The sequence below is a fragment of the Rosa rugosa genome, chromosome 7 (assembly GCF_958449725.1).
Source record: "Rosa rugosa chromosome 7, drRosRugo1.1, whole genome shotgun sequence".
NCBI classification, from domain to species: Eukaryota; Viridiplantae; Streptophyta; class Magnoliopsida; order Rosales; family Rosaceae; genus Rosa; species Rosa rugosa.
In genome coordinates, this window is record NC_084826.1 from 5,272,113 (window position 1) to 5,343,172 (window position 71,060).

Consider the following 71,060-nt stretch of genomic DNA (forward strand, 5'->3'; position numbering starts at 1 on the left):
GCATATATAAACGTATGGGGTTTGTGATACATGTTGATGCATACACGCAAATGGTGCCGAGTACGATCGATTATGACGTACAAACTCGAGAACGCGTATGGTCGTGTGAGCATATGGTTTGCATATGATAAGTGTAAGTTGCATGAGCGGTACGAAGGTAAGCGTTTGTAATTCGTGAATGATGAATACGTGAACACTTGTATTTGTTTCGTTGTCGCTCGTATTAATGGAACGCGAAAAGAATTCGATTTGTCGCAATCGGTAAACGACAAATGGTAGAAAAATTCCATGTTCCATTAACGTGTGGTGTGTCGAGTAGACATGAGTGTGAAGCTTGGAATGCCGGGAAGGCGTGAGCGGAAAACTCGGGGTTGCCGGGAAGGCATGAGCGGGAAGCTCGAGAATTGCCGGGAAGGCATGAGCGGAAAGCTCATGAGCGGGAAGCTCGTGGGTTGCCGGGAAGGCATGAGCGGGAAGCTCAATGGTTGCTGGGAAGGCATGAGCGGAAGCTCCAGGGTTGCCGGGAAGGCATGAGAGGAAGCTCGTTGGTTGCCGGGAAGGCAAGAGCGGAAGCTCAAGGGTTGCCGGGAAGGCATGAGCGGGAAGCTCAATGGTTGTCGGGAAGGCATGAGCGGAAGCTCCAGGGTTGCCGGAAAGGCATGAGCGGAAGCTTGTGGGTTGCCGGGAAGGCAAGAGCGGAAGCTCCAGGGTTTCCGGGAAGGCAAGAGCGGAAGCTCGTGGGTTGCCGGGAAGGCAAGAGCGGAAGCTCAAGGGTTGCCAGGAAGGCATGAGCGGAAGCTCGTCGGTTGCCGGGAAGGCATGAGCGGAAGCTCGTGGGTTGCCGGGAAGGCATGAGCGGAAGCTCGTGGGTTGCCGAGAAGGCATGAGCGGAAGCTCGTGGGTTGCAGGGAAGGCATGAGCGGGAAGCTCAATGGTTGCCGGGAAGGCATGAGCAGAAGCTCCAGGGTTGCCGGGAAGGCATGAGCGAAAGCTCGTGGGTTACCGGGAAGGCATGAGCGAAAGCTCGTGGGTTGCCGGGAATGCAAGAGAGGAAGCTCAAGGGTTGTCGGGAAGGCATGAGCGGAAGCTCGTGGGTTGCCGGGAAGGCAAGAGCGGAAGCTCAAGGGTTGCCGGGAAGGCGTGAGCGGAAGCTCGTGGGTTACCGGGAAGGCGTGAGCGGAAGCTCGTGGGTTATCGGGAAGGCGTGAGCGGAAGCTCGTGGGTTACCGGGAAGGCGTGAGCGTAAGCTCGGGGGTGCCGCGAAGGCGTGAGCGGTAAGCTCGTGAGCGGGAGCTCGGGGGTGCCGCGAAGGCGTGAGCGGTAAGCTCGTGAGCGGGAGCTCGGGGGTGCTGCGAAGGCGTGAGGGGAAGCTCGGGGGTGCCGCGAAGGCGTGAGCAGTAAGCTCGTGAGCGGGAGCTCGGGGGTGCCGCGAAGGCGTGAGCGGAAGCTCGGGGGTGCCCCAAAGACGTGAGCGGTAAGCTCGTGAGCGGAAGCTCGGGGTGGCGGGAAGTCACGAGCGCGAAAGCCTGGCGGTGCCGCTAAGGCACGAGCGCAAAAGCTCAAGGGTTGCCGCTAAGGCACGAGCGCGAAAGCTCAAGGGTTGCCGCTGAGGCACAAGAGCGAAAGCCTGGCGGTGCCGTTGAGGCACGAGCGCGAAAGCCTGGTGGTGCCGCTGAGGCTGAGGCATTAACGGGTAGCTCGATGGTGATGCCTTGAGGCATGAGCGTGGCCGTTGCTAATTATGCTGGGCTGTATGTATAAGTCCCGAAGTCCCCAGTCAAGGAGGGTGTTCTTGCGGGTTGATACCAAAGCGTAGCTTTGTGCCGTATATCAAGCATAATTAGTGCGAGTGCGTCGTCCATCTAGAATTAGTCAGAGCGAACGCGTTTGCCCTTTCGGGTGGGCCCCTGCTAGTCCCTGCGAGGAGTCCCCCACTCCTGGCTATAGACCTCCGGATGGTCGGAAAATTGTTTGATGAGGGGAGCTGCGTTTAAGCAATGGGCGTTAGGTAGCGAACCTAATCTTAGATACCCAAGCGTCGGGGTTAATTGTCGGATCAATGGCTGTCGTGGGCTGTGTTAACTAGTCCCTTTACTTTTTCTCGAAGGAGAAAAGCTTGACTGCAATGCCGCGTAGCGGTCATTGTCATTATGAGGCGTTGCCTTACCGCTTGGCGGTTGGTCGTAGAACATAGACTCGTAAAGTTTGTATCTGTATAAAAAAATGATAAACACATAGAGCAAGTAATAATATTTTGTTTGAGTGTCCCATGTTTATTTAATTGGGTTGCAAAAATAGAAGCATGGCATATGTGTATAGCATGTACTTGTAATGTGGATGCTAATAACATTGTATTATTGTAAACTTGCTTAGAGATCATTTGAGATCGGTATACGAAGCATGGCATATCTAGCATGTGAGGTCTAGAAAGTATTGCCAAATCTACGAAATGTTGTTGGCATGCTCAAAAGTTTATGGAAGCATGTAAAAGCATATCAAGTGTGATATATTGTAGGCATGCTTAGAAGTAGTAAAAGCATGGCATCGGCATGGCACGTACTAGCTCAAATTGAAAGAGCGTAAAGGAAGATATAGTTACTTATCTTATGCCGATTTGGAGGCTAGCGGAGTTGGCCGAGCATGGCGGTCCATTGCTTATGGTGGATAAAGTATTCCGATAATGTACGTCAACTCATAGTTGTGGTTGAATGCTCAATAAAAATAGTTTTGAATTTCCTTGAAACAAAAATGGATGATTAGTATGCGGATTTGTAAAATCGACACTAATAATTTGCATGTGTGTTTTGCATATGTACTTTGATAAAATTTTGAGCGAAGTGTAGATGCAAAATTGTAGTTGGCAACAAATGGCATTTAATTATGTGCTCTAATATGCATTTCAATTTTGACCATGAAATTATGAATTGCAAAGTAACAATGGAAATAAGTTATCATGTGGAGTAGGCGCTGGAGCCTATACATGTATATCTAATGATTTTGCATAGATGAGCATGCTATATATGCATTGTAGTTCGCAATTTTGGACTGGCCAAATATGTGGGCATGTTCTGTTTAATCAAAGTGGATCACAACATATATATAACTATATAAATACATGGCCCATAATAGCACATGAGATAGCGGTGCCCATATTCTTGTAACTATAAATGAACAGTGCGCATTTGTGTAGGAGATAACTGACAGAGGTTTAAACATATAATTGTCCATAGGTGATGGCATAAGTGGCCCATGCATAAAGATATATATATATATATATATATATATATATATATATATATATATATATATATGTATGAAGTATATATGCAGGCAGCTGTCTCCTGGATTATGTAAAGAGCCGAAGCACGTGGTGCTTGCACAGTAAGGAGGAGACCATAAATGGAAGAGAAACTTAGCTCGTCAGTGTACAGAGCTAATTAATTGTTCGGTGGCTGGGTGCGATGAATATGAGTTTTTAGCGGAGTGGGTTTCATCAGCGGAGCTTTTGGCCGGCGGACGTGAAGCTCAGCGGTGAATAGTCCAGCGGAAGCTCGTCCAGCTGAGATATCTGGCGGAGAAGACTTGCCCAGCTGAGAAGTCTGGCAGAGAAAACTTGTCAGCGGAGGAAGAAGGCCGGCGGAACCCGGAGCTCAGCGGAGGTTTTGAGTTCGGCGGACCTTCGCAGCAGGCCTGGAGTTCGGCGGAGCCTCAGAGCGCAGCGGACCTGGAGCTCAGCGGTGCGTGGAGCTCAACGGAAGCTCGAATTTCGGCAGAGCTTCGGAGCTCGGCGGAGGCTCCGAGTTCGGCGGTGCCTGGGCTTGCTGCTGCTGAGCGCGGGGAGGGCTGCTGCCTGCCCAGAGCTGGCAGGTTGGTGGGTGGGCGCTGGCGGAGCTTAGCGGAGGTGGGAAAACCCAGCGGAGGTGCTGGCTGACACCGGAGGATTTGGTCAGCGGAAGTGCTCCGCTGAGTGTTGACTGGCGGAGGTGGAGCTGCAGGTTCGGCTCGGCGGAGCGGAGGGTCCGAGCCTGCGGAGCGGAGGCGCTGCTGGATGCAGAAGGGCAATGTTGCGGCCACCACGACCGGAGTCTCCGAGGAGCGTCGCCGGGCTAGAGGTGATGCCAGCGGAGGTTTGCAGCAGCAGAGTGCAGTCCCCGACCTGACGTGCAGCAGAGTGCCGCGAAGAAGAAGAGGAAACTGGGTGTCCTTAGTAGAACTCTGTGTGTCCAGAGAAATTAGACTCTATTATTATTATTATTATTTTTTGAATAGTGCAGCGTTGACCACAGTTGCTGGGCGTTGACCACCTTGATCGGCGTTGACTTGGCAAATGGCACAAGTTGCCGTTAAGAATTATTTTGAGCCCAAAGAAAAATAATGATTTAAGATGACTTAACTCAATGGTAAGTGACGAAGCCTTTGTGTTGGCTTCCCACAGACGGCGTCAATGTTAACGTTAGAGTCCGCAGGGGTCTCTAGTTAGCTTTAGAGAGAGAGAGAGAGAGAGAGAGTGACACGAGATGTATAGTGGTTCGTCTCCCGCCTTAGCGGGAAACTACGTCCACTTGAATGTTACACTAGTGTGTTGAGCCTTGCAGCCCAAGGGGATTGCAAAAGATGTAATGGAGTGTTGGGTATGGAATGTCTTTCTAAGTGGGAGGAGAGTTCCTTTTATAGGTGAAGGAAGCCATCTCCTTTACATTTTCTTAGATGTGGGATGACTAAAATCACTATTCTAGTCTAGAAAGCATGTTTGTGAAGACAACTTGGCAAGGCCGGAAAGATGGCTTCCCGGCGACGGATTTGCGACTTCCGGATACCGTAGCATAGCTTGAACATAGGGCTACAAGATACAAGTAGCGGTTGGGCCTCACCATGGCTTGTGGGTGTCCCAAAGAGGGTGTTACTTATGCTTGGTGAGATAGCAAACTAGTCTTGCTAGTACAGGTATCTACATAGAGCGATAATCTCTGCGTGATTTGAGGAAGTAGCAACAAGGGTCTGTTTTGTAGACCTCCAAGATATCGCAGTGCTTCTCATCGTAAAGACATAACCCGTTTGGGAGCGACCTTTGTGAGGGTCAGAGAGGTACCCTACATCAGCAAAACTCATCAAAACATCACCATCATTTTGATGTAAGAGAGGTGGGTGAGGCCGGCCACCCTTGGTGGCGGTGGTGGCGTTGGCGGCAATATGGCCAACCATGGTTTTATGGTGGACGGCGGTGCCATACCTAATGGGGTCTGATCCCGTTCTTCCGTCATTCATCTTCTCTCTGTATAAATAAAATAGGCCCATATCAATCGTACCTCTTAGGTATCAAAAAATTGTCTTTACACCAATCCAATGGCGGCGTGTTGGCGCAGAGCTATGTTGAGCTAACAAGTTCACTGCGAATAAGATGTCCGGTCTTGTGCATTGAGCTAAGTACAATAATGCGCCTATTGCACTTAAATAGGGTACTTCGGCCTCTAATAATTCTTCGTCCACTTGGACGAAACGAATCTTTTCCGGGCTCAAGACTACGACCAATCATGGGAGTACTCACAGGCTTTGCTTTATCTTCATTAAAGCGCCTTAGAATTTTCTGAGTATATGCAGACTGATGGATCAAAATTCCATCACTACGGTGCTCGAGTTCTAAACCGAGACAAAACCGTGTTTTCCCAATATCTTTCATCTCAAATTTGGATTTCAAATGTTTAGCAGTTTCCTTTAACTCATCTAGAGTTCCAATTAGGTTCATGTCATCGACATAAACTGCTACAATTGCAAATCCGGAACTTGTTCTTTTAATGAACACGCATGGACATATTTCATTGTTAATATATCCCTTCCCAATCAAGTAATCACTTAGACGGTTATACCACATCCGTCTGGATTGTTTTAATCCATATAGTGAGCATTTTAATCTTATTGAAAACACGCTCTGTGGTTTAGAGCCACTTGATTTGGGTAATTGAAGTCCATCTGGAACCTTCATATATATCTCTGAATCTAGATCCCCATAGAGATATGCTGTAACCCCATCCATAAGCTGCATGTCAAGTTTTTCGGAAACTACCAAACTGACAAGGTAGCGGAACGTTATAACGTCCATTATGGGAGAGTACGTCTCCTCGTAGTCGATTCCAGGACGTTGTGAGAATCCTTGAGCCACGAGGTGGGCTTGATATCTAACCATCTCATTTTTCTCATTACACTTTCTAACAAAGACCCATTTATGGCCAACAGGTTTTACATCTGGGGGTGTCTGCGTTATAGGTCCAAATACTTGTCTCTTTGCTAGCGAATCTAATTCAGCCTGGATCGCATCTTTCCATTTAGGCCAATCCGCTCTTTGTTGACATTCTTCGACAGAGCGAGGTTCGATATCATCATATTCTATAATTCCTTTTGCAACATGATATCCAAATGCATCATCAATAGCAATAGAATTTCTATTCATCATCTCATGTACACTAGTGTAATTTATGGAGATCTCTCTATTCTCTGGAATTGGTTCTGACATTGGAGCGTCCCCCAATGATGTCTCTTGGACATAACCATAATCCAGAATATCCTCATGAGATTGATTATTCACATCGATGATTAATAGATTATTTTATGCCAAACTCGCTTTCTTTCTTGCGCGAGAATCCATCGAACCTATGGGCCTGCCGCGCTTCCTGGCAGGAGCCGTGGGCCTAGCCACAACGTCACCATCACTATGAGAGGGGACGTTGGCACCATGCTCAGTTTCCCTTGAGATGGCGTCATGTCCTCTAATTTTAGGGACATCAATCCTTGCAGGCACGTTTGCAGCAGGTATGTGTGATCTCGTCACTTTAGCGATATTAGAAAACGCATCAGGCATCGATTCTGTTACGTTCTGAAGATCGAGAATTCTCCGCACTTCAATTTCGGACTGTGCGGTTCGGGGATCAAGATGAGACAAAGTGAGGATAGACCACGACAATTCATGTCGTTCCTGTTGAACAATTATGTTCTTATCTCCCCCTAACGACGGGAAGACTGTCTCATCAAATTGACAATCCGCAAATCTAGCGGTAAAGAGATCGCCTGTCAAGGGTTCTAAGTAGCGGACAATAGTTAGAGAGTCATATCCAACATAAATTGGCACATAAACTGCACACCCAAATATGCGTAAGTGTGAGACATCAGGCTCATACCCAGTCACCATCTGGGACGCAGAAAAGGGTTGAGTAGCAGTCGGCCTCAGACGAATAAGCCTAGCTGCATGCAATGTTGCATAGCCCCAAGCAGAGATAGGGAGATTGGTGCGCATTACCAATGCCCTAGCAACCATTTGTAGTCGTTTAATGGCGGCTTCTGCAAGACCATTTTAGGTGTGAACATGAGGAACAAGATGTTCAACTTCAATCCCAATGGACATGCAATATTCATCAAAAGTTTTTGATGTAAATTCCCCAACATTATTCAGTCTTATAGACTTAATAGGATGATCAGGGTGGTGATCCCTTAACTTAATAATTTGCGCTAGGAGTTAAGCAAACGCAGTGTTCCTGGTAGACAAAAGCATGACATGTGACCAGCGTGTCGATGCATCAACCAACACCATAAAATATCTAAATGATCCGCAAGGTGGTTGAATAGGTCCATAAATATCACCTTAGATTCTTTGTAAGAATGATATATTTTCTTTAGTGTCCTTTGCATAGGATGGTCTCGATCCTAATTTTGCTAAAGAGCAGGCTTTGCAGAACGAATGATGGGCTTTAGAAACAACCAATGAGGATTTTGGTTGAGCCATGAAGTCACAATGGACTTTAGAAGTAGAAATTGGAGTCAAAGGAGCATAGGTGGCGTCAAAGCCACCCTTGGGCCGCAGGGGGATGGCGGCGCCGGCCTGTGAAGGCCGGTTTTGGGGGGAATGGCACCATGAAGCGCAGAGGCTCCTTGTTGGTCCAAAACCCGATTTTTACTTCTTTTCGTTCTGAAGAATGGATGTCCGTGTGAAGTCTTTAATATATGGATCATCAGATCACGACCTGGATGTCCCAAATGGTCATGCCAAAGCCTATATGTGTCGGAACCCCATAAATCATATCTCATAACATGATTGGATTCAATTATTCGAATAGTGGTTGCATACAACCCACTAAAGCGACACATAAGTTTATCTAAGACTCTTTTATGTCTGTAGTCATTAAAAGTGATGCAAAGGAACTCTTGTCCATTCTCACAATGTGTTTCCGCATGAAAACCATTGGCTCTTATATCTTTGAAACTCAATAGGGTTCTTCCTGCCCTAGGAGCATAAAGAGCTTCGGTGACATTTAAATTTGTGCCATTTGGCAACATAAATTGGGCTGGTCCTCTACCATGAATCATTTGAGATGATCCAGCCATCGTAGTCACTGAAGATCGAGTAGGCGTCATCCATAGGAATAATTTCCTGTTTCAAAGAATAGTATGTGTAGTTGCACTATCCACGAGGCATTCTAGCTCTCCGGGAAACATACTGAAAAATAATAAAGTTCGAAATTAAAATATGTCCAAGACATTGAATAAAATAAATCGAGACTTTATTAATAATAGCCAATGATTACATCAAAGTTTCGTGACCATAATCTAATCCAAAATAAAAATCAAACTTTAGACAAATTGTAGTCACTCAATCCGTTGGGTAACTCCAATTAAATATGACCAGAAAAGTAGGAAGAGATGTCGGTGGAGCGAAGCTCACTTAAATACCACTAATGTCAAACTAGTTTCCTAGACTTCATACTCAATTAGGTGAACCTAGTGAGAAAGAGTTAATCCAATAAGTCATTTTATTGATTAAGGCATAATTGCCATTACATAATTCTTGGAAATACAAAAGACTATACTAATAAAATCTGCGGCATGTTGTCTATCGCCAGATTTAAAGTCTTCCATAGCTCGATATCTTGATCACCATTGATCAGGTATTCCTTAAAATACCATGAAGTGGATGCTCTCTTGATTGAGATGTATTGACGCAATACATATGGTCCCTAGGACCAATGGCGTTGGAATAGTGCTACCATGGCCAAAAGTGGCGCCATGGTGTCCAATCTTATACCCTCAACGTCATGACTCCTATGGTCACGTTAGGGTTTTCTCAATCAACTTGTTCTTTTGTGATTTTCCACAATCATGCATCAATGATCTGATGCGGAGAGCTTCCGAACAATATTTCATAACTCTTTCAAAGTTTAGAGAAGTGGATATTATTCCATCGTGCTTCTAAGTTCGGAAAATCGTGACCGTTTTAGTAACGTTCACGAGGCGCAACCCAAAGGTTCTTAGCGGTATCCTCATTCATGTACTCAAACTGGAGGGCCATGTCCATGTGGCGCTTCATCAGGGTAAATGCCCTGGAATTATCTATCTCAGTTTGAGAGCCTTGAGTGGTTCCTTTAGAACAAGACTCCTAGATTGTAGGCAATAAATAAAGGGCAATTAGGTGGAGCTCAACATTATGAGCCCACATGAAAATATTCTGTGCCCGTAGAATCCAATGGAGTAAAATCGAGCTCATTCAAGTCTGACATCCTGGAAAGGAAAGCAAAAACGTATTTAGTTTTGGAGTCAATGCTTCCACGAAAACTAATATAAGATTTCTGAGCCTTAATGCTACTAAGAAATCGATTTTCAAGAATATTTGGATTAGACCGAAACAATGATGTTTATATGGTCATAAATCAATGCTTGCGATGCTCTTAGTCCGAAGTCTTACGAACGCTCTTAGTTCGTTAATATTTCGATACTCACGAACACTCTTAGTTCGTGGTTTACGAACGCTCTTAGTTCGTATAGCGTGAATCCTCACGATTCTGCTTTTGAAAGAATCGAACCCACGTTATAAGAAAGGTGGGATGTAGAAGAAGGGAGGTTGCAAGTCCCCGAGAAAAAGAAAGGAGAAATTTAAATTTCGGAAAGCAGGAACTTTAATTTAAAACTTACTTGTTGAAATTCGGAGCAGATTGTCTTCTGAACAGCTTCCACTTCGATCGGTGTACAGATCTCAAAATAACTCTAATAGAGCTGAAATTTGGAGGTCAGATAGAAGAGACAGAGGCAAACAACTTTGATGAATAAAGGATTTTGATCAGAGGTTCCGAACTAGACGTTTCGAGGCTTGCAAACAGATTGATATGCCCAGGAACGAGAGGAGAAGGATGCAACGGGTGTGCGGTGATGCTGCAGGGGCAGCGGGCGTGCGGTGATGCTGCAGGGGCAGCAGAGGTGTAGGGGCTGTCCAAGAAGGCTGCAGGGGCGTGCAGCACGGCAAGTGGAGGCAGCGGCGGCTTGAAGGATTTTCTGTTTTAGTTTTTTTTTCTTGTGGTTAGGGCTCGTGCTGATAACGTGTTTAAGAATGAGAGAAATAGAGAGAGATTGATGAGAGAATTGTGTGTTTCATTATTGAGAATATGAACCCTATATATGGATTACAAAGTACATGTTCTAATGATACAAGGAAAACTATTCCGAATAGGACTAGGAATTCTGGAACCTTCTTTCCTATTCCAAACATGAAACTAATCCTAGTTTGATTAGGCACACATAAGTCAATTTCCTTCAACAAGAACCAATATATCACATTATCAGTAAGTGATATATCTGATGGTTTTATCTTTAGGATTGAGGTTAAGAGAAGTGCTAGTTCTAGACTACTTCTAGCCACATTATCAGTAAACAGACGATTTGAATCAATAAGTATTATCACCATGGTCATGCTTGTTCTTCTTGCAAAGCATATTATTGAATGGTAACAAAAATACGAGGAAGCTAACTAAAATGAGAATGATCTGAATGACAATGGCTATAGCCTACCAGTTATACTCCTTAATTTGGACCAGAATTGTAAAAACAGCATAATACATCAATCTATTGGATACAATTATATCTACGAAACATTTGGCCTCAGTGTTTCCAGCTTCCTTCCAGATGCACTTCAAGGAATTTTGTTATTGGAGGGGAAGGGAGCAACTAAAGGAATTTGTAAGTTTTTCTGACAGAAATGAGGAGGAATATATTAAGCAATCATGATCTCCCTCCAAGAATCACTACCTAAGGTGTATAATTGTACTGTGGGAGGATTGAAAAGGAGATGACAATCATGTTCAGCGCCATATTCTTCCTCCCAGTACAAACAATGACACAATGTCAACGACTTGTAATCTTTAGATTTTGAATCAAAGCCAAATCCTAAAGAATTCATGACCTGATCCGGATATTCCATGAAGCTTGAATTCCATAAAATAACGCTACTAGAATCAGCTAGACAAATAATTCCATCACAATCGCCTATAATCCATACTGCTTCTAGCTAGATCCTTGACCTTGAGCCCAATAAATTGATCCTTCCTAATGTCGTCACCAACAACGATATGATCCCTATGATCTTCGTCATGGTCACAAAAAAGTGAGCAGTGAGAAGAGAGTTTGCTTTTCATCACTGCCGGTGAGGACCGAACGCTTGGAAAGGAAACATGTGGAGAAATTGTTATGCATGGAATTGGAAAGGTGTTTGGCGACGAAATTGGGATTGTTGATCAAAGTAGACCACGATTTATGGACGCTCTTGGATGAGAACTGAGTTTGGAGTTACTCCTTCAATTCAATGGAGATTTCAATACCAATCTGGAATTATTATTTCTTTTTTTTCAAAAAAAAAATACGAACTTAAAACGTTAGGGTGGTTGCAATGTGATATTAAAGAGGTTGGCATGCTAAATACTCGCACAAAAGAAATTATAACATCCATTTGATTCCTTCATAAATATCATTCGCAATTGTAAAATGAGCCAAGCCTTTGAATAGGGCTGTCAATTCCGACACGACCCGATAACACGACTCGAAACCTGCACGAAATAAAGCGGGTTGAACCCGCACGATTAAAAAGCGGGTCAACCATAGGTCAACCCGCCATGACCTCTTTAATAAATGGGTCGGCCACGGGTCAACCTGCCAACACGAAGTGAACCCGTATAACTCGATGAAATTCTTAAAATTTTGGGCGTTGGGAGTATTTGATCTTAGGATTAGACAATCTGAAATATTTTGCTTTATAATTATTGGATTTAATTATTTATGAATATATATATATATATAATTATTTATATTCTTAGTCTTGTAGAGTTTTTAGTGAATTTAATCAATTTATGCATTTTTTTAGTTAAATGGATCGCATTGTTAACCCTAAAATCTAACACGACACGACTTATTTGTTAAATAGGTTAAACGGGTTGGAAATGGATAACCCATTTAATAAATAGGTTGGGTTTGGATTTAAATTTTTGACACGATTATTAAATGGATTGGGTTTAAGTTTGTATATTGCGACACGACAAATACCTTGACCCGACACGAACCCAACCCGACACGACCCATTGACAGCCCTACCTTTGAAGTTTGAAACGATCAATTATCGCATTGTCATCAGGTTCTAGCACCGCCTTCCTCACACTCGTGGCACGCCTCTTGGAAGGACAATGCTAATAAGGGAGATTTTCTATCGTGATCTTGAAAGGAAACAAAACTGGAATTGAGTACTCAAAATTCAAGAATATAGTCTTAACTATCTAACTAATACATCATTCACTGTTCTGTAAACTAGTAAAAAGAACAAAAAGCAAACCATACTTGGAACAATATATTGATACATCTCAAGTAAATTGACATGATATTCATATTCATCTTTTACTTACTTTCCTATTTCCATGACTATCAGTAGATTTCGGGTACATCTTGGCTTCTAGTTTCTTAGTGGTACGCTGTAAAGCGGCTTGTCTGTGGCGCTGGTTATAACCTTTCCTTCTGCTGCATTGCCAATAAATAAGTATAAACAAATTAAAGATCAACAGCAAAGGATAAAGTCAAAAAACCAAAACCAAGCACGAATAACACTAAACTAGGGTGTAATTCCCCATCAAACACAATCTATATTAGAGCTTAATGTGGGAGCCCAGCACTGCTCTTTTAGGTTTAAAAGAACAAAGAATGCATTGTACTTGACGGGTATTTTTCATAAATTTATCAAGAATGCCATAATGCAAATATGATTCTATAAAAGTGGTATTAGAGTGTCCCACCTTACAAACAACAGGCCTGCTGTAAGAACCAATCCTCCCACAGCCCAAGAAACTCGTTCGTTATATGGCATTTCCCTCACTCTCTGCTGGAAATCCTCTAGCAGCCTCAAGCTCTGAACTTTCCGGGGCACCTCAGATTGTGAAACCTTCCATGAATCCGCAATCAAATCAAGACTAGCTTTACCACCATAGCAAAATGTTTCTTCCAGGCTCTCAGACATATCACCCTTAACAGCAAACCCTGCAGCATGGCAGAACTCTGTGCCATTAAGAATCCACTCCGAGGCCTTACCACAAACATAATCGTTTACTCCACAGGGTGCTAGAACCTGACACAAAATTAGATAAATCAGTTAAAAAGACATTTCCGATGCATCCGGAAGGCGATATACTGGACTTGGTTAACAGCCACGAGTGTTTTTATTCTTGGCACCATTTACAATTCTCGCACACAAGTGTAGACTATCAATTTAGAAGATAGTTCACACGAGATCCCCTAGGTGGACAAATTCAGCAGCACATCAAACCCCCTCCCCCCGGTGAGCTAATTCCCCGATGTTCCCCTATTCTTTAATTAGGCTTTTAAGAAAATTGTGGACGAAAGTTAAAAAATCAGCCACATACCTGTGTAATTGCATCTGTTGAGTAGTAAGCCCCAGAACAAGCATTGAAGACCCTGTCACAGAAAGAGGCACATATAACTGGAGGTCCTGGCTGCACACCAATGCGGGGATCACAGATAGAACATTCCAATAATTCCCATAATTGCAAGCACTCTGAGTTTGCTTCCCCTGCCGAAGCCAACTTCCTAATGGCTAGCAGCGCAGGATGTGTCTGGGCTACATCACAACAAGTTTTTTTGCGGAACACCCTGCAAAGAGTCAGATCTTTCGGTCCCTTGCTGACCCGTTTTGGAGGCTTTCCCTCAGAAGAGAATGGAGGAAAACGACTACCTTGGGAAATGCACACTCTATCAGGTTTACCTGTGCATCAAAAAGGATTTAGACAATACTTTATCATTATACAGAACAAACAGAAAAGAGAAAGGGAGAAAAAGCATGAAACAAAAGAAACAAATTAGCGTGCAACCAGAATTATTTGAAAACTGTTTTGAAAATAGCACAAAAAGGGGATTTAATTGTGAACCTTAACTGAACCAGCCAACCAACATATATATCAAAACTGAGACACAAGCTTAGGACTTTTGAAGATACATTTAATGGAAACAGAGAATTATTAGAGGCCAAAGTTTAGCCCCACACAGCAACACAATTACATTCTTGGCATTTCTTCCCGCATTCTATGACTTAAAGAAATAAATGAAGCTTAAGGATATAACTCAGAGTAGATGACAGCAATGATAAGAGGGGAATCCAGAAAGAAAATGACATTCCTGCTCGTGAAGGAGAACAAGAAACCAAGGTGCCCAACAAAGAGATTTAGCTATTTTGGCCAACATTACATTTCAAACTAGGTGACTTCACCATAAGCTTGTATGAGATGATAAGGCAGTAGAAGCAGACTGATGATCAATCTCAGTATCAAAGATAATACACACCCCTTCAGGGCTTGTCAAAACCAAGTACGAGTAGTATACAGAACAAGTTTCAAACTGAATCTAGCATATCTTAGCTTTCTTCAAGCTGTGTCTGAAAGCATTTAATTAACTATACCGAAGTAGCTTTCTATGTAAACACATGTGACATCATAGGAACCAGGAGATTAAGCCAGTGATATAAACTGAAAAAGGACATTGCATTTCATATAAAGTCGTACGTGTTAAGGGTTAAAATGACTAAAGACTGCTTCGATTATCAGCAATCCTGGATTTCTGCCTGTGGCATACTACAGAGCAGCCACTAATGGTAATGAGGTCCATAGGATGGTAAAGAAGAGTGCTACCTGACTTAGATACTTAGATTGAAACCGATACCAAATATCTATAATTAAGCATGAAAGTATTCAACTGTAAAGCATGAGTGAGATATAGCACGTGAAGAAACAACCCATAGAAATTTATGATGCAATTGATTGCCTGATGACATCAAAAATGGACTAGTATGAACTCCATCCCAAACAACAACAAAACAAAACCAATCACACAAGGCCAGCGAAAATACTGCAAGAGACAAGAAATTACTCAACACATACAAAATATACATACAAAGCTTGAATTTCTAATAAATAAATTCAATAATTTGCTTTCATGCCTATACGTCAACTATACGAAGAAAATAAACAATTAGGAGTGATCAAATTGCAAATCTGATGGACGACTGAAAACCCAAATAAGAAAAAGATGTAAAATTTACCAGAAGAAAAAGGAACCGGTGTATTGATAAGAAGCAGCAAAATCAGATAACCATAACCCATTATCCTTCACGAGTTCTGTAGTGAGCTTCTGAAAGACTCGGAACCAAAGAATGGACTTTGTTCCATCATTGACGAAGCTGAGGCAACCAAGAACAGCTAACTACCAACGGTGGCTGTGGGTACTCGAAACCCCGATTGTAAAATTTTGGGCCCAAATGCCTAGGCCCAACATCTTTTTTTTTTTTTGGGCTGTCAACTTTTTTATATACCTTTTAGAGAAAAATGCACCATCAGTGCCTCAACTTTTGTGCACCGGCCAAGTTGATACCCGGACTCTCAGTGGTACCAATGCCTAAACTCATATTTCGCTATCGATGAGATACTTCCGTCAGATTTTGCTAACGGCTCCGTTAAATGTGTGATGTGGCAAGCATGTGGGCCCTAAAAATGCTATGAAATGACTTAAATGACCCCAGAATTCTTTTTTACAATTTTTTCTCTCCTCTTCTTCTTCTTCTTCTTCTTCTTCTTCTTCTTCCTCCTTTGTTCAGTTGTTGCTGGTTGCTGCGATCTCAAACTTCTTCCAAATATTCTTATCTAAACTACGTGTGAAGAAAGCACATCGTGATTTCTTCACACTTAGTTTTTATGAACTTCATCCTTCAATTCCAGCAATTGTTCATGTCATATTCAAGTAGGGGTGGGCTCGGGTCGGGTTGGGCCCGAAATTTGGTGAGACCGAGACCGAGCCCGAAACAATCGGGCCGGGCCGGTTCGGGCTTTTTCAAGAATGGAAACCGACAGAAACTGACCCCAAACGGGCCGGTTCGGTCTTCGGGCTTTTCGGGCCCAAAATCCAGTTTCCCAACTTTATGCAAAATACACACAAAATTGGGTGAGAGGCGAGGTTCGAACCCTCGACCTCTTGGACGGACACCTTGCTCCCAACCTCTGGAGCACATGATGCTCTCTGTCTATCATGTTCAACGTTTGTATTTATTTTGTCCTAACTAAGTGGTAGAAATAAAACAAAACAAAAGGCTCTGCCTTCTTTTACTCTCTAATCTCTCCTTTCTTTTCTAGTCTTCTTCGATACTTCTTATTCTTATTCTTCTGCAATTCTATACATATATTCTTCTTCACAACCAGCGCCGCCTCTTCCTCTTCACCAGTCCCCCTCTCCTCCTGTACCGCCGCCTCCGCCGTCTCTGTTCTCAACGGCACCGTTTCGGCCTCCACCGCCTTCTTATAAGCATCAAACATTCTCCGAACTTCGGATCCATCAGGTGGTTAACATCCCTGTTTTGCTACCTCACAACCCAAAAGTCCCTAACCCAATTCGTCTCCAGCAGATGTCTGAAGTACCTATCCAATTCCAGAAGCTTCTCTGTGTAGTGTGTACTCGTCCAGCCAGAAATAGCTCTAAGATCGGAGCTTGGAGACCTTCACGATTAGCTTCGCTCCCTTCTGCAATTCGACGACGACGGACTCGATCTTGTCGTCTTGATCGTGGAACTGCGTGTTGGGTTGACCCGGAGGACTTGGGTGAATAGGTGCCCAGATCACTGGATCCAATTATTCTGCTGCCGATTGGGTACCACCACCGGCCCACCGCTGGAGCACAAAGTTGGAGTAACAAGTCTGGAGTTTCAGGCTTTCAGCCAAAATTGCTAACAGGTCTGGGGTTGAATCAAGAAAGGGATGCTATGCTGGATTTGCAGATGAAGCCATGAACGGATTGGCTGAGATAGTCAAGATGGAGGAAAATCGGGCCGGATCGGGCTTTCGGTCTCCGAATATGTGAAGCCCGAGACCGAACCGACAAAATATATTCGGGTCGGGTCCTAAACCGAACCGAGAATTTCTATATCAAACCCGAACCGAATCGGGCTTTTTTCGGTTTTTCGGGTTGGGCTTTCGGTTTTTCGGGTCCGGACGGCCACCCCTATATTCAAGTCCTTGAATCCAATCCAAATCATCCATTTTTTTTTCATAAGCCAGACTTCACATACATGACTGATAACCCAATGGCCGCAACCACAGTGACCTATACAAACAACTCAGAGACTCAGGCTTCAAACTCATTCCAATTACCACCATCTGAAAATTCTCTGGAATCACAACCCAATTACCCAAATTTCCAAATTAGGGTTCTGAAAGACGACGGCCACCTCTGGAACAACCCATATTCCCAGCCACCTCCCAATCGATATGAGGCAGAAGATGACGACGACGCTATCGACGACGATCTGGACGAGGAGATTTACGGCCAAGACAATGTCGTCGTGGAAGAGCAGTACCAACACTACCCGCACAACCTGAATCGGAGGGTGTATTTGGAGAAGTCGAATGGGCTTGATGAGATGAGGGATAGTCCAGGGGAGTCGTAGACGGATTAGAGGAGAATGAGAGTGAGCATAATGGGTTTGGGTTTGGGTTTGGGTTTGGGTTTGGGTTTGGGATTCCTCAAAAGTTCAAAAGTTCACCTCCACCACCATCAGAGCCACTTGAGAAATCTCCCCCACCACTACCAGCAAATCCCCTTGAAACATCACCACCGCCTCCACCAACATCATGGCCCCTGAAACGTCACCACCGCCACCACTAACATCAAAGCCACCTGAGAAATCACCACTACCTTCAGAATCTGAGCCCCCCAAAAGCCATCCAGACCCGAATATCACTAAAATGGCTCACACCTATCTCATGTTCTCCCGCCCTGACCTTTTCACCAACTCTCTCATTCACCCAATCCGCATTTACCTTCGCGCCCAGGGCATCACCCACCCGCTCACTCTCGCCTCCCTAGTCGGAGCCGTCTTCCATTTCCCTATGAATCTTCTGGTAGTCATGAAGCTCCGGCTCAGCGTCGCCGGCGTCATGGAGGCCTTAGCGGCGTAGAATTTTTTCGTGCTGGTGTGCCTAGCTAGTTGCATAAGTTTGGGCGACTGGGCTGCACGTGCCCATGTGGACGACGCCGCTCCGGGAGTGCTTGACAGGCTGGAAGCCGCTGCTCCGGCTGGCTGCGCCGAGTTGCGTGTCCGTTTGCTTGGAATGGTGGTGGTACGAGATCATGATCGTCTTGGCGCGAGAGCCTATGCCCTTGGAATGGTTGCTTTGGATGAATCTGAGAATGGAGGAGAAGTAGAGGTTTTGATCGATTAGGATGAATTTTAGGCGAAAAGACGTGTTTGCCCCCTTTTTTTAGCCCACGTGTTTGGCACGTGACTTTTTTAACGGAGCCTTCAGTGAAATGTGACGGAAGTACCTTGTTAATAGCGAAATATGGGTTCAGGTATTACATTAGTAGCACTGAGAGTCCGGGTATCAACTTGGCCGGTGTACAAGAGTTGAGGCACTGATGGTGCATTTTTCACTACCTTTTAAAAGAAACACCACGGGTGAAATATAATTGGACAATTCTTAGGTTCGCCCCATGAGTGAATGAGCATATTCACCCTCTCTTGCGATTAAGGTATAATAATATCATAATTTTCTAATCTGACCATTCATGTTGTATAACGTAATACAAAGATTAGCTCTGTAAAAAATCAATCAAATTGAAGACCTTTTAGTTATCCATTTCTATAAAATGCATGGACGGATCATCATAATAGTAGTAAGTGTTGTTAGAACCATCCATTTGTTTAATTCAATTAGATAATTAAACGATTTCTGATTCGATTGATTTTTTACAGAAATGATCTTTAAAGGCTTATTTAAGATATGGACCGTTGGATTATAAATTTATTAAGTAAAAGTATGTTAATCGACAATAGGGGTGAATATGCTCGTTCACCCTAGGGGTGAACCTAAAAATTGTTCATATAATTTCACGACTTCAACTGTTGGATATTCTCATGATAATAAGATCAGCTACACGACGACAGAAAATCATAGCAACTCTGACTGTTTCTGGGTAAATTTGGACGGCTTCAACGACTGTTTGACGTGCATGAGGTACGATAACCAATCTTCTCACTGAGCTCTACATGTTAGTGTAAGTAGTTTTTGAATTCGATTACATTTTGAAGATTTCGAGTTTTCGGGTGTTACAGTCACCGTCGGCACCACTGTCTGTGGTAGTGGTTTCGGGTCTTCTTAAGGTGTTTCTGGTTAGAATTTATGCGTTGCAATGATAATTGATAGTTGAAATGCTAAAAACGCATACTTGGTGAAGTTTGGAAGTAGCAGTAGAGCAAACGAAGAATCTATCTAGATTGTTGTGTTCTTCATTAAGGGCACTGATCTGCCGTTTGGGATTCTGTTTCGATCTAGCTTGAACAAAAGCTCAGTCGGGTTCGGGTTTTGTCTGAAAATTTGACAATCGTGTTATGTAATTTGCGTTTGGAATGACAATCCCAAATGAGATCACCAAATTCGAAAAGTGGCAATATCTAGACTTATCAATTGCTCCGTTGCTTGATTGAGGCTTTAATTTCGAACTGGAAATCATGATGTTGACGGGGATGTGAAGTATCAAATTGTGAGTTGTGACCCTTGTGAGATTGATCGCTGATGATTATGGAGTGAGGTGTCGGAGTAAAAAAATAAAATTGTTGTGAAGCCCAGTAATGTCATCAAGTAACTTCGTTATACAAAAGGCTCGTGGTTTCCACGCCCTGTTATCTCATGCTAGTGAATGCTTCACCAGCGGTGGGCCGAATAGGCTCCGATTTTCTACTGTCCATAGCAAATATATATTGTTTTAGTTAGGTTCCAGCAGTAGAGGAAAAGACTGATTCACCGGTACCCACTCTGTCAACCTGTACAGGAAAGAGGGTAGATTAGGAGGGAGACTGGGGGGTGCCGGTCTCAAACCCTCTGATGCCTAAGTCAGTAGTGGTAACACAATTTGACATAATAACGGTACGGAAAAAGTTGAGTGTTGGACTTACTTGATTTGGAAGTATTTGACCCTTATAATACGGTCTGGGAGACTATTTTCCCTTGAGTCCGATGTGGAACAGCTTGCAAGCCTACTTAGGACATAAGTGGCTGTTCCACCATGCTTTGCCGGCCACTATAGGTGGCTCTGGAGGGCATGATATTAGTGGCTACTGCCTCTAGCTTGGATGACGGCGATCCGCCTGGAGGTTCTTTTGATAGCTTGTGGCGTGTTTTCCGGTAACTAGGCATGTCCAGTGCCCGGTATATGTTTACATGAATGTCAGTACTGAGCACCAACCACGTTTACTACCCTATAAATAAAGCATTGTTTTTTTTTTTATTTTACCTTTTTTTTTGGAGAAATTTTAAATACACACCCCTAATCACTTAATACACATCCCTATTATTTTATATTTCAAATTAAATTTTGTAGGTAGGTTAAATGACCAAAACATACATCTATGCATTAGAAGAATAAAAAAATAGTCATATTTTCCTTATATAATTCTATTTATGTATAAATAGTTAGATAAACACAACAAATTTCTATACATGGCCTCTCAATTTAATATAAGAATAAAGTTAGAAACTATCTAATTTAATTTTTCCTTAAATAAATTGTAATTAGATGAGGTTAGAGACCATAATATTTAGAATTTCAAAATCAATGGCATTAAATATTTTTTAAACATATCGCTTTACTCCCATTTTTTAGTTAATTTCCTTTTTTGTTCTAAGAGTTATGATTAATCAATTTATTTTCTAATATAAAACATCACAGGTGAAAAAACTTTGTAATTGTTAATTTGTTTGGCCCCTCTAATGGCAACTATTTAGTTCCGCCACTATGGAGAAACTACTGGTATAGTTTTGGTTGAATGTTCAACTCATAATTTTATACTTAATTAACATGGTGTTTGGTGGATGAGAGCTCAAATAACACAAAGCCTATTTATATGCATCTATTTAAAGGGAACAATAATAAATCTTTATGGATTTCTCAATAACTAACACAAGTAATCAATACAAAACTCGAGGCTCACCAAACCATTCTCTCTGGAGGAAGTAGTTATCGCCTCGAAACAGCTCGGCAATCTCAAGGCCCCTGGCCCTGACGGATTCCCAGGCCTCTTCTACTACAAGTTCTGGGAGTCAGTTAAGGATAATGTCAACCAGGCTGCCTCCTGTTTTCATAGTGGGAACTTCTCGCTTGACACACTGAACCGGACCAACATTGTCCTCATACCAAAGATTCCCCATCCTGAGAGTGTTAGCCATTTCAGGCCGATAAGTTTATGTAACAACTCAGTGAAGATTCTCTCCAAGCTCCTCGCCAACAGACTAAAACCAATTCTTCCTCTATTCATTTCGAAACATCAAAATGCCTTCGTCCCAGGCAGGCAAATTCAAGATAATATCATTCTTGCTCATGAAGTGTACCACTACTTGAAACTCAAGAATTCTAAGTCGGAGCATGAATTAGCCTTAAAGCTAGACATGAATAAAGCCTTCGACCGTGTCGAATGGGACTTCTTGGAGGCAGCGTTACTCAAGTTCGGTTTCGATACCAGATGGGTGAAATTGGTGATGAGTGTGGTTTCTACTGTTTCTTTCTCCCTGTTGATAAACGGTAAGCGGAGCCGAACTTTCCATCCCTCAAGAGGAATCAGACAAGGAGACCCACTTTCTCCTTACCTGTTTCTCATCATTGGGGAAGTCCTCTCTAGGAATATTATTGCCGCCTCCAACTCAAACAGGCTTGAAGGCATCAAATTGAGTACACACTGTCCGGGCATAACGCACTTGTTCTTCGCTGATGATGCCCTCTTCTTCATGAAAGCCACACTGAATAATTGCCGATCTCTGCAAGCAATTATCGACGCTTACTGTATAGCGTCAGGACAGTCAGTTAACTATGATAAATCGTCCATCTACTTTTCAGCAAAGACCCCCATAGATGTTCGAACCGAGATTTCCTCAGCTCTCAATATTCCTATCTCCGATAACCCTGGCAGGTATTTGGGTCTTCCAACCATCTGGGGCAACTCCAAAAGAAAAGCCCTTGCTTACATACGGGAGAGGATAAAGCAGAAATTGGAGGGGTGGAAAGCTGATATTTTATCTCAGGCTGGTAGAGAAGTCCTAATAAAGTCGGTTGCAATGGCTGTTCCAGCATACCCCATGTCTGTCTTTTTGTTGCCCACCTCCCTGTGTAAAGCTATAAACTCTGACATAGCCAACTTCTGGTGGGGTTCGATTGGTACCAAGAATAAAGTACACTGGAAAGCTTGGGATCACCTATGCAAAAGTAAGGCCGATGGGGGAATTGGTTTCAAAGAGCTCCTGACCTTCAATAAGGCCCTCCTTGCTAAACAGTGTTGGCGTTTGATCAACAACCCCAACTCCCTGTGGTGCCGTGTCCTGAAGGCACGATATTTCCATCAGTCTTCTTTCTTAAAAGCCAAAAATGGATCTAGGCCTTCGTGGATTTGGAATAGCTTAATTGCTGGTAGAGAAACAATTATTGAGAACGCATGTTGGCAGGTAGGAAATGGGGAATCAATTGATGTTTGGAAGGATTGTTGGGTTCCTAACAGGAATGGAGGCAGAATCAAACCCACGGATACCTCAAACAGATTCACACCTCTCTTGGTGTCTGAAATTATTGATGAAGATAGGAACTGGAACATTTCCCACCTTGAGCCCTTCCTCGACCCTTCAGATATCAGATGCATCAAGGCAATCCCAATTGGTGAGGCTAATGAAAAGGATAAGCTTATTTGGCCTCACACCAAATGTGGTTCGTATTCTGTTAAGAGTGGCTACTACAATTCACTCCCTACCTCCAAGTCTTCCTCCAAAGATGGCCCTTCCTCCTCGGCCCAAATTGACAAGAAAATTTGGAACTTGGTCTGGAATTCCCATGCGAGTCCCAAAATAGCAAACTTTTTGTGGAGAGCCATCTCGAATGCCATTCCAACTAGTTGGAACATGTTTTGAAGAAAGATGACTAAAAATCCCATGTGCCAAATCTGTGGGGAGTTTCCTGAGACTACCGAACACTGCCTGCTCCTTTGTTCTTGGACATCAGCGGTATGGTTTGGCGGCATCACAGGATACATCTCGGAGAAAAACAAAATCACAACTTTGGATGCATGGTTGTTGGAAATCCAGAAAAAGGCTTCACTTCTCTCCGACAATCCGGATTACTTGATGCAATGTGTATTTTTTCATCTTTGGGGAATATGGAAACACAGATGTGAAGTTGTTATGAGACATGGGGAACCAAACCCCCGGGCTGCGATCGAAGGTATTAGCAGGATCCTTCATGAGTGGTTGAATGCTTCGGGCTTGTTGGATAGGACACCTCATTCTGTTACCGAACCTGGTCCCATCCCCTCTTGGCTGCCCCCTCCCCCCCTTTTGTCAAAGTTAATGTTGATGGAGCGTGGGATAGCAAGACTTACAAAAGTGGTATTGGGGTGATAATAAGAAATCATAGAGGCCAATCAATTGCAGGTGCTAGTATTCTGAAGAGCCACAATTCCCCCATTGAAGTTGAGGCCGAGGCTGTGGTCAAGGGCCTTCAGCTTGCTGCTTTCCTAAAGCTCCAAAACATCATCCTGGAAGGTGACTGTCAAGAGCTCTTTCATGCTCTCAACAATTCTTCCTCCTCTCCAAATTGGAAGATTTCTCATATGCTGAACAAGGTGTCTCATTTGAAAACCTTATTCACCGGGATCAAATGGAATTGGATCCCTCGAGAAGCTAACCGTGTTGTGGATGCAGCGGCCAAGCTTGCCAAACTGAGGTTGTGCTCCCAGGACTGGGCCAATAGGCCTCCAACCTCCTTGATCTCTATCCTGCGAAGTGATGGCCTCCCTGGCCCCCCTTGTAATTTGTCCTAAGGTTTTTGCCGCCCATCTTTTGTGTTGCCTTTGAGCTTTTCTTTTCTTGTACTTGCTCTCTGGCTTTTCTTCTTGCCCTGGTGGCTTAATGAATCTTCATTTTCGACCAAAAAAAAAAAACACAAGTAATCAATATGGTCATTTACAAAATGTCAATATACTAGAATATACTAATCATATTAAATAGTAACCTTAATATAGTCAAAAAGTAGGATATTTCATGATTTTTGAGATTAATGGTATTTTAGGTACTTTGGGTTGTGTATTTAGTAAATTATTAGAATGAGAAATTAAATGGGTGGTGTATTAAGTAATTAGGGATTTTCCTTATATTATTCTATTTATGTATAAATAGTTAGATAAACACAACAAATTTCTATACATGGCCTCTCAATTTAATACAAGAATAAAGTTAAAAACTATCTAATTTAATTTTTCCTTAAATAAATTGTAATTAGATGAGGTTAGAGGGAAAATTCTACAAAATGTTAACGTATGACATGCATACAATTGCCTTAAAAGTGGTAATTTGAGTCCTCAAAATAGTAATATTAGTCCTCAAAGTGGTAACATGAGTCCTTAAAGTGGTAAATTTTCTTAGTTACCACATGAGTCCTCAAAATAGTAATATTAGTCCTCAAAGTGGTAACATGAGTCCTTAAAGTGGTAAATTTTCTTAGTTTACCATATGAGTCCTCAAAATAGTAATATTAGTCCTCAAAGTGGTAACATGAGTCCTTAAAGTGGTAAAAATAGTTGATGTATGAGAAATGTTAACATACCATAGCTTTACCCGAGGTTAGAGACCATAATATTTAGAATTTCAAAATCAATGGCATTAAATATTTTTTAAACATATCGCTTTACTCCCATTTTTTAGTTAATTTCCTTTTTTGTTCTAAGAGTTATGATTAATCAATTTATTTTCTAATATAAAACATCACAGGTGAAAAAACTTTGTAATGGTTAATTTGTTTGGCCCCTCTAATGACAACTATTTAGTTCCGCCACTATGGAGAAACTATTGGTATAGTTTTGGTTGAATGTTCAACTCATAATTTTATACTTAATTAACATGGTGTTTGGTGGATGAGAGCTCAAATAACACAAAACCTATTTATATGCATCTATTTAAAGGGAACAATAATAAATCTTTATGAATTTCTCAATAACTAACACAAGTAATCAATATGGTCATTTACAAAATGTCAATATACTAGAATATACTAATCATATTAAATAGTAACCTTAATATAGTCAAAAAGTCGGATATTTCATGAGTTTTGAGATTAAGGGTATTTTAGGTACTTTGGGTTGTGTATTTAGTAAATTATTAGAATGAGAAATTAAATGGGTGGTGTATTAAGTATGGAGTGTGTATTAAGTAATTATGGGTGTGTATTTAAAACTTCTCTGAAAAAAAAGGGTAAAATACAAAACAGCTAAACATAATTTATTCACGGTATCGCTGATTATTTTACGTTTTTTTGTTTTGGTTAAAAGGCCGAAAAGGAAAGAATTGCTGGTCATTCATTATTATTTAAACCTGAAGCTTTGTGCATCCCCAAATCCAATCCAAACCATTCGTTTTCAGGAAAGAAAAAAAAAAAAAAAAGGAAGCTGGAGATGCTAAAGTCAGATCATTAAAGCACATGTACAAGAGCAATCAGATCGATACCCCATTTTCAGGTAAGTAACAGGCCTTTTCTTCGTCAGGCTCCAATTCTGAGATTTCGGATTTTGAGCCTTCCTTTATATACGTCCTATTTATTTAATTTAATTTTGTACAACGTGATGTGCATGCAAAGATGGCAGAGCTTTCCAAATTTGCTGAAGAGATTATGGTGGAAATCATGTCAAGGTTGCCTCCCAAATCTCTGATGCGGTTCAAGTGTGTCCGTAGGTCATGGAACGCTTTGATCAATAATCCCAACTTTGCAGCCAAACACCTTTCTTCTTCGAAGCGTACCGAGCTCTCATCACCCTCCACCACCATCCTTTTCAGGCATTTTCTCATTGCAGACCTCAACCCTAACGAGATGGAAATGATATTGTCATTGTACAATTTTTGCAACGATTTTGATTGTTGCTTTCTTGAGGACATCCATTTTCCGCATTCCATGGGTTTAGAGTGCAGGCGGAAATTTCACCGGGCGGGGTCTACTTTTGGAATTTCATGTTATTGTGATGGGATTATATGTCTAGCTGACTATGGACAGAAACCGAACATAGTCTTATGCAACCCAGCAATCAAGGAATTCAAGCTGCTTCCTGAGTCGCAGCTTGCCCTCTCTTCCCCGGTATTTTTCAGGACAGCTGCCGTGGGTTTTGGTTGTGATCTAATGTCGAAAAATTATAAAGTGGTTAGACTTATAAATAGTGGATGGCAGTATCGTGATGATCAAGATACGGTTATTCCTCCTCTTTATGCAGAAGTGTACAACCTTCTTACAGATTCTTGGAAAGAAATTAAGAATGATGGTTTATTAAAGAAAAATAAAGTCGTTGTGCCTGATTCGAATGCTCGAACTAAGGGACTATACTTCAAGGGAATTGTTTACTGGTGTGCAATGGAACAACAGAAGGTTTTAGAAGTTACCTTTGATGATGATGATGAGCAACAAGGAATTGATGTGCATGCATGTATCATTTCGTTCGATATAGGTGATGAATCATTTCATGTTATAAATATTGGCTCATATGATGATCATTGTTGTTTAATAGATGGTGTGCTTGGATTGTGGAAAGAATCTATTGCTCTTTGTGTTCGTGGATGGACTACCCTAGACATATGGGTGATGGATGACTTTGGTGGTGGTAAGGGTTCCTGGACAAAATTCTTGGCGTTCGAGCCGGTAGTAAAGATTACATCTCAATTTGCATTATTTGGAAAAAGCGATGAGCAGTTTGTTTTGGTTGCCTGTGATGATTCTGTAGTAATCTTCTACGACATTTGTACCAACAAGTTTAACTATCTTCCTCTAAATGGCGCGCTTCTGAATTGCGCTCAAGTTGTTGAGTATGTGAGTAGTATAGTTTCAGTCAAAGATTGCAATAACCCTGGTATGGGAGCATAATGGGCATTATGACACAATGGACTAGTCTTCTTCCAGCAGTTGATAGACATGCTTGATGTTTCTGATTAGTTATCCATCTGTTTTTTAGTTTTGCTGTATTTTCCATCTAGTTTATTTGAATTTCATTTTCTAGTACTAATCCTTTGCTGGGTGCCGTCTGCATGCTGATCGATATTGTAGTATAATTTTCTTCTACCCTTGTTTCCCAGGGAACATAATTTGACAACTTAGCTTCTGAATCCATCTCTTGTGACGAAGCGTAATGCAATATAAGACTTGTATAAAAATAAAATTTCTTTTCTGACTAATTATTCTCTAGCACACGCTCAAAGCAAATTATCAATGAGAGAGTATTCATTGCACACCGACGTGCACCTGCAACAACAGAAATAGACGACTAAATAACATCAAGTACATTTTTTTGTTATTAAAAAAAATGTTGTCTATAAATATCAACGCCTAAAATATGTTAGATTTGTTGCTTCACATACAGTGCTGTGCATAAAATAATTTTCCATCATCAATCTCATGTATGGAAGCTTCTCTTATCTTTGTTGTGTATGACAAGATTTACTAAATATTGGGTTTGAGGACTTTGCGGGGTGACGATTATGACCGGTAAGTGCCAGTAAGGCGCACAGGTTTTATCGATTCACAGTTGGTGATTACCAAAACACCCCTTGCAGACAAATTCAATGCCTTTTTTTTTGTACAGAAATTCAATGCCTTTTTCCGCAAGCTTTTGGGGAGCTAGAACAAAATCCTAACTTGTTTGAGAGCCTAACAAAAACATCCTCTAGTAAACTGCATCGCCGCTTCCTCCACTTGGCCCACAAAACCTTATCTAACTCCACTCGAAACTAAATCAAACATGCTCACTCCATTTGAAGCCAACAACGAATTATTAATTTATTATCGAGAAGTATTATCGAGAAGACCATAATAAATACAAATATTGCCACAATTTTTTTTTTGAATGAATGGCTAGTGCAGCTGCCTTCAAGCCTTGATTAATAAAACTGTTGAATACAAGGGGGGACATTGAGCCTGAACCCCTGATTACAATAAGCAACTAGAGTATGTCCCGAAATAATATCAGGAATCTCTACAAAATACTTGTATTCTAACAAGCACCAACTAGCAAAGAGTGCTCTACTGGCTACTCCATTTGCTTTGACATAGCAGTGACATAACGGAAAGATAACTCGATAAGTAACCCAATTACAACGTAGCATAATTACCAGCTTTAGCACAGCTTTCCTACTATGTTGCCGCCAGATGATAAATCCGACGACATTTAGCTTCATCCTGCCACTAGGCGGTAACGACCATTTGATGAAGCAAAAAGCTCGCTGCCAACCTAGAGCAGATAAGGCACATTGAGTGCATACACTAGCACAAGGCCCTACTAGTTCTACACAACAAGTGTAGACTCTTATTTCACGCCAAAGACGCGACCTAAATATATTGCCACAATTTATGGAAAGGAAAATGAAAAGAGAGATCAATTAAGCACATTCAAATAGTTAAACATGCAAACTCTTTGACAACTTCATGTAAAACAGTAATATACATTTCCTACATCTAGAAACCCCAAACTCCACTTTTAGAAATGTAGTTGAAAATTCATAAAACATAACACGTGAGCAGAAAACGATTCCACTAATGGAAGAGTAAAAGGTTATAATTATTATTGAGTGTAAGTTAGTTCAATGTACATATGGGATTACAGACAACCCAAGTTTTGCAAAATGGCTGAACAGATGGTGGTGCAAATCCTTTCAAGACTGCCCCCCAAGTCTCTAATGCAATCCAAATGTGCAAGTCATGGTCTACTCTGATAAATAGTCATACATTTGTATCCAAGCATCTCTCCAATTCCATGGACAACAAATCATCCACTTGCCTCCTTTTTAAAAGGATTGTCCCCAGGGGCCTTGACACTGGTGAGGAAGAACTTGTATTCTCATGCATTGCTAACTTTGTCCAGAGATATTGATGGTGATGATGAGGATGTCATTCGTTCTATGGTTGAGAACAATGATATCCCACTTTCTTTGGGTCTGACTATGAGGGGCAGGTTTTTGCTATTAACATGGTTTTATGCAACCTAGCAATTAAGGAATTCAAGCTTCTCCCACAGCCAAGCCTTCTCGACGTCTCTACTCCCGAAAGAATCAATCTCATTCCAGGAAATTGTTGAGAATGTATATAAATATAACTCCCACATTAGAAATATATAAATTTGCTTATGGGTTTATAAGGGTTTGGGCCGCTTCATCCATTGCCAATTGGTTTTGGATGTGAACCCCATATTACTTTATCATGATATCAGAGCGGGTTACCCACGTGTTTGGTTTCAACGATGGCCACATGTGCTCACCGTCACCCAATATAACTTGTTCTCGTGTATGGCTTGAGATATCGCCACACGTGCAATTCCAGGTGTATGGCTTGAGATATCGCCACACGTGCGAGGGCGTATTGAGAATGTGTATAAATAAAACTCTCACGTTGGAAAAATATAACTTTTCTTACGGGTTTATAAGGGTTTGGGCCACTCCATCCAGGCATCCATTGCCAATTGATTTTAGATGTGAACCCCATATTACTTTATCAGAAATACGAGCTGGTCTTGAATTTGGCTATGAGCCCAAATCTAATGATTGATTCACATTGCATCTTACGGTGAGATAGGTTTTGATACCGGACATGCATCTCATTATTCTTCCTTCTAGAGTAGAGGTATACTCCATGACTACTAATTTGTGGCGAGAGAATAAGTCGGATTCTTTAGAAACATAAATTACTCTCTTTTGACCAAATTGTTTCCAGGAATACTGGCCGGGATGGATTTTCTATTTTTTTTTCGGTTATGAACAATATACGGAATTCATGTCTTAATAAGACAAAAGTTATGAGGAATGCATTAGGCCAGTAGTCATTTTCTTTAATGTGGTAGATGAGGTTTTATATATAACATGCTGCCTCGTGATGCTACATATATACGAGCAATTTTGTGGAAACTCATGATATGCGACTTATAGAGCGGGATAAAAAGTACATTTGGTAAAATCCGTTTATTTCGGCCATCCAGTGGCAAATGCAGAAATTTTTGAAAGAAGAATCACTATTTCTCAACGCTTCTCTTCTATGCTATCCCCATTTCTTCCTTAGAATCACCGTCTGGTTGGAAAAGAAACATAATGCCTATTCCCCCGTTGGTAAGCTTTTCTTAAATTTGCTGTTTTAGTTATTTCTTGTTGATTTTTTTTTTTTTTTTATTAAAGGAGTAGAGCTCTATTTATTAGAAAGAGAGAATGTCAAAACAATAGGGACGGGGCAAAACAAAACCCCTCCAAAAACAAAGCAACCTACAAACAAAACCTAGTAGCACTGAAAGAATGTCAGTAAAGAAAACGAAAATGAGGTAAGCCAATTAAGCTTATCCCGATGACAAAGGTCAATAAGGAATTGGGGGATTGAATCCCAATAAACCAAACCTGAAGAAGTTAAACCTACGTTTGCTAAAGCATCTGTAACTTGATTTCCTTCTCGGAATATATGAGAACAACGAAATTGCATCTGAGAGACATGAAATATACAATTATCCCATGCCACACGAAGTCTCCATGGAACAAGCTGAGGGGAAATGAGGAATTTAAGAACAAGGGAAGAGTCAACTTCTAGCCAAATATGCTTCCACTCCCGCACCCAAGCTAGTTCAATTGCCTTAATAACAGTCATCACCTCCGCGTCTACTAAACAAGGGATGTCAAGATTACACGCAAAGGCACCAATAAACTCACCTCTAAAATTGCGGAAAACTCCCCCAAAACCAGCCTTGCTTGAATCATGATTAAAAGCCCCGTCGGTATTGATCTTGATGCAATCGAGGATAGGAGGAACCCAGTTCACTTCTACAATTCGGGGAGCTCTTCTAGGCTTACAAGGGACATCAAAGAACTTTAAAACACAAAGCTCCAAAACTGAATTATTCATGCAACCAGAGGCAAGAAAACTAGAAGCCCGCATATGCCCCATTATTAACCGACAAACATGAGTTGAAGAACAAGCATAATCCTCAAACTTGACTTTATTACGTGTTTTCCAAAGAAACCACAGTCGTACAGAAACAACTCAACCAAAGCTCCTTCAATTGAGGACTTCGATCATTCCCTCTTCCAGCATGCAACAAATCCAACAAAGAGCTTGGACGTGCAGCCAACTGAAAAAGAGAGAGCCATCTCTGCCATATGAAATCAGCAAAAGGGCATGTGAAAAAAATATGGAGCAACAACTCACCATCTAAGCAGCACAGAACACATCTAGATGCTAGAGACACTCCACGTTTCTGTAAAAAGTCTTTCGAAATTACCCGGCCCCGTAACACCTTCCAAACTAGTAACGAAATTCTGGGAGTAATGAATTTGCACCAAATTAATCCTCCCCAATCAAGAACGGGAGAGTGAGGGCGTAGAAATTGAAAAGCCTCCTTGGCAGTTAATACACCAGATTTTGATGCTGACCAAATAAGCCTATTATATTTCAAGGGGTCCACAGCCACTGGAACTCTGCTGATCATATCACAAAGGCTTGGATAATGAAATTGTAGCAAGTGAGGAAAATTCCAAGAGCCATTTTGAATAAAATCTGCCACCTGTCCTTCCAATGAATGAAGTAAGCCAAGATGATTACTGAAAAGATCAATAAGAGGCCTTCCCAAGAAATTATCGTGCCAAAAAAGAAACTGAAGCTCCAGAACCAATAAGCCATCTTGCATTTTCAAGAACAAAGGACAAGAATTTTCGCACTCCTAACCATATGGAAGAGCATGCATAAGAGCTACGCAGAGATCCATTACGCCAAAATCTATTTCGAATAAAATCACAACTTGTTGAAGAAGAGGAATAAATCTCCCAACACTTCTTTAATAAGAATGAGCGATTAAGAAGTACAAGTTGCTTTAGACCCAAACCCCCCTCCACGATTGGAGTACAACATAACTTCCAAGCCATTAAAGGTACACCCCGTTTATCAATAGATCCAGACCACAAAAAATTCCTGCACCAAACTTCCAACCTCCTAAGAAGAGAAATTGGCCATTCATAGACTTGGAAGCTATAGACAAGCATGTTGTTGATCACATATTTTATTAACTGGAGCCGACCAGCCATTGACAACATAGAACCCATCCAGTTAGAAAATTTTATACGAATTTTATCAACAATAGCTTGGAAATAGGAAGAGCGGGGTTTACCTCGAAAAATGGGAACTCCCAAGTAAGTAAAAGGAACTTTTCCAAGAGGCATGCCAAGGAAACTAGCAATGGAATGACGTCTCGCTTGTAAGTGCTTGCTTAAAAAAACGTGAGACTTTTCCTTGTTTATTAATTGACCAGAGTTAGTCCCGTATTCGTCAAAGAAATCCAAAATCAAAGACAAATTACGTTTATCGCCACGGAAAAAGATAATAACATCGTTGGCAAATAGAACATGAGATGGGGAAAAAGTACCACGAGGAGAGGATATAGGATGCAGCTGACCAGCCAACATAAGCTTAGATATGCCCCTGCTGAGAACCTCCTCTGCTAAGCAGAATAGTAATGGTGATAGAGGATCCCCCTGGCGTACACCTCTACCACACGAAAAATATCCAACTGATCGACCATTAATCAATAGTGAAAGCTTGGCTGAACTTAGAAGAGCACGCATCCAATTTACAAAAGTTGGATGAAACCAAAAGCCTCTAGAACATGAAGCAAAAAATCTCATGAAAGTGTGTCAAAAGCCTTGGTTATATCAACTTTTATAGCCACATTACCTCCATGATTCTTGTTATCCAACAAGTTGACACATTCCGAAGTGGTAAGAATGCAATCCGCAATATTTCGTCCGGGAACAAAGGCATGCTGCGCGCTGGGGAGAAATAATTCTTGAAGCAATAGAAGCAAGCCTTAGAGATAGGATTTTTGGAATGATTTTGAATACAAAATTGGCAAGTGCAATAGGTCGATACTGCTTAATCGAATCTGCATTAACAACTTTTGGAATCAGAATAATCAAACTCGAGTTAAAAAAGTTTGGAAGAGTACCATGCTGAAAAAAGAACTGAACAGCTTGCACCACATCTACACCAACCAGGTCCCAACAAGCAAGAAAGAAACTACCACTAAATCCATCCGGACCAGGGGAACTATTAGGATCCATATCTTTCACTGCCGAGAAAATCTCTTCAGGAGAAGGAATAGTAATAAGAGAATCATTTTCATTCGCTGTAACTATTGCTGGAATTACTCGAGAAATAAGACCAGTGTCATGACAGTCATCCTGGTGAGAAAAAATATTTGAATAATAATCCACAATATGATTTTGAATTGAGATAGGATCCTGATAAACATGATTGCTATCCTTAAGCAAAGTTATAGAAGATTGAGAGCGCCGAGCCGGGCAAAAGGCATGGAAAAAAGATGTGTTACGATCACCCTCAGTGAGCCAACGGATTCTGGATTTTTCACACCAAAACATCTCTTGTAATCTTAGTGATTCAGATAAGTTAGCTTGAAGCTCTGTTTCCTTTGCAAACATGTCATCTGAGCTACCTGAAATAGCTATCTCTTGTTGAAGGGAGGCCAAATCTGCAAGATCAGAGTTAACCTTGCGATGCACATCCCCAAACGTCTCCCAATTCCAAGACCGAAGAGCCTTTCATAACACTCGCAACTTATGTTGAAGAGTAGATAAGGGACAGCCATGGGAATGAACTGAACCCCAGCATTGACGTACAAAGTCCTAGAAATCATGGTGCTCTAGCCACATTTTTCGAAACCGAAATAGACATTGTCGAGCTCCAACCGACTTAGAAAAAGACATAACAAGAGGGTTGTGATCTGACGTGAGTCTAGGAAGAGTACAACAATCAAATTGGTCCCAACTGTCCATCCAAGCAAGATTTGCAAGGCTTCTGTCCAAGCGCAACTCCACATTACCTAGAATCCCTTTACGGCGACTCCAAGTAAATGGTCACCCCTGGTGTCCACATGAATAAGTTCACATATGTCAGACATTGCTTGGAATTCTTCATAAGAACGACGACAGACCGGAGCACCCCCTTTCTTCTCATGAGCCCCAAGAACTGCATTAAAATCTCCAAAAACACGCCAAGGACCATCAACAAAAGAAGCCTTAACTTGAGCAATATCGAGCCATAATTTGCGACGAGCAGCCATAGTAGTACGAGCATAAACTACTGTAAGAACACACGTAATGGAATCAAAAACAATCCAGAAAGAGAGTTGTTGGTCTGTCCTAGAAAGAACACAAACAGATGGAAGAAGATTAGGCTTGCAAAGCACCCATAAATTTGGCTGAGAAGCACCCCTATCATTGGTGTTCACTACTACCATATTCAAAGACCGCCAAAAAGAAGGCGCAATAGCATCCATAGCAACAAAAGGTTTTGATATACAAAGAACTTCTGGATTGTAATCCCGAACAAACTTAGAAAGAGCATCTTGAGTGGGGGCATTAGCAATTCCCTGTAAGTTCCAATAAAGGACCCTCATTTAGGAGTGTCTTTGGAGCGACGAAGATAGGCTTCCCTATTCTCCTTCAATGCAGCCTTCCTCTTTTGAGACCTGGACATGACAACAGTAAAAGCCCCATCCATATCAACTCGTTCTGTCTCCTCATACCAACTAGCAATTGGAGATAATGAATTTGCAACGACAGTGTCCCCAGCGTCAGAAGAAACCTGCTCACTACCACCACATGCAGATGCATCATCATCATCATTATTCTGCTCGCCATGATCTCTGACATACCTAGTATCATCCTCCTGCTCAACAACATTATCATGGATGCCCAGAGCTTGATTAGTTTCTGGTTCCAAAACCACCTTAGCCACTGGCTCAACAACTTCCTGGACCACAGGCTCAACCACCACCTGGGGCTTCGGCACTCACACTATTTGGGATTACACCCATACTTACTGGAGCCGGGGACTTTCGCACAAAAGAAGGACCCTCCCCACAATCCTCCCTGGTGCTTGGAGTTGAATCGACTATCACAGCCTTACCTCAGCTCACCGGATCCAGTTAGTTTTTAGGCACGTACACTTTGGAGACATGCTGTTGATGAGCACGATTCCTGCGAGAGCGTCCACTACCCTTGCGGGATCGACCCCTTCCCTTCTCAGTCTCCATGTCCATTGAGACCGGGTTAGAGGACTGTTGCACATACTTACAAGCTGTGACGAGGTGCCCGACGTTGCCACAGTGAGGACATATATCTAGAAGCTTCTCATAGTCCACACTCTGAACAAAAGAAGTCCCACACTTACGCTTGACAACCAGTTCAAGCGGTGGAACAATGGAGAGATCAATATCCACCAAAACCCTAGCAAAGAGACCAACCCTTCTCTCCCTGGTGTTGGCGTCAACTTTAACAGGAACCCCAATACCATTAGCGATTTCAAATAAGGTTCTGGGCTCCCAGAACTCAAGACCCAAATCCCAAAACCTCACCACACCTGAGCATTGGTATTGCGTTGATTAGCTGGGGAGAAATTGGGAACCCATCGCATAAAACGCAAAAAACCAGGTTTGAGAGCAATGGCACCCTTGACCCAGACTGCAGAGAGATCCTCATCCGTGGAGAAACTAAACGTGAAGTAACCTTTACCCATGGGCATTACCTTCCACGCCCTCAGATTTCCCCAGAGAAGGGCCAGTTTCTGAGTTAGATCTGATGCAAAGTAGGGTTTGTCCCTCAAACCCAACTGCACTATTCCGATAAGCATATGTGACTTGGATACACATTTACGCAAGCGTACGTATCATTGTCAAGATAGGGAAGTATTATGCCCAAAGTTATCGTACCACGGGGATTAGTGGCTAACCCACAATCCTTGGGTGGTCGGAACTAAAGTCACTAAGCAATTAAACAAAAGCAAAAGAAAAAGAAAATAAATAAAAATGCTAATCTAAGACACCAAGCCTTAGCAATGCTCGGCTTTGGTTTTCACCAAAGCCTAATCAAAACTAAGAGCCTAGTGATGGCTATTTACAATGAGGTAGAAATTGTCGTTCAAAATTGTGATTTTAATTTTCTAAAAGACTACGTCAAAAACTAAATTAACAACAACAATTAAAAATGAAGAAAAATAAAAGCGAGAAAGATTTTGGGTGCTAGGGATCACTCTCTAGCAATTTCAATGCAACGAACACATTTCAAGCAAACAAACATATCTTCATGAGAACCAAATCCCGTACTTAATGTCAGTCAAGGCCACTAAGCCGAATTTCCTTAAGGGTATTCACATTTTCGGTTAGGACAAATATGAACTCTCTAATTCATGAGTTAGTACCTTAGTAAGGCTACCAAAACATGAACTAAAGGCCTAGAGCTCTAGAAATTAGGGATTTAAGCATGCAATAGTTACAACCTAAAATTTAACGATTGCTTAGTTCTCTACCTAATGCCGGTTAAGGCCACTAAGTCAATTTCTTTTATTTGGTATCCATTCTTCCGGTTAAGGCAAGAATGAACTCTCTAACCCTAATCATTATGCCTTGTTAGGGCCACAACATCTAGGATTAAAGGCGAAGGGCACAAGAAAATAGAAACTTAGGCAATCATTAATTCTCGATTAAACAACTACTTGACACACCACACTAATTACATGAAGCTAGTGAACAAAAGAACCACCAATTGTATCACACAACACAAATCTCAAAACATAACAAAGAGAGTGGTCAATTCCCTAAAATTTATGCATCAAGAATCAATTGACATAGTAATTAGAGTGCACCCATATGAAAATATATTATTTATCACTTAAAAATATGTTCATTACATCAAAATTGAGCTAGAGTTAGAAACCCTAGCCTCCAAAAGTAACTACTCACAACCCATATTCATGAATATCAAAATTACAAAATTCAAATAGCAAAGAGTAGAGAAGTGTAGGAGAAAACAAGGATAGTCACAAATAGCTATGAAGCTAGCATGACTAGCCTTGAATTACAACCCCACAAAATACCCAAATCTTGAATCTTGTAGAAATTGAGTCCCTTGATAGATCCTTGAAGCTTTGTATGAGTAGTCCTTCAAATCTCAAAACAAAATATAAAGAAAAGAGGAAAAAATGGAGGAAGAAGATGGGAGAAGAGAGCAGCCCAAAGGGGCTGCTTCTGTTTTTGTGGTGCGGCGTTGTTGGTCTCCGTTGGTGTCTTCCCAAGAGTGAGTTGATGGAGATGAATATATACGTGTGGCTGATGTGTTCCGTTCGTACTTGAGAGAATTAAGGTTAATTAAACAATGGGCTGGGCTGAGGTGATGGACCACGAATGGTTGGCTCGCTGTGCTGGCTGGGAAAGAAAAGAAAAGTGGATAAAATTGGATATGTTGCTGGCACGTGGGTATAAAGAACAGCCCAAATATGATGGGCTATTCAATTAGTTTAATCAAGCCACACATGCAGATGCACTTTCGCTTTTCTTTAATTAAACCAAAGTTGGTTTAATTAGGGGAGTGTATTCCATGCACCGTCAGTGCATGAGTACTTGCAATATGAATGAATGTAATTTTTTTTATATTAAAATATATAAAGGAGTGAATTAGATGAGTGACTGTTATTTTTTTAGAGATTAAAATAACCGATGCACTGTCGGTACATACAATCCTCTGCAATTCTATTACCATCCTGTTTCTCTTTTCTTTCATCCAAGCGGTAGGGTATTGTTCTCACAGTTTGTTGTTCATCTTCATGTTTCTTTTTTCAGATTCGTAAAAATAGTAGAAGGCTCCAATTTAACTCACCTTTATCTTAATTTTTATGAATCTTTTCTCACTTTGAGTAATATAGCGAGTTGATAATGCGTCAACAAATGGTTATCAATTGATTTTCTCAGCAGGTTGGACACTTTCGTGGTCATCTAGGTCACTGTGATCGTAAGTCTGTACATTGTTTATTCACTGTTCTTTTAATGATCACTTAAACTCACGGAATAAGAAATGTACGGACTTACGGTTATAGCAACCTAGATGATCACCAAAGTGTCCTGCAGCTCATATGGCACATGCCTCCTTATTGGTAGTCTCAAGTTTACCATGAGTCACGTAGTTTTGTACGAAATACGCAACAAAAGCTAGAGATCAACATTTAAGATGGTGCAATATCTTTGTTTTCACTTGTTGGTACTTATGGAAGTGGAGAAATAAGGTAGGCTTTGAGGATAATTTCCAGCTGCCTACCAATGCTACTCAACTCATCGTTAATGTTGCAAATGAATGAATGAATGCTCAAGCTCAACTCTCCAAGTTAGATAGTTATTGTCTTAATATCGTTTCTTGGTTGAAAGCTCCAATTGAATTTATGAAACTTAATGTGGATGGCACCAGATTCAATCAATCTGGGTTTATTGGAGCTGGTGGGGTAATTAGAGATCACAATGGAGATTGGTTGTCTTGTTTCTGCATAAATTGGGGGTTGGCCAAATCATCAATGTTGAAGCTAGGGGGATGCTTTCTGGATTGAAACTTGCTTTTGACTTGAATATCAGAAAGCTTGAAGTAGAATCTGACTCAGCTATCTTCGTTAAGTTGCTGATTGATAGTTGTCTTATACCTCATCCTTTAGACAACATTATCAACAATTGTAGGCATCTAATCAATGGTTTTGAAGACGTTGGGATCCGGCATATTTTTAGAGAATATGCAACTATACTGCTGATGCTCTTGCTAAGGGAAGTCTCAGCCATGACTATCGTACGTATTGTAATTTTTAACACCCCTGCCCCTCATGTTGCTAGTGCTTTCACTGATGATCTTTGCGATCTCCCAAGAGCTAGGAGAGTTAGAACATCTAATTTTCTGTGTTTCCTTTTGTTTCAGGCCTCCTTTGTAACCCCCAAAAAATAAAAATAAATAAATAAATCTTGGGAGAAGGTTATGGAATTCAGCCTCCGACACCAGTCCTCTCCGTTGACGCTTGCATATATACAGCTTCTAAAACAAGAAGAGTCCGCGTCTTCTCTTGCCGTATCAAATTAACCTTAATGTGCAAGTTTCATTCTATGGTAAGCTCCGTCAGACGCAGATGGGGCGCCTTGATAAGATTTAATTTATATATCTGTTACCTGTCATCCAAGGTAATATTGTAATCCATGTCTTGCTTTGTTTGCTTTCACCAACTAATCCAGCAAAACTGTTCTCCCAAAAGAATAAAACATTCACCCAGATGTACGTTCATACATTTCTACATTTAGAAAAACCGCAATTCAAATGCATTGTTTTCATGCTTTTAGTCTACATTCGAAAGAACATCAACGAAACACAACACCACAAGTTTTTGAAATTTAAAGAGTAAACTAGCAACTCGACATATGACATATTACAAAACACAAGCCACTGCTGAACAAGATCTGCCACTTACAGGACACCTTTACACAGTTCCGAGTTCCGACAAACAAACATCCACACAACCAGCAACACTCAAACTTAGTTAACATAGTGCTCAAACTTAGCTACTTAGGGGCTACATATAACGAAAATACAGTCGACGCACTCTCTTTCCCGCCTTGGTTGGTTTTGTAACATGCTCATAGATATATCACATGCTCTGAGGACTGAGTAAGGCACATCGTCTGGGAGACCAACATGCTAGATACCTCCGCTCATATGTCACACATCGTAAGAAGATGGGGTGCTCTTTGCTCCAATGACCTCTCTTGCCTTCTCGTAGGCATCCGACGTGGATCTTCTTCGAAATCGAAATGACTCCCTGCCTCCTAATCGAAACATTATCAGTACTTTGTTTCATGCAGAATGAACACACAAGCAGGACAACAATTGCACTCTTAATGAGTTTGTATTTCTTTATAATTTGTATCTCCAAATTTACTCATTTAACTCCTAACTTAAGAACCTAGTCAATAACTTAAAATATTTTGATACATATAAGATGCTTAAAAGTAGCTAAAGACTGAATCATTTGTTCAGAAATCAACAAGGACATATAAGTCATTTCGGACATATAGTCATTTTATATGAAGCAGGAAAACATCACAATCAAAACCACCAACTTGACACTGCCCTTATCTTTAAAATAAAATGACTTAATCACAAGTTAGTCAATGTAGTTTTAGCCTCATTTTCCTTTTCGTCCCTGCAATTTAAGAAATTGCAATTCCATCCAGATATCTAATAATTGTCGACGACTACAGAAATTCCAACTGACAATTTGACACCCCCAGACTCCAACATCACCGGAATCTACATGCAAAAGTAGTCAGCCAAGGGCATATATGACATTCAGACGCTTACCAGAAAAGGGAGACACCGGTGGAGTAGATCCAGCTGGTGACGCCGGAGTGGAATCGCCGCCGGCGCTCCCATATCCTGGGGGTTTCACTATCATAATACTCCGTGTAACTTTTGCCGCCTCTTCCGTTGAGCCCTCACCGTACGATCTCGCGCTCCCGCCATCAACTCCTACAAAAGATCGATTTTTCAACATCAAGCCAACTGGATTTAGTGGTTGATTGCATTTTAGATCATAGATTCCCTAACATCCCGAAGAAATAATGAATATCATTTGCAAGATCTCGACTTTACAATAAAACAAATTATAATTCATTGCAATATTGTAGTTTATTGAAATTTAATCAGGTTGATTTGAGGTTAGTTATGTTCATGTGCTAAATTGCGACGCACCCTTGCCGGAGTTGGATCGTAAGCCGAGAGATTGGGTCTTCCGAAGCTTGCCGAGGCCGAAGTCTGGCCGAGGCCCAGCGACGGTGTCGTCCCAAAGCTGGTCAAGTAGGCCCATACTGCTCGCCGGAAAATATCAGCTGAACGATGGTGGGGGTATTGGACTAGAGAGAGAGAAGCAGATAGAGAGAGAGAGAGACTGAGAGTGGAGTTTGTGAGGGGATTTAAAGACGTTTGAGGGCGTTAAAGGTCGAACAAGTATCCGGTTTCTAGAGAGATCTGGCGCGTTCATTGCTTCTGATGGGAAGGTGATGACGTGGATTATGGATCGAGCAGCACGTGTTTAGATAAGACCGAGGCGGACCCCAAGCACTCAGGAGATTTTATGGGCAGCGATCACATGCGATGCTAAAGGACATTGGGAGATGTTACGTCACGTGGAGAGTCATTTTCTTATAAACGAATGTACAAGTATGCCCCCTCATTTTTATCCAAACAAATCTATAATTTGCTACGGTGTATCTACTATCTACCAATTTACAAATCATCACTAAGGGAATAGAGAATTTATTAATTGGTACGACTAATATATCGCACATAAGGGCATTCGGTATTTATTTTAAAACAGTAACAAATCAATTAATGTTTGATATATGAATTAAAGCTATGGCAAGCACGTCTATGAGATACTTTGTTAGCCTGTCTAGGAGCAAACTAAACATGAAATCTCGAGCTTGCACCAAGTAAATCCTTGATTTCAGTAATCAAAGCACTCAAAGGAGAAGGATTGATCACTTTTCATGGTACCAAGAGATTGGACATCAAGCAGGCAGTCACTTTCAACTTAAGGCTTGGGCAACATCTAGTCCTTGCAGCAATTCAATACCAAGCCTTAAAGCCGACAACTCAACATGGAGGGGAGAGCTTATAAAGTTTACTATGTGAAAAAACGTGGCAACAAAATGGAAAAGCGGTAGACCTGAGTTTTTATCTATACGGACGTAATAAAAAAAATAATTAATAGTTAAATATCACATATGTGTCAATTCCGACACGACTCGAAACCCGCAAGAAATAAAGTGGGTTGAACCCGCACGATTAAAAAGCGGGTTGCCCGTGGGTCAACCCGTCATGACCCATTTAATAAATGGGTCGGCCACGGGTCAACCCGCTAACATGAAGTGAACATGTATAATCCGATTATGCTATAATTCTTCTTGAAATTTTAGACGTTGGGAGTATTTAATCATAGGATTAGACAATTTGAAATATTTTGCTTTATAATTATTGGATTTAATTATTTATGAATTATATATAATTATTTATATTCTTCGTCTTGTGGAGTTTTTAGTGAATTTAATCAATTTATGCATTTTTTTAGTTAAATGAGTTGTACTGTTAACCCTTAAATGAGTCATTTTGTCTAACACAACACAACCTATTTATTAAATGGGTTAAGTGATGGAATTCCTGCAAGTATACAGGGTGGATGTAGTATAGTAATGGAAGAGAAGTGGTTGTAGTTCCCATGAGGATATTAAGTCAATTCACAATATGAAAACCTAAATTAATTAAAACCAAAAACACACAAAACAAGAAACACAAATCAATTAAGACACACCCAATGACTCAAACTAAGACTATGATTTTCACGGTTTTGAAAAGAGTTGTTGATAATGGGAAAATAACTTGAAAATAGAAACTTCAAAAGTAAATCTAAATAAACTGAAATTGAAAAGAGTCTATAATGATTGAAAGTAAGAATATGATGATGATGAGCCTAGGGTGTCGGAATCAACTACAAGCAATCTTATCTACGTTTTGAACCAATCAATGAATTCTTTCGTTTCTTTAGATAACAATTCCCGTATCTAAGTTCAGGTACGACACTTAGACCATAGTTTTCCTTAAGTGTATGATTCTCTCCAGGTACGACAGAGGTCGTATATCCTAGCATGCAGTCTATCCAGGTACGGCATAAATTTAACATATAGGACTCATTACGTTCTAGAAAACAAGGGAATCATGCAAACCATTACTTCAGAGTACGACAATAATGTAATTCACAATTCTTTATCTCATGAAGCTAATTTGAATTATATTGCAGGTACGCCTCAAATTCATCTTCTGATAACTAGATGCAAAGCCCTAAAGGTCGCGAATCAATAGAACTTTAACATAAGCACAATTCAAGCAGAGATTAAGAATTCATATAAAAAGAAACTAATAATCCATCAATTGAATATCAAAACATGTAAACAATCATGCTAGGGCGTCATCCTAGCCCTATAAAAGAGGTTTAGAAAATTAAAACTAAATAAAACATAGGAAAAACATGAAAAGAATGGAAAGGGAAAAAAGGGGAAGATGGGTGAGTCGTCTCCGCTCCTTAGGCGTCTTCAATGTGCTCCCGAGACTCCTCCCCTCATGTAAATTCGTGCTCCCTTATATAGGGAATATTTATGCTCATCTTTGGCTTCATATTTCCTTGTAAAACTTAGGTTTAGATTAGATTCCTTTCTTCATTTGGAATGGGAAACCTTGAAAAATCTCTTGTAAAAGTAGGAATAAGTTCATCATTTAATCCTCATCTGAATTAACTTCCTTGAAACATTAGGATTGACAATCTTGTGCAGCGAAACTTGAGTTCTCCATGAATTGTTGTAAATTCCCGAGCAGATTCCTGTCCGACCTATCTTCACTCAAATAATCATAACTTTCTCCAGATGTATCGAAATCAAGATCCGTAAAATTCTACAGAAAGTAGACATCCGTAGCTTTCAATGATATAAGGTTCATTGTCTGATTCGATATGGGTAACTCCCAGTAATTTGGCGAAGTTGGATGTTCTGCACAGGTAGATTCTGGGACTTGGAATAGCACATGGCCTTTCAATCCTAGTTAGCTCATTTTAGCTTGTTTTCTTCTTTCTATGGAACAAACCTACAAAAATACTAAAAGATGTAAATGAATCATAAATAAAGAGAACTAAACACAAAAACCAAGATTAAGAGATATAGGATAATATGAGCACATCATTAAGTGGGTTGGAAATTGATAACCCGTTTAATAAATAGGTTAGGTTTTAGTTTCAATTTTTGACACGATTATTAAATGGGTTGGGTTTGAGTTTGTATCTTGCGACACTATAAATACATTGACCCGACACGAACCCAACCCGACACGACCTATTGACAGCCTTACATGTAAGTTTTAAATATTAATAACATTTCAATTTTTAAGTCTGTATATAAAAAGAATTTCAATTTACTAAAAAAAAAAAAAATTCAACCGTATTTATAAAAAAAGAGAAAATTCTAAATCAATAAATCATACATTTAAATTTAATTAACTATAATTATTGTATTGAATACTTTGACCGGGTAGTGGGCTAATGACTTGATCTTCTTATTAAACAAAAGAGGCTGGGTGATGGGGACTAAAGATATATAAACGAGTAAGTCTAGCTGTGGGGCTTAAAGCCTTAAAGTTAGTCAAAAATTTGTTGGCAGTATGTTACCAGCATTAGACTTAGTGACTGCATAATCCCTCAGTTGGCATATACTGGGTCGCCCATTTGGCGAGAATTCCTGATCACACCTCCAGTGCCCCCAAACAGGACGTTAGGCAGAAACGAGCCGTCCGAGTTCAGTTTCAAGAACCTCACCTTTATGAGCAGTCCAACGCTTGCAAATTTATTTTGATAGTTGCATATCTTTGTAATTTAGGTAGATCCGTAGATATTGGGTCTAGGCCTGGGAACTCCAAACCGACAAACCGAGACCGAAGCCGTCCGATCCGAGCCGATACCGATCGGGTCGGTTTGCAATTCAAGTTCCAAACAATACCGAACCGTACCGTACCGAATAGTAAGTAAACGGGTCGGCATCGGTATGGGTCAAATAGGTACCGTATTGTCCGACCCGACCCGATTTTCTGATATTTTCACGACTTCGCATTTTCCCCTTCCGCCGTTCTCATTTCTCAACTCACAACACAAAGTCACAAACCCTAAATTCCTCTCTGCCTCTCTGCCCTCCATCGAAGATTCAAAGGCCCAGAGAGGAGATTCAAATTCGAAGGCTCTCACTTCTCTCTGCCCTCCATCGAAGAATCGAAGTCTCTCACTCCTCTCTCCCCTCCATCGAAGAATCGAACCAAATCACTCGGTCACTCCTCTCAATCCTCTCACAGAGACCAAATCAGAGTTCAAGAGTGAAGAAGTAGCCTCGATTTGACTCAACTCGATTCTTCAAGCCTCCCACTCTGAATCGATGGGAAAACTGCGGGTAACTCTCTCACTTTCTCAGATTTTTCTGTTTTCGTTCATGCATGATTGAATATGGGGTTGATTAGTGGTTGGATTTAAAAAACCCCAGAAAACTAATTTTGTTATACGAGCCTACCTTGCTTCACCATCTCCTCTTGTACACCAGCGAAGCTCAGACCATCCATTTCTTTTTTTTGTTTCTGTTTATGTGGAAAGCTTAAATTACCCCCCTCTAATTCCTCAATTCTTGGTAATCGGTGATTTAATTATTCTTAAATTAGAATAATCTTCTTCTCTTGAATCAATCCCCATTTCAGGTACCCAATTTCTTTCCTAATCTTCCCTCTAATTTTTACATTTGCAGCAAAAAAAAAGAGAAAAATCTGCTTCTGGGTTTTTAAAAGAAAAAAAGGAAAGCTAGATTAAAAATAAATGAATAATATTATTGATGGCAGAAAAGGTCACAAGGTCACAAATGGTAGTTTTTGGTGATATATGTTGTGCTTGACTTTTGCAGAAACCGCAGAAGGTTTGTAGAAAAAGCCAAAGTCTTTGAGCCTCTGTACTTTCTGTTTTCGTGTTCATAACTTCATAAGTTGCATTGCATTGCATTTGCATGTTTATATGTAATCGAGTAATCTTACTGTTGTGTAATTTACTTGTTTCAGTTTAAAAGCAGTAAGAAGAAAGCTCAAGGACTGAAATTTTGCTATTCAAAGCAGTTGGTATCGAACCGATCGGATTCGGGCCTAATTGGTATTGCAGATGAGATTCCGGCGTCCCGAACCGAACCGAGCCGACTATAAACTCGGTATCGGTATAGGCATGTTCCCGAGCCGAGCCAAACCGATCCCAGGCCTAATTGGGTCTATCTCGTCTTAATTCTTTGCACGAAATACAGTGTATTTATGAAATTTCAAAATTATCAGTTTAACAACCTTAATTTCATATTTTGTCATTCATTTTGATTTTGAAATGATCATGTTATTCCCATATAATTATTACGGAAAATTTCATTTTACTACTCTGATCTTTACACCCTAAATTATTTGTGCTCTGTACTTTTAATTTCATCACGCGTGCCTCTGTACTTACTAATTTCAATCAATCTTGTATAACTCTTGACTTTTTTGCCAACTACTGTGTGAGGTATTTTGAAGTTGTAGTCACATACGATATAATTATGTATGTCACATTAGTGAATCGTCATCATATAAGAGAGTTTATTAGAGCCACATTTTCAATTTACAAAATACTTGACAAAAAAATGAATTATTGAATATGATTGATTAAATTGAAGAGCAAAGGGGTACATGTGATGAAATTAAAAGTACATTGTCACAACTGATTTAATATGTAAATGTTAGGGAGGTAAAATGAAATTAGCTTTAATTATTATTATTTTAAAATTAAGGAACTTTTTAGAGCATCTATAACAATGAATTCGAAATTATTCTATGCACCGACGGTGCAAATGATCCAACACTTATAAAATGATCTCAACAACAACTTCTCTATATTTTATTTAGAGTTGGCATGTATACTAATCACATTTTGATAAATGAAGGTCAATATACAACATGAAGAAGATCCCAAGTCGTATTTCCAACCGTGCATACTGGCCAAGAACTGTTAAGCGGAAAAAAGAAAAGGATTATATACAGGTAATTGAAATAATAAGCTAGCCACTCTAGCTTGTTGGCAAAACAAGGAGCCACTACTTCATTGTTTGATTTTTTCAAAGGAGAGAATAGAGGAGGGTAGTACTGTATATAGTAGTTGTCACCTCGTTTCTCTCCCCGCCCCAAAAGGAGAATAATGACTGGTTCTTCTTGCATGTCGAGGGCAGGAAGCAAACCCCAAAGCATTCTGTAAGTTTCACCATTATGCTCAAACTAACTAAAGCTGAACTCTCACCAAGGTGAGAATCTCCATAATTTATTCCTTCATGCAGGGTTCCACCGTATTCTATGTTATTCAATAGAATCCTACGTCGAAATATATATAACCCTTTCCAAAGAGATTCTTCCTCTTTAATACAGAAAAGAATAAGTAGATCGAGGTAGTGGAGCAATGGAAAATTTCAGCAAATTGTCAGAAGGGATGGTCGTGCGAATCCTATCACGATTGCCTCCTAAATCTCTGATTCGATTCAGATGCGTCCGTAAGTTGTGGTACAATGTAATCAATAGTCCTAACTTCGTAGCCAAGAACCTTACTACTTCCAAGCACAATAAGTTCAGTTCATCCACTTGCATTCTTGCCAAGCATACTGTCCTCAAGGACAGCAACATTAAGGATAGGAATGAAATTTTGGAAGTCCTCAGGGACAACAGCATAGAAACAAAGAAAATTTTACTCTCATTGTGTAACCTTTGCAACGACAACGATGGTGATGACCCTAATCTTAATTATGTAGTCGACGACTTCACCGTTCCGCTTCCTTTAGGTCTACTTCCATTTAGTCTAGAGATTGCAGGTCATTGTGATGGGATCATTTGTCTAAATAATTCATTTCTTGATGACATAGTCTTGTGCAATCCAGCAACCAAAGAATCCAAACTTCTTCCTAAGTCCTGTCTTCTTCTCCCTCCTCGACATCCAAATGACTACGATGAAATAGAGTCTGATGTAAATGCTGTTGGATTCGGCTACGATTCCAAAGTTCAAGAATACAAGGTTGTTAGAATTATATCATTTATTACTGGGGTTCATAAACCACTTCCTTCGAAAGCAGAAGTATATACCATTGGCACTAATTCTTGGCGAGAGATCAAGGCTCAAACTGAAAGTCATGTTTTCTGGGCTCCTTCTTTTAAGTTGTTCTTGAAGGGATTTTATTTTTGGTGGGCATCAATCTGCCCACCAGAGCAGGAAATCATCCTCTCATTTGATATGAATGAGGAGCTGTTTCATGATATATATATTCCAGAGAGTGTCCGTCATGACATAGTTCGATGTAATAGAGGTCTTGCAGTGTGGAAAGAGTCCATTGCTCTTTTGGCTTACGGTGGAGACAGTGGAGCTCAATCTTTTGACATATGGGTAATCGATGACTTCGGTGTCTTTAAGAGTTCATGGATAAAATACTTAACCATCGGACCTCTAGAAGGCATTTCGATTCCATTGATATTTTGGAAGAGTAACGAGTTTCTTATGGCTGCCACTGATGGACGTCTAGTGTCCTATAACCTTAGCACCCAAATGTTCAAGTATCTTCCTATTCATGGGGTGGAAGATCCACCATATATTCAAGCCGTTGTTTATGTAAATAGTATTGTTTCGGTCCATGCAAGCAACAAACTTGAGGGCATAAATAACTCTAGCTAGTCCAATAGGCAATAAGGAAGATTTCAGAACTACATAATGATGACATTTTCAACCCAAAAAACAAATGACGGCTTCCTCTACATATTTATATTTTTTTTGAAACATTCTCATATAAGGATTGTTTGTTCTTTGTAGCATATGAACAATTATTATTGTAGTTAGAGTTATGATGGTGTTCTTAACAACTGGTTTTCTCAAAGTTTTAGATTTTATCTTTTCAATATATGAATTTTAAATGGTTGAAAAAAATATGTCATTCTCGGAAAGGGAAAAAAAAAAAATCAATTTGCAAGTAAGTCACTTGGAAAGTTGAAATAGTTGGAACCGCTATGGTTCTTGTGCATATGCGTAGTCCTTGTTCTGCTGTTAGCACAAAAACGCCCATTGGTCTTTTGTTTTTGAAGCTAGACAGATCGAGAAAATTCGAGCTTCAAATAATAAAAACTACATAACCCCCTAGGGATGGGGAAAAAAATGACCAACAACTTGAAGCCAACCTAGATTGCTTTAACAGATATAAAAATTTATGCTTTCGTGAATACCTTTTGTATTTGTTTTTTGTAACTTGCTTTTCATATTGGTCTCGTACTACTGCTCACTGTTATTTACCATCAACAAACTCCTGGAAGTGACCTAAAGGCTAGTTTGAGATTACTGTGGCTTTAAAAAAAAAAAAAAAAACCGTTGTTGTTGGGATATGAGAATAATCAGCTATAAATTAAAATAGTTTCATGTTTATTAAATAATACTTTTAAAAGTGCTGTCAGTATATAAAACAGCTTCTAAAAGTAATCTTTGAGTTGCTTTTAAAATATGCTGGCATGTGACTTATAATTTTCAATTAAAACTATTTCTTATTAATTTACCAAACACAATATAATCTAAAATTTTAGATAAAAGCTTATTTTTCTAAAAGCGAAGCAATCTTAAACGGGGTATATGAGTGCTCTTTCATTGTATAGTAGGTTTATATTGACATCATTCCAAGTGATGTTAGAGTGATCCGACTGATCTCAACTATTATGTTATGACGTTACTGACATGTGGTTGGTAATTTAGCTCAACTATATTAATTAATTTATGACATGTCTCCAATCTTTTTTTGTTTTTGTTTTTCTTATTCAGAGTTGATTAATTATACAACAAAAATATATGAGATTAATTAGACCCGTTTTTATCATCGCAAAAAGATAGGTCCAATCAATTTAAATGGACCTATTCGTTGGGCCACATCATTCTATAGAAGTATATCTATGCATGCCTCAACCTTTGGTCTTCTTAACTGAAATCATACTATTTACGCAAACAACAGCTTGGATGTATTGGGGATCTTCCACGCCATGAATCGGAAGATACTTGATAGTTTTGTTACCAAGGTGATAGGAGACCACACGTCCATCAGAGATAACCAAAAGAAGCTCATCACTCTTCCAAAATACCAATGGAATCTCGCATTCTATAGGTCCAATGACCAAGTGTTTTGTCCATGAACCTTTAATCCCACTAGAGTCATCCATTACCCATATATCGAAGGATTTAGGACCATCTCCTTTGCAAGAAATAAGAGCAACAGATTCTTTCCACACAGCAAGGAACTTAATAATACCGTCTCTGGCACAAATACCATCTGGAATCGGTATCTCTTCAAATGTCTCTTCACTCATATCAAATGCAAAGATGGCTTCCTTATCCGCTCCTGGAGTAGGATAAGTCAGTGCACTCCAATAATAAATTCCCCTGAAGTGTATCTCAAATGAAGGAGTCCAAAAGACGTGACATTCTTTATCAATTTTGATCTCTCTCCAAGAATGAGAACTCAATGTGTACACCTCTGCTTTAGAAGGAAGTGTATAAGCAATCCCTGTAATATATGTTATAACTCTAACAATCTTGTAATCTTGAGTTTTAGAATCATAGCCAAATCCGACAGCATTTACATCCGATTCTATGCCGTCATCATCTTCTGGATGTCTGCGAGGAAGAAGAAGGGAAGACCTAGGAAGAAATTTGAATTCCTTTATCGCTGGATTGCACAAAGCAACCTCCTCATTAACAATATTAACAAGACAAATAAGCCCATCACAGTGACCTGCAATTTGTAAACTAAACGGACATATACTAAAAGGAAGTGGAACAATAAGGTCGTCGACAACAGAATGAAGGTTTTGGTCATCACCATCATTATCGTTGCAAAGATCAAGTAAAGAAAGGAAAATGTCTCTCCTATCATTGTTGTTGTCCCTAAGGACATAAAATATTTCATTCTTATCCTTAATGTCCTTGAGGACAGTACGCTTGAAAAGGATTCTAGTGGTGGACGCAAACTTGTTGTTCTTGGAATTAGAAAGGTTCTTGGCTATAAAGCTAGGGGAAGTTATTAGATTGTACCACGACTTATGAATACATTTGAAGCGCATCAATGCTTTAGGAGGCAATCTTGAAAGGAATTGCCCGACCATCTCTTCTGACAATTTGCAAAGCTTCCCCATTTGCCTCTTTTTCCGGCCTCTATCTACCTGTTCTCTTGATTCAAGCTTTCGTTGTCTTGGTCGATATGGTTTCCACTTCATATGATGACTCTTGAACTCTTACATGCCATGTTGATAGCACAGTACCAATCTCCATATCATGAGGTTGCTTTTTCTTTGACAAACTGGGTGTTTCTTGACGAAGAATTTGTGACACATGTAGAAAAATGGTGGTTATTTTCTCTTGAGGTTAAATTTCAGCACAATCTGAGGACATTGGTTGTAAAGTCGGGAGATAATCCGAAAAATGAGGTACAAGGACCCTTTGCGAGTAGAGGCTGGGAAAGAAAAACTCCGTAACACACTCCTTCCTCCGACTTTTTACTCTTTTATTATTATTATTTTTTTTAAGGGGTTTGGAACCCAGCCAAGTGAGGCTCATCCGCATTTCTTCCTCTCTTTACTCGGTTGAATTAGGTCCCCTCATTTTTATTTATTGTGTCAATAAATGCAGGGCGATTGAAAACTTTGCCGGAAAATCAAGTCACCCACAAAATCTTTGTTTTGTCAATGGCGTTAAAGCCTTTTTTTTCTTTTTCTTTGAGAAGATGTTTAGATCCTAGTCAAATTAAGAGGCTTTAAAAGAAGAAACATACAATGCATCATTGTTAGAAGAAAAAAATTCTGGGGTATTATGGGTTTTAGATAAGTCTAAAAAAATAGGTTAGAAAAGAGATGTGTATTAAGAAATTAGGGATGTGCAAATAAAATTTTCAAACTAAAAAGTTAACAAAAAAAAAAAAAAAAAAAAAGACCCAATACCCCAAATACTCGATTGGGAATTAGAATACTCAAGGAGTCTGCTTAGCTAGTTTTTAAGACTTATCCTTTATTTGACTGACGCTTTTTAAAATGCTGGGGTTGTCGTCGGTCCAATGCATTGCCCATTCTTTTAGGCCAATTAATTACTTGGGTGGCCCCTGCCTGAGCATTGGTTGAAAGTGAACACGGATGCGTCATTTAGTGATCCCAATGCAGCCGGTTATGGTGGTATCTTCTATGATTCGGAAAAGAATTTCGTGGGTGCTTTTTCAGCTAGAGTGGAGGTTCCTAGTATAGTTGATGTTGAGGTTCTGGATGTGATTGAGGCCATCCAAGTGGCATGTTTTCATCACTAAACACATATTTGGTTGGAGACAGATTCTACGCTAGTGCTCACCTATTTTCAATCCCTAAATCTCATAAACTAGAGTCTTCGGGGACATTGGTTAAATTGTTAACATCAAACTCGGCAATTGAATTTTTATGTTTCACACATCTATAGAGAAGACAATAGAGTAGTAGACAAGTTGGCTAATTATAGCACTTTGCATGAATGTTTAGTTTGGTAGCTTTCCCTTCCATCTTTTATTACTTCTCAGTTTGGCCATGATATTTCTATGCGTACTAGCTATAAATTCACCTAGTGGTCTTTCAGTTTGGTCAGTTTGGGCTCTTACTTGGAGTTTCAATTGTATCATTTATTTTTATTGTCATTCTCACTCTGCTATATTGGGAGCGGTATTGGCATAGTCCCCCTCTTTTTTATCATTAAAATTTTGAATAAGTGGGAAGAGTTGACCTTTATTTCGCTTCTCTTAAAAAATATTCGATAGGATATATCGCCATCTTGGGCGAGGAAATTAGATTTTCCTAATTCATGTCAAGGAACTAAAACATGAAAGTTTGATTATAATATGAGAAGTTAAGAACAACAACAACATGCATGGGAATCAAATTGTTAGCGTATCAGTAAGTAAATTTATTATTATTTTGCTAAATAGAAGTAGTCATACACTCGAGCTTATTGTCTCTGTTTACTGAAATAATACTACTTACATAAATAATAGCATAAATATACTCAGGATCTTCCACTCCATGAATTGGGAGACGCTTGAGTGTTTGGATATCAAGGTTATAAGAAACTATACGTCTATCAGCATTCACCATAAGAATCTCGTTACTCTTCCAAAATACTAAAGGAATCTCAACTTCTACCGGTCCAATAGTGAGGTATTTTGTCCATAAACCTTTAAAACAATTAGAGTCTTCATTTAGCCATAAATCGAAACATTTAGGAGCATCTCCTTCGTAGGTGATAAGAGCTATGGATTCTTTCCACACAGCAAGGCTCTTGTTAAATTCACGTGTAGTCTCCGGATGGTATATCAAATAAAATAGCTCATCACTCATATCAAATGCAAGTATGCCGTCCTTATACTGTCTAGGAGTAAGATAGCTATACGCATCCCAATAATAAATTCCCTTGAAGTACATCTCAAATGAAGGACTCCAACAGACAGTACTTACAAGTACATCTGCCTTGATCTCTCTCCAACAATTTGCCCCTAAGGTGTACACCTCTACTCTTGAAGGATGTGAAGTAAAAACATACCCTGAACTAAACTGGACAATTCTAACAACCTTGTAAACATTAGCTTTGGAATCATAGCCAAATCCTACAGCATTTGATTCCGATTCTAATGCCTCATAATAATCATCTTCATTTTCATAATCATCCCAATTTTTTGGGGGGAGAAGAAGATAAGACTTTGGAAGATGATTGAATTCCTTGATTGAAGGGTTGCATAAAGCAACATCCTCAACGTTAACAAGACAAATAATCCCATCACAATGACCTGCAATTTTTAAACTCAACGAACATTTATCAAAAGGAAAAGGAACAATAAAGTTGTCCTTAATAACAGAAAAAAGCTCTTGATCATCACCATCATGATCATTGCAAAAGTTAAGTGATGACAGTAAAATTTGCTTCTTATCATTGTTTCCATACGTAAGGATATCAAGAATTTCATTCCTATCTGTAATGTTACTGTCCTTGAGGACAGTATGCTTGGAAAGGATGCAAGTGGAAGAGGTGAATTTGTTGTTCATGGAATAAGAAAGATTCTGAGCCACAAAACTTGGACTATTTATTAGATTGTACCATGACTTGCGAATACATTTGAATCGCATCAATGCTTTAGGAGGCAATCTCGACATGAATTGTACGACTATCTCTTCCGCCAATTTGGAAGATTGCATCATTTCGATCTCCTCCGTTCTTCTCTTTTCCTCTTTCTACTTTCTCTTTCTTTATCACAATTGTATATGATGATTAGAACTTTCACATACCATGCTGATAGCTAATCCGATGCGCGCGACTAGATGAAATTCCAATGAAATGTATTTAGCTCACTACAAATAGGCATAAATTGGTGGTGATTTTCTATTGAAAACGTGAGCTTTTAGTTAGTACATGTACTAATATAGGAATTACACTTTGAGAGACAATCATATAGAAGATAAATGAGACTGAAGAGAAAATTGAGGCAGAGAACCCAATTAAGTTGAGGCTGGGAGAGAAAGGAGGAGCACATGCAACTCATCCTTTGTTATACACAATATTTAAAGTAATTAAACATACTCTTCAATAATACACACACATAGAGACACATTACCTTTGTTATATTGTTAATTTGTTAAGGATATACATATATTTTCATGATAGAGGCCTTTAATACCGTAATGGGCCTTTATATTCCTCTAACATATATACTAGGGCTGCCACTTGGTTTGGTAATTACCAAACCGATCGAATACCAACCGATGTTTTAGGTTTGGTAAACCGATTTTTTGGTTACCGAGACCGATAAAACCGAAATCGAAAATTACCGAAAAAATTGGTTTGGTTTTGGTAAATACCGAATTTACCGATTATCTAAATATTAGATTTATATACTACAGTTTTCAATACACATACATGTATATTAAGAAATAAACATAAAAACTTTTATAATAGTATGAATATTACTACATATACTACATTAATAGTACATGTATTTTAAGTAACCTAGTCAAAGATGGTTAAATAACCTAGTTTTAGTGAAAATTGCTAAAACTTGATGTCATATATACAAAAGAAAGCTATAATTAGTATATGAATACAACGTTTATGACTATAAAATTCAAAAACCTAGTTTTGTTCATTCTAATTTATATTATAAAGAATTAGTTGTTCTAAATTTGGTAATACCGAAAACCGAAATACCGAATTTGGTAGATATAATTAAAAACCGAAAATTTTGGTTGGTAATTGGTAGCTCAGTTTTGAAACCGAAAGCTTTGGTTTTGAAGTTGGTAATACCTATAACCGATTCGAACCGACCGAGTGATAACCCTAATATATACCCTTAAAGTCCTTTATATTCCTCTAATGTATAAGGATTTCTGTATTTTCTACCTATTAAAGGCCTTTAAGGAAATATAGGTATATTAATACGGTAGAGTCTCTTAAAGAAAACAAACAATATAAAGATCTTAGATTATGTGTTTCTGCCTAAATTTGGGGACTAGTGAATGTGATGTTTGGCGGTCATGGGTCCGGTGTGTTGAGAATATATACATCTCACATGGGAAAAATAGAACATAAAATAAGGGTTTGGACCACTTCATCTATTACCAATTGGTTTTGGATGTGAACCTCAGATTACTTTATCAGTGTACTGTAGGATTTGGCTATGATCCAAAATTTGAAAATTACGAAGTTCATAGAGTCGTATCCTATGGAGAGTACATTTATGGTGGAAGAGCGACTTGTTATTTATCCTCCGAGAGTGGAAATATACACATTGGGTCATTGGGTACTGATTCTTGGCGAAAGATTAGTCCTGATTATTTAGAAACTGAAAATATACACATTTTGGCCTGATTCTTGCTTGAAGGGAAATTGTTATTGGTTGGGATATGAGCAACAAAAGGATTTCATCTCTTACTTTGATAGACCTGAGGAGGAAAACAAGCAAGTGGTCATTTTGTTTGATACGATCAATGAGGTATTTCACAATGTACTATTTCCATATACTTTACATGAGCCGTTTGCACTTTGTTTCGATATGCATCTTATACTGTGGAAGGGATCTGTTGCTCTTTTTGGTTACATCGTATTGGTGATTGTCTCGAAACCTATGGATTATGGGTGTTGGATGACTTCAGTGTTGAGGGTTCTTGGACAAAACATTTGGCATTGAGCCGTTAGTTGGCATTGAGAGGTCATTAGCTAGAGTTTTGGAAGAGTGATGTGATTCTTATGGTTGCCAATGACGGGCGCATAGTCTCTTCTCTTCCAAAAAAAAAATATATGGTAGATTGTTGTAAATATTATTATCTATATGGTTGTCCACGTAAATACTCATTAGTTGTGTACTTTGATGTAAACCCTACCTCTATATAAAGGAGGCTAATGAGACTGAATGAGAACATTTCTACTTCCTCTCAACTATTCTCTCTTTATCTTTTCTCTACTCTATAACACGTTATCAGCACGCTCTATTTTTTTCTTTTTTTCTAAACTCAATGATGATCTAAAAGTCATACGGTGCAACTTATTGCTTTTCACCGGTGTTCTTGATCTATGAGTTTCTTTTTCTTATTTTTAATTCAGATGATGCTGAATGACTGTTCTATTGCTATAATCGGCAGAATGATTTTTTTTGTTTTTGTTCCCACATGATCATTATCCTTTTTTTTTCTTTCGCACTGGTTAATGATCACGATTAGGACTTGGGACGTTTGATACCATTAGGATTCTGTTTATTGACCTCCATAATGTCTCTAACTCTTATTATTTGGTTACATAAGGATGCATCAGTTTGCTTTTGCCTACATTCGTTCTCTAATTTTTTTTTACTGGCCTATTCAATATGAAACAAAGTCTCTTACTTTTGGTTCCATTCTAATTGGATAATTATGGCATGAGTTTAGTTCCACATATAGAAGGAATCGCAGCCTTTATATGGCCACAGCCCTTACTGGTCACCCAATCTCATTCCTTGATAAATGCCGAGTATATTTTCTGGGTTACTTGTTTACACAGCTTTTCTTTCTTTAGCTGATCGGTTCATATATATACAAATTTAGCTTCTCAAAGTTTTCTCGAAGGAAATAGAGAGGACTAGCTCAGATCTTCAGTCTATTTCCAATTTCAACAATGAATCGCTAGCAAGATGAGGAAGACCCCGCTGAATCAAGGATCAGTAACTCCCAAAGGCGGATCAATATTTTTTTGATATCCAGGTTATACAATCTTACAATTATGTGCATAAATATGCTCAAAAGGTAAGGCCGTATAATATGATTTTATTGCTCAGACGGATTTCAATGACCATTGTAATTAAATTCAATGCGATCAAAATATTTTCCTTATATGATTACATGAGGGCCTGAAGTTCCTCAGGGATTGCGACATGAAGTCTCTCAAATTTATACAATTACGAGGGCCAGAAGATCCTCAAAACTATGCAATTGAGTATATGAACTCAAATGTTTCTTAATCCCCAATTATAAGAGGCCTGAAGTTCCTCTAATTTTTTTATGCTGGGGTCCCTTCCTCCTTATGACTATTTTTGAATTTGGAATTCAAACCACCTTTAGAACCTGCAGTTCAAAGTTGGACAATCAATCGAAGCCAGAAGCTTCTGACTAGCATTTAGATCAGAGAACTTGGTTCTCCTATTGTCTTTTGTTAGATGAGATACAAGATTATCATGTATCGTGAAGTTAACCAGACCAGAAGTTCTGTGTATTTCTTCATTAATGGAACCAGAAGTTTCCACAATTAACTTTATTGCATAATTTATCTATTTATTTTCCCTGCAATTTTCCTATTTTGTCATGTACTTTCATTACAGTACTTATCTTTTAAATTATTTTTTTTGTTACTCATACGGACCAGCAGTCCTATACCTCGAACATATGAATTTTGAGTGTAATATTTTTGAACCAGAAGTTCAAAATTTCATAGTAGAACCTGAAGTTCTAACAGTAAAACTCAAACCCGAAGCTTTGAGTATAAAATATCTTTTCTCTACTCTATAACATAGATAACCATATAATGATTATAGGAATAAGGGAAAGGGAGCCATTCTAATGAACACTAGTTTAGGACTTTCTAATAAACGGTGTTTCTACTGAAGAATACGGAACGAGACTAAGTGTGGATCATGAGAGGGAGAGAGAGAGAGAGGGACACAAGCATGTATAGTGGTTCACCTTGCCCTTGAGGCAAGGCTACGTCCACTTAGATATTTTACTATGTAGTGAGGCCAAGTAGCCTTTGTAGTGATACAAGTGTGGGAATCATGGATCCATCCCTTCTAAGAAGGGGAGGACTTCCCTTTATAGCTAAGGGAAGTCCCCATCTATTCTATATTTCCGATGTGGGATACAATGTACATATTGCTTCTCTTGAAGCCTCTTGGAGAGCATGGGAGGGTGGCCTCCCTATGAGGTACCGGCCGACTTCCACCATAGCGAGGTAGCTCGGGTGTCGGAGTACCGGATGCATGTTGTAGGCAGGACTAGCTATGCCGCGGGGCCCACCTAAGAGGTCGTTGCTTATGCTTGGCGGTATGTAGTATAAGTGATATCAACAAGTCCCCCAAGTCCCCAAGTAAGAGGCGCTTCTTGGTTGGGGAGTTTAAATATGATGCCGCCAAGTATAAGTGATGACCTTGTTGGAACGCTATACCCATACTAGTCCCCCAACTCCGTAAGTAAGAAGGGACTCTACGGGTATGTTGGTGCCCCGGGGCCCTCATCAAGCTAGTACCTGCAAATAAGATGAGTGCACACAAAGCATATTGATTGCGCTAGGGCAATCGAAGTGACATTTGAGTCAAATGCATCGAGGTGCATGAATGTTTATGTGAGATGCATGTTACACAATGTGTGTATGCATATATTATGTAATGTTTGACATACGACGTATAAGTTGAAAATGTATGTGTTATGATAGTATAACGAAGTGCATATGATGCATAGATGTGTGATGAACACGATGACACCTAATGATATGTAATGTTGTATGCACGTGATGAACACATGTTAGGACCGGGAGTGTAGTTACTCGCCGAGTCCCCCAAGTCTCGTAGAAAAACAGGAATTTGGATTTAGGCTATGGTAGACGAAGCCGGTAAGGCTACGAATGAAGCTCCGGTATCGAAGTAACCATTGACAATACTAGCGAGACTATGGCGTGACCATGATAGTCCCCCAAGTATAGGTTAGAAGAAGGAACTCTAACTTACTTAACCCGAACGTATAAGCCATAACCCGATTGTTTGGCTCATGTGTAACGGGAACGTAAGAGATGAGCTCGCTCATGTTGAGCGGGTGTGAGTTTTGTCCTATGGTCTTATTAATGGGATGTAAAAGAAATTTAATTGTTGCGATCAACAATAGGTGAAAAATTTCAATATTTCCATTAATAGACCAGAACACGAAAGTATGAGCGTGAAGCTCAATGATAGTCCCGGTCGGGTACTATCTCCACTTGTGATAAGTGGTATGAATAAGTCCCCCAAGTGTACAGAACACTCGGGAGGTGAGATGATTCAAAAAGCAAAGGATTGGACCTTCGCTTACCCCGCCTCCGGTACCAAGTGGGATTTTCTGAGGGCTTGAGCCTATGGTACCCGATAGGGTAGAATGAGGATTTGGGTCTATGATACCCGGAAGGGTAAATGAGGACTCGAGCCTCTGATACTCGGAATGGTAGAATGAGGACTTGGGCCTCTGATACCCGGAAGGGTAGATTGAGGACTTGAGCCTCTGATAGCCGGAAGGGTAGAATGAGGACTTGGGCCTCTGATACCCGAAAGGGTAGATTGAGGACTTGGGCCTCTGATACCCGGAAGGGTAGAATGAGGACTTGAGCCTCTGATACCCGGAAGGGTAGGATGAGGACTGAGGACTTGGGCCTCTGATACCCGGAAGGGTAGGATGAAGACTTGAGCCTCTGATACCCGGAAGGGTAGAATGAGGACTTGAGCCTCTGATACCCGGAAGGGTAGGATGAGGACTGAGGACTTGGGCCTTTGATACCCGGAAGGGTAGGATGAGGACTTGAGCCTCTGATACCCGGAAGGGTAGAATGAGGACTTGAGTCTCTGATACCCGGAAGGGTAGGATGAGGACTGAGGACTTGGGCCTCTGATACCCGGAAGGGTAGGATGAGGACTTGGGCCTCTGATACCCGGAAGGGTAGAATGAGGACTTGAGCCTCTGATACTCGGAATGGTAGAATGAGGACTTGGGCCTCTGATACCCGGAAGGGTAGAATGAGGACTTGAGCCTCTGATAGCCGGAAGGGTAGAATGAGGACTTGGGCCTCTGATACCCGGAAGGGTAGGATGAGGACATGAGCCTCTAGTACCCGATGGGGTAGCATGAGGGCTTGATGCCTCTAGTACCCGATAGGGTAGTACCCGATGGGGTAGCATGAGGGCTTGATGCCTCTCGTACCCGATAGGGTAGCATGAGGGCTTGATGCCTCTCGTACCCGATGGGGTAGCATGAGGGCTTGTTCAGCGTGGCCCGGTGGGGTCACGTGAGGGCTTGAGCCTCCTTAACCCAATGGGGTTGAATGAGGGCCTGTAGGCCTCCTTTACCCGGTGGTGTGACCCCGGGTAGAATGATGTAACCCCGTTGTGGTAACCGGTGGCATTGGCCTCCGGTACCCGGTGGCGTGGCCCCAGGTAGAATATATGATGGTATTGGCCTCGTGACCCCGTTGGGGTACCTCGCCGATTGGAGAGGTTTTGATGTAATGATATGACCTTGACTTACCCCTTGGGGGTACCGCGCTCGGGGCGAGGATTTATGAGATGCATGTTGCATTTATGTAGTGTCGCATGTATGCATGTAGTAATTTAATTGACGGGCAAGTAAATTAACGTATAACATTAATACATAGGCATAAATGCATAATAGATATGATAGCGAAACTATCACATGTCGTAGGCATGCTTAGATTATAGAAATCGTTATTTGAAGCATGTAAACCATTGCATTAGCTCAAATTAAAATGGTGCAGATGAGAACTTATCTGGAGCCGTTCATAAGTGGTGAAAATAGTGTAGAGAGATTGGAGTTGTCCATATATAAAGCACCATGTCAGCTAGTGAGTACCGATAATGTAGTTGTTTTTGCTCATATAAGAAAGGTTCCTCGTTGAGGTGATGGAGCCTTGTCCAAAAATAAGCGAGTGAGTAGCAGCTTATTCAAAATGCTTAATTGAATAAGTAAAATATTATGTGCTTGGATATTTCTGTTGTGATGTTTGAATGAATATTGTGTGCACCAATCAAATCAAATAGAAGCACAAATGGTATTATCAGCATGATAGTGTACGTGATCATGTCTTGGCGGCATGCCGAGTTTGTAGGAGCAATCAACTATCAAAACAATAGAGCAGACTCATGAATATCAATGTACGTATAGCCTTGGAGCCTATATGGATGAGGTCAGGGGGTTCGAATCCCATCATGGAAATTCGTCTACTGTTGATGAAAGACAAATATGTAGGCTTTATTGTCAATACCGTATATGCATGGCAATATGGAGCTATTGATAAACTGTGAATGCACAGTATATAATTGCACATATAATTGTGTATATGTATGAATATATGGTGGAGCCCAGACATTAATTATGAATATATGTATAACTGTACGTGTACATTGCAAGACTACCATATATATGTTGGTACTGACATGAATAATGTGGATATTTATGTGAATATATTTGTGTCGGTGGACATATGGAATCCAAAGACTGATAGGCTAAGAGAATGTGTACAACAACAATTAAGCAATTATGCTATTTCTCTTCTATTTGAAAATGTAAGGTGGGGACATGTGTGTGAATGCCCAGGAGCATGTATACGTGACCTTCTCATGTATGGATGCCCAGAGGCATGTAAGCATGTAATAACTTCCACCTCTTTGTTTTGTGGTTACGTGTAATAGCATCTACTTGAATGATTGCTTAACATGCATGTAGCAGCGTGTACTTATTTAGAAGGCATGTGCGTGTAAGCCTCTAGGGACTCTATGAGTCGAATAAAGAGGCAGCAGCTATGTCAACGAATGGACACTACTAGAATTTTGTTCATAGACATCGGTTCTGGACCGATGTTAAACTAATTTTCGACCGATGTCTTAGTGGGTGTAGAGAAAAGTATAGACATCAGTATAAGCACGTTTTCAACCGATGTCCCAGACAACAACCAACATCGATTCTAAAAAACAAATCGATGTATAATCGTTATAATCATCATATTTTTGTATGTTTGGTATGTCTAATTCTTCATATTTTCACATTTTATGCTTAAAAAAATATATGTCGAACAATACCTACTTGAACATTTGCATCGATTTCTATTCCAGAAGCGATGTCCAGTACACTTGTAGACATCAGTTCCCATGAGTATTGTTTGTTCGTGGCCATTTTTACATGTAGGTTGCCACATTATTTTCCTAGGAACGATGTCTGCATCTTTATTCTACATCGTTTTTTTATTCAGAAATGATGTTTCCTTTAAGACAGAACATCGTTTCCAATTAAGTAAACCGATGTTCAATGGTATTATGTACGTCGGCTATTTTTATTCAAACTGATGTGTTAGTTCATTGAAGACATCGTTTTTGCTTTCCAAAACCGATGTTCACCTTTTGACCACACATCGGTTTGCTCCATGGTAGGTGATTTGTATGTTCATAATAGATTACTGTTTGGTGATTAGAAATCGAGAAATCGATGTGCAGTAGTTTTGATTTCATCGGTTTTGAGTTACAATTCGATATATTGATAATCATAGGACATCGATTTCATCTAGTTGCTGGAAAAAGAAATACATTTCTCATCACCCAAAAATTGGAGCTTTCCATTAATTTTCTTTCCAAATTCATGATTCAACATAATTCACAAAATAAAACGCAAAACCTACAAAGGCTAGCTTAGAAACATATTAGCAACCAACTACAAAAGTACGTTCTACACCAAACTTTGCTTCAAATTAAGCAAAAACTAGCCTTACTCAAAATCATGGAAGCCAAAAGTCTTACACCAAACTCTGTATAGAATCAGCCACTTCAATGCACACCTCGTCAATATCAATTTGGCTATATGATTTGCGCGCCTTTACTGCCCACTAGAAATGTATAAAACAACATATAAGTCACAATCATTGGGTAAAATCCCACAGTTCACTCAAAGTAGGATAAAGTCTTACCTCTTTCCTTAAAACATGTGTTATCAATAAGGGACCCTATAAGTAATGTAACAAAATTCTTCAACCAGGGGTGCACAGATCTCCTCATATTTTCTGGAAATATAAAGTATTTTGTCAAAATCATGTGCCAAGTGTAAAAGAGAACAAAATATAAGATGAACAATCAATACATAAGTAATTTTAACACACTGCAAACAAAGAAGGATGTAAGTTCTTACGACCTTGTGATTAATTGTTTTCTTTGTTCTTTTTTCTTTCTCAGCCTTGTGCTTATACCAAACCCAAAGTCCAATCAACATCCCTTATTATTTTACTCAAATAGATATATCTCTCTCTAGAAGTCTATATAATTTACTTACTATATATCAGGTCTACAAATATCATTGCTATGTAATTGACAAGACATACTAGACATAACAAGCTAGCTGGTCCCCATTTCTTAAGTGGAAGACTTAACTAATGCCATTTTTTTCCCGATCTGAAGACAGAACCATGTGATTCTCAAATGCTCATGTCTCCCTTGTGTATATTCATTCTCAAAACAACTATGATTTTCAATACATATTGGAAGAAGCTATTAGCCTATTACAAAAGAAGTCCAAGGCATGAATCAAAGTGCAGTACCACATTCTTGAAGCCAAGAAAAATAGTATGTGGAAGCATTACCAGGCCTTATAAAATCGGAGAGACCAAAATCAATAACCTTCACTGAAGCATCCTCTTCTCTTGTGGCAAAAAGAAAATTCTGCCAAGCAGTCATATGAAAAGAGTTATTGGTAATAGGTTCGGACGAGAACTGAAGATGTAAACAAACTACATGTGGAGGGGACTTTCAATACTATTCCATCAAAGTAGTGGAAAGTAGAAACTCTGAATGTAGTTGTACCTCTGGCTTTAGATCTCAATGCACAACATCTTGAAGATGACAATAGGCAATAACACTTAAAATTTGCACAACAATAACTTTAGCATCTTCTTCTGTGTATCTTCCACCCCTGCCACAAGGAGTTACTGAGAATAAATCAAACTGAAATCATAAATCTGAAAGTGCCCAACCACAAGTTTCAATATAAAGAATATAAATCTACCTGGACAAAATTTTATCCAGTAGTTCTCCACCTTTACACAACCTGAAAGTGAAAGAAATGAGAGAAAATCATATCAAATTTCAAAACAGGTTTTTCTGCCAACAAAAGTGTTCATTCTTCTCAGTTCTAAGACTAGGCTTAATATGTGTGTGTGTGTGTGTGTGTGTGTGTGTGTGTGTTCATAAAACTAAACCATAAACAACGATACAAATGATGTCCCAACAAGGCTGACTCCTATAAATTGGTGTGAAGGAATAAGACTAAAAGAAAAATTACACGTACTCCATGACTATGTAGACATTATTGGCATCCTCAAATGCATCATAAAATCTGACCAGATTCTTATGTCTAGATAATGCTTTCAGTATTTTTACCTCTCTACGGACATCTTCAATAGCTATTACTGTTGTCATCTGCAAAGAATCACTTAATTAGTAACCAATACGACTTCAAACAAAAACTTGTGTGATGACCATATAATACGACTTCAAAGAGCTAAATTAGATAGGATACAGAAGATCAATAAATTGAACCAATAATCTGATACAAGCAAAACCCATCAAGAGAAACAATCAAAATTTCCCTCCAAATTTTGATTGTTAACTTAATTAATGACTTAATTGTTAACTTGTGCAGTCAACAACAGAAATTCCTTTCCTAGTCATTGGATGCTAATTATTGCTTCTTCATTTTGGTCATTAAAATAGGGCTGAAAATATCTGCCTTGAAACTCATTTCATAATGTGATGAAACAAAAATGGATTGACAATATAACAGTACAGAACCTATTACAGGTTACCACTCATTGATGGTTATTCCATATTTTCATAAATCATAACATTATTTGAGAGAGAAACAACAGTATTAGTTTACTTGATTAAAAAAAAGAAAATAAGAACATGTTGAATAATATAATTAGGGGCTTCTAGCCATGTGATGCCCACATATCATGGTCAGTAATAGAAAATTATGTGGCAATAGAATATAGTTTGAGCACATTAAGAGCAAACAATTATCATGGCTGAACGTTAATATTATGCATCAAGCATGATGGTCAGATAGGATCAAAGCCTTGCAACAGAGTTATCAGTTATTTGTTGATATTCTTGACAGATGGCATAATCCCCAACACTGATAGTGATTTTGGCAGTTAATATAGATAGTATGCACATTATGCTAGTGGAAACATGAAATACTTTCCCAATGTATATTCACAGATTACCAAGCTTGAGAAATCAAAGGATATGCCAGCTGCGGCACTCTGTATCAACTATCTTAAGCAAAGTAAATCATATTGAGCAGAATGTAAGCAATACTTACCCAACTAAATCAGCTGCAAGAACTGAGCGCAGGAGCTCTGATCGTGATGGCAGTGTCCTATGAATTTCAGAGGAAGGAAAGGGAGTGTGGAGAAACCAACCGACTTTCATTTTGTTGTTATATTCCTTCAAGCATTTTGGAAGAAACATAAGATGGTAGTCATGGCACCAAACAACATCACCCTCTTCATAGTGCTCATTAACTACATCTGCAAACATTTGATTTGCCTTCTTATATGCAGAAAACTGCGACTGGAAACTCCGAGTGGTAGCAAGTCGATCTTCTTGTGGAAGCCCAAGGTAATGGAAAAGGGGCCACAAAATATTGTTGCAATAGCCATTGTAATATTGATGAACAATCTCCTCATCAAGGAAGACGGGGATACACTTCTGCAGCCAACAGTACGAGTGAAACAGTGTGTTACAATGTTCAAGCACAATCACCTCGCAATTAGTGAAAAAGAGTTGGATCTATGTCTATGAATAGAGAAATAAAAATCCATGTACAGAATTTGAACCTTTTCAGCTAGAGCTTTAGTAAGTGCCCTCTGTCCAATATCATCTGGCACATTTACCCCTGCCCATCCAAACCACCTTGCCTCAAACTCCTTTACACCTATAAACAACAACGAACATTACGAATTAGTTTCATATTTTGAGGGGGAAAACCGAATCATAAGTTAAAAGAACATGATAAGCACAGGATACAGAAACTTTGTAGAGATTGAAGATCTTAAGCAGAGTGAGCAACAGTCTCAATAAGAGTTGAAAGAATCCAATTAGATAAAGGACCAGATCTGTGACCCAATAACATGTAATCAAAAGAAGCAAACTTTACATAAGAGAAAAGGAAGCAAAGGCAAAGAGATCGCAAAGCAAATGCAGAGAAAGAAAAGGTACCTCATAAACCAAGTCGAAGAGGGCAATGAGAGTCGGAGGCGATGAGGAAGGCTCGACGCGTTTCAGAACCCCTTTTTGATTAGAGAGAGAGAGAAGAAAACAAAGGGAAAAGAGGAATAAGGGATGCTGTGGTACGACCTCGAAGAAGAGCAGAAGCATAACGATGGAGGAGGCGAGAGTGATGACGCCGCCGGGAAAGATACCACTGTCGAAATCTTCATTGATTTTGGGGTTGGTCCGTAGCTTGTTCAACATATTCTCCATAGTTTATAGAGAGAGAAAGTGAGAGTCGGGGGGGGGGGGGGGGGGCTTGGGTTTGAGGGAGGGGGAGAGAGATAGGATTTGGAAGGAGTGAGAGTCATTAGGGTTCGAAAGTTTCAGAGAAAGTGAAAAAACTTTCAGGTGTTGGAGGGAATGAAAGCTCAGAATGAAGGTGTCGCGCAAGACTAACGTTAGGGTTTTCTGTTTCAGTTTTGGGGTTGGGGTTGGGTGCAATTTTTTTTCTAAGTACGAAAGTTTTGAGTTTTAGTCCCCGCTTCTTCATTTCACTGAAAATACTTAGCGCTTTTTGCAAAAATAGGTTCCCGCAAATTTTCAAACAAAACTTTTAACACCGGTCATTTTAAGAACTGATGTTAATGATATACATTTAAATTGGTATTTTCGTAAAACGATGTTAGATTACTTTTTTACATCGTGGGCAAGTCTGACCGATTTAAAACATGCGATGTCTAATAACATAATTCTAGTAGTGGGAAACGAATCAAGAAATAAAACTTAGCTCGTTCTGGGTGCTGGAAGCTCGTTCTGGGTGTAGATCCAGGCGAGAGCTGCAGGTGCCCAGTTTAAGTCGGCGGGGATGAGGGTGATGACAGGGGATCGAGTGAGACTGATCTTCACGTAGCTGAAGCAAGAGATGCTCTGCTGTTTGGCCTGGGTGTCCAGGGTAGATACTCGGGTGCCCAATATTCCTCCCCCTTTTTTTTTTGAATCGGTATCGGTGAGGCAGCAAGTACCGGTGAGGCAGCAAGTACAGGTGAGGGTAGCTGGTACCGGTGATGCGGCAGGTACCGGCGAGGCTCGTGTTACCGAGAAGCTTTAATCGCTCTAACGAGCTGGAAGATCGATATGGGCATATGGCGGTAGGGGTTGCCGGATGAAGCCACCGGGAAGTGTTATGGTAGCGGGACCAAACTCCTGGCGGTATCTAAAAGAGATCCTAGTAGCTTATCTCCTCCCTTCAAGCCCGGACGAGTTTCTATGACCCCGGAGAGTAGAGTTGGTGAAGGACTCGCAGGTGCCGGAACTTGTGGGTTCGCTAGCTGGTACTGATGATGGTTGTCATGGCAGAGTACCGATGGAGGCAGGGGGTACAGGTAGGAAGCATGCTTCGGGTATGCGGAGCTAAGAACTTCTCAAGTGTTGGAGGTTTGCAGCCCCGGTGCCGGTGAGCCACCAAGATGTCGACCTGAGAAGAGTACCGGCCGGGATGAGCCTCCACTGGCCCGAAACCGGACTTGGAGTGGTGACCTGAGGTTTGCGGTACCGAGCAGGTGTCCAAAGTAAATTTCCCTTTTTTTTTTTTTTTTTTTTTTTTTTTTGAACGGTGCCGGACTGAGGTTGTTCGGGTACCTCTCCAAAACTAAAAGAACTGCTGGTGAGGGCTGGTGGGTGTTGACCCGGTACCTTCAACTCGAACAAGACAGTCAAAAGCCCTGAAGAGAGCTTCATTGGGTAACTCCGGCAGGTCTCGTAGAGTGATACCGCACGGGTTGACAAACTCGGTGGGTTGCCGGGATTCGTCGTAAGGTTCCCTGATGGAGGGGATGATGAACTTCGCCAAATTGGGTCTGAGTTGCCACCGAGGAGAAAGTGGTCATGATCAGGTCAGATATGGGTTCGAGTTGTTGCCGGGCTCGTGATGAGTTAAAATGCAGCGGGAACAAGTGAATGCCTCCGGGATGAGTTGAACTATGGTTGTAGAATTGAGATTAGTTGAAATGCAGCGTACCCGCTGACGCGTGAGTCCCGGATGAGTGGAGCTTGGGGAGTTTGGGAGTAGAGGGTGCGAGGTGTGCGTGTTCCCGCTCTCTTATGAGTCCCGGAGAAGAGAGGCGTAGGAGTGGGGTTGAGTGTACGGGGATGTGCACGTACCCGCCGACTTAAGTACCCGGAGGCAACATGGTACCCGGAGACTACTCGGAAGCTTGGGTGAGGAAGGTGAGGGGTATCCGGCATGTACCCGTGCACCCGATGACCTGTGGTACCCGTCCATGACTCGTGGTACCCATCCATGACTCTTGCCCAAGGTCGGAGGCTCGTTACCCAAACTTAGGGACCCTCCTTCTAGCGCCAATGTTTCTACTGAAGAATACGGAACGAGACTAAGTGTGGATCATGAGAGGGAGAGAGAGAGAGGGACACAAGCATGTATAGTGGTTCACCTTGCCCTTGAGGCAAGGCTACGTCCACTTAGATATTTTACTATGTAGTGAGGCCAAGTAGCCTTTGTAGTGATACAAGTGTGGGAATCATGGATCCATCCCTTCTAAGAAGGGGAGGACTTCCCTTTATAGCTAAGGGAAGTCCCCATCTATTCTATATTTCCGATGTGGGATACAATGTACATATTGCTTCTCTTGAAGCCTCTTGGAGAGCATGGGAGGGTGGCCTCCCTATGAGGTACCGGCCGACTTCCACCATAGCGAGGTAGCTCGGGTGTCGGAGTACCGGATGCATGTTGTAGGTGGGACTAGCTATGCCGCGGGGCCCACCTAAGAGGTCGTTGCTTATGCTTGGCGGTATGTAGTATAAGTGATATCAACAAACGGTTTGGGAGACCCACTTTTCGATTACATTATGACAAATTAACTGTTAGATGTTTATGTATGCATGAGTAGATCACTTCTGAAAATTTTTTTTCCAAATTACTAATCGCTAAGGTATCGAACTAGATCAAATTAATGGACGAACCAAATCTGTCAAACATGAACCGTTCATGTTCAAAACTAATAAATCACGATTATGAATGTCTTCACGATTTTCAATTTGGTTGAAAAATTACATAAATGATCTACACATAAATATCTAAACATCTAACGGTTGATTTACGAAAATGTGATCGAAAAGTGGATCTACCACAAAAGTTCTCAACTAGTCCTCATTTTAATGATTCTCATTAGGAGGGCTCCCATAGGAATAGTATGACTTAAAAAAATTCCTCAAGAAACCACAAAGCTCAATTTTGAATAGATGAGCCGGTCATAAAGAGAGTAAAAATCTTGGAACTGAGAAAAAATTATAGATATTATTGATAATTAAGATCTATGACTTCATGTAACGTTTATGTACACATGGCCGGTTACTCAAACTTCTAACAACGGATTTGTCACTGAAACTCATATACAGTGCCGGAAATGCATGGTTTTAGTCACAGCTCTGCATTATGACAAAATGCTCTTCAATTTCAAAAATGTGCCTTTCATTTTTTTAAATTATAAAACATTATTAACTAGTACAATAAGAAGGCGCTCCGAGCTTCTTGGTGAGACCTTGGTTTTCGAAACTTAGGTTTCGACTGGCGGCGGCGTTTCTTCCTTCGGGAGAGGCGACGATTGTGGACGGCGGCGACGTAGGGAGGGATCTCTGTGACGATCGTGGGTGCGGCGAGGGGTTTCTCAGACCGTGGTGGCGGTTTTCGATCTAGGCGGTGAGTGAAGAGGGCGACAGCAGCGGAGAGCGGCTGGGATTGCCTTCGCGGTTCTCGTCTGGGCTGCAGAGGAGGAGCGAGCACGAGTTGGGTCTGGCGGTGGCGGTTTAGGCTCGAGATCGCACTGTTTTTTGAGTCTGGCTTTGCGGCGAAAGTCTGTTTGGTTTGAGAGGTCAGATCTCGGAGTTGCGGTGGGTAGTTTTCCGATCGCTGCGGGGGGATCTATTGCAGAGTAGGAGGCAGAGGCTTCGGCGGTCTTTGCTCGAGATGGTGATGCACGGTTGGAGAAGACGCCCGCCAGAGCTACGGTGCGTCGCCGGAGAACAAACCGGCTGTGGCGGCGAAGGAGCAGTGAGCAGGGATGCGTCTCCCTTGTTGGCTCGGGTTTGGGCTTGGGTTTCTGGGCCTGGGCTCAACCTTGGGCTGATGGGGCAGGGACCTATTCCTGCTAGGCAATGTTTGACTTGGGCTTGGGCTCAGATCAAGGCAGTCTGGGCCCTAATGTATTAAGGTACGAGTCGAGGTGGATTAGCTTCTATGACGTTTCTAGTCTCTTGTTTGTACCACAATTGCGTGATTGGCAAGTGAGGGCTAGTTGAATGATTTCTTTTCCGTAGGAGGTGAGGTTTTTTCATTCTTGTATAGACTCACTTAAATGTGAGCGTCCCAGTGATCTTTAAAGGTTTCTTTAGCTTAGGTAGGTTACTCTGGATTTTCTTGTCGGATTTCTTATGTAAGTTTTGGTAGACTTCAACCTTTTTGCTGTTGATCTAATGAATTCAACTTCTATTTCAAAAAAAAAAATTATTATCTAGTACAATAGGTGACAATAAACTTTTACGGTATTTGTAATATATATATATATTTTTTTGGAAAGGTTTG

General features: G+C 40.4%; 7 protein-coding genes across 10 annotated transcripts; 3 read left to right on the plus strand and 4 right to left on the minus strand.

Moving 5' to 3' along the window:
- Positions 1–12,612: 12,612 nt before the first annotated feature.
- Positions 12,613–15,557, minus strand: LOC133721214 (folate-binding protein 1). Of its 2 annotated transcripts, none has more exons than XM_062147764.1 (4): positions 15,395–15,557; positions 13,707–14,065; positions 13,083–13,411; positions 12,613–12,807 (listed from the first exon to the last, which is right to left on the minus strand). In XM_062147764.1, the coding sequence occupies exons 1-4, from the start codon at positions 15,453–15,455 to the stop codon at positions 12,684–12,686; spliced, it is 873 nt and encodes a 290-aa protein (XP_062003748.1). In that variant the 5' UTR covers positions 15,456–15,557; the 3' UTR covers positions 12,613–12,683. The 2 variants fall into 2 exon arrangements, with proteins under 2 accessions (XP_062003748.1, XP_062003747.1); XM_062147763.1 differs by having other exon boundaries at positions 12,613–12,810; positions 15,395–15,556.
- Positions 15,558–17,407: 1,850 nt separating this feature from the next.
- On the plus strand, positions 17,408–24,193 carry LOC133722711 (uncharacterized). The gene is made up of 5 exons (XM_062149584.1): positions 17,408–17,781; positions 18,326–18,545; positions 19,430–19,510; positions 21,372–23,195; positions 23,648–24,193. Exons 1-5 carry the CDS (start codon positions 17,408–17,410, stop codon positions 24,191–24,193), a joined length of 3,045 nt encoding a protein of 1,014 aa, XP_062005568.1.
- Positions 24,194–25,803: 1,610 nt separating this feature from the next.
- LOC133723689 (F-box/kelch-repeat protein At3g23880-like) lies at positions 25,804–27,346 on the plus strand. Its single transcript, XM_062150565.1, has one exon. It carries the CDS (start codon positions 26,002–26,004, stop codon positions 27,268–27,270), a length of 1,269 nt encoding a protein of 422 aa, XP_062006549.1. The 5' UTR covers positions 25,804–26,001; the 3' UTR covers positions 27,271–27,346.
- A 12,202-nt stretch (positions 27,347–39,548) lies between these two features.
- On the minus strand, positions 39,549–41,183 carry LOC133722400 (dormancy-associated protein homolog 3). Of its 3 annotated transcripts, none has more exons than XM_062149294.1 (3): positions 40,986–41,183; positions 40,596–40,763; positions 39,549–40,053 (listed from the first exon to the last, which is right to left on the minus strand). In XM_062149294.1, exons 1-3 carry the CDS (start codon positions 41,098–41,100, stop codon positions 39,947–39,949), a joined length of 390 nt encoding a protein of 129 aa, XP_062005278.1. In that variant the 5' UTR covers positions 41,101–41,183; the 3' UTR covers positions 39,549–39,946. The 3 variants fall into 3 exon arrangements, with proteins under 3 accessions (XP_062005278.1, XP_062005277.1, XP_062005279.1); XM_062149293.1 differs by having other exon boundaries at positions 39,549–40,060; XM_062149295.1 differs by having other exon boundaries at positions 39,549–40,057; positions 40,986–41,182.
- A 5,904-nt stretch (positions 41,184–47,087) lies between these two features.
- LOC133720085 (F-box/kelch-repeat protein At3g06240-like) lies at positions 47,088–48,742 on the plus strand. The gene has a single exon (XM_062146271.1). It carries the CDS (start codon positions 47,326–47,328, stop codon positions 48,580–48,582), a length of 1,257 nt encoding a protein of 418 aa, XP_062002255.1. The 5' UTR covers positions 47,088–47,325; the 3' UTR covers positions 48,583–48,742.
- Positions 48,743–49,681: 939 nt separating this feature from the next.
- LOC133720084 (F-box/kelch-repeat protein At3g06240-like) lies at positions 49,682–51,298 on the minus strand. Its single transcript, XM_062146270.1, has one exon. It carries the CDS (start codon positions 51,150–51,152, stop codon positions 49,845–49,847), a length of 1,308 nt encoding a protein of 435 aa, XP_062002254.1. The 5' UTR covers positions 51,153–51,298; the 3' UTR covers positions 49,682–49,844.
- A 1,567-nt stretch (positions 51,299–52,865) lies between these two features.
- LOC133722712 (F-box/kelch-repeat protein At3g06240-like) lies at positions 52,866–54,137 on the minus strand. The gene has a single exon (XM_062149585.1). The coding sequence runs from the start codon at positions 54,135–54,137 to the stop codon at positions 52,866–52,868; it is 1,272 nt and encodes a 423-aa protein (XP_062005569.1).
- Between the last annotated feature and the right edge of the window lie 16,923 nt (positions 54,138–71,060).

What these genes read in the sequence shown, in the direction of transcription:
- LOC133721214 (XM_062147763.1), bottom strand. Translation starts at nt 15,455, where the DNA reads ATGGGTTATGGTTATCTGATTTTGCTGCTTCTTATCAATACACCGGTT. An exon ending in ACCGGTTCCTTTTTCTTCTG is followed by an intron (nt 14,066 to 15,394) that starts GTAAATTTTACA and finishes TTTGATGCACAG; the next exon opens with GTAAACCTGATAGAGTGTGC. An exon ending in CAACAGATGCAATTACACAG is followed by an intron (nt 13,412 to 13,706) that starts GTATGTGGCTGA and finishes ATTTTGTGTCAG; the next exon opens with GTTCTAGCACCCTGTGGAGT.
- LOC133722711 (XM_062149584.1), top strand. Translation starts at nt 17,408, where the DNA reads ATGACTGATAACCCAATGGCCGCAACCACAGTGACCTATACAAACAAC. An exon ending in AGGGATAGTCCAGGGGAGTC is followed by an intron (nt 17,782 to 18,325) that starts GTAGACGGATTA and finishes GTGCCTAGCTAG; the next exon opens with TTGCATAAGTTTGGGCGACT. An exon ending in GTCTTCTTAAGGTGTTTCTG is followed by an intron (nt 19,511 to 21,371) that starts GTTAGAATTTAT and finishes GCCTCGAAACAG; the next exon opens with CTCGGCAATCTCAAGGCCCC.
- LOC133723689 (XM_062150565.1), top strand. Translation starts at nt 26,002, where the DNA reads ATGGCAGAGCTTTCCAAATTTGCTGAAGAGATTATGGTGGAAATCATG.
- LOC133722400 (XM_062149294.1), bottom strand. Translation starts at nt 41,100, where the DNA reads ATGGGCCTACTTGACCAGCTTTGGGACGACACCGTCGCTGGGCCTCGG. An exon ending in ACGATCCAACTCCGGCAAGG is followed by an intron (nt 40,764 to 40,985) that starts GTGCGTCGCAAT and finishes GATCTTTTGTAG; the next exon opens with GAGTTGATGGCGGGAGCGCG. An exon ending in ACCGGTGTCTCCCTTTTCTG is followed by an intron (nt 40,054 to 40,595) that starts GTAAGCGTCTGA and finishes ATTAGGAGGCAG; the next exon opens with GGAGTCATTTCGATTTCGAA.
- LOC133720085 (XM_062146271.1), top strand. Translation starts at nt 47,326, where the DNA reads ATGGAAAATTTCAGCAAATTGTCAGAAGGGATGGTCGTGCGAATCCTA.
- LOC133720084 (XM_062146270.1), bottom strand. Translation starts at nt 51,152, where the DNA reads ATGAAGTGGAAACCATATCGACCAAGACAACGAAAGCTTGAATCAAGA.
- LOC133722712 (XM_062149585.1), bottom strand. Translation starts at nt 54,137, where the DNA reads ATGATGCAATCTTCCAAATTGGCGGAAGAGATAGTCGTACAATTCATG.